The sequence below is a fragment of the Sphaeramia orbicularis genome, chromosome 6, assembly GCF_902148855.1.
Source record: "Sphaeramia orbicularis chromosome 6, fSphaOr1.1, whole genome shotgun sequence".
NCBI classification, from domain to species: Eukaryota; Metazoa; Chordata; class Actinopteri; order Kurtiformes; family Apogonidae; genus Sphaeramia; species Sphaeramia orbicularis.
In genome coordinates this window covers 7,995,264-8,056,774 of record NC_043962.1, presented here as the reverse complement: position 1 = coordinate 8,056,774, position 61,511 = coordinate 7,995,264, and the positions used below count along the sequence as shown (strand labels likewise).

The 61,511-nt window shown below is 37.0% G+C and overlaps 2 protein-coding genes across 2 annotated transcripts; both read right to left on the bottom strand.

Annotated features, from left to right (window-relative positions):
- Window positions 1-908: 908 nt before the first annotated feature.
- LOC115420756 (C-C motif chemokine 4-like) lies at window positions 909-4,256 on the bottom strand. Its single transcript, XM_030136258.1, has 3 exons — window positions 4,118-4,256; window positions 1,766-1,883; window positions 909-1,680 (listed from the first exon to the last, which is right to left on the bottom strand). Exons 1-3 carry the CDS (start codon window positions 4,176-4,178, stop codon window positions 1,566-1,568), a joined length of 294 nt encoding a protein of 97 aa, XP_029992118.1. The 5' UTR covers window positions 4,179-4,256; the 3' UTR covers window positions 909-1,565.
- Window positions 4,257-16,002: 11,746 nt separating this feature from the next.
- On the bottom strand, window positions 16,003-47,258 carry LOC115420759 (sphingomyelin phosphodiesterase 3-like). Its single transcript, XM_030136260.1, is given in 15 exon segments — window positions 16,003-17,465; window positions 19,625-19,793; window positions 19,992-20,055; window positions 21,031-21,120; window positions 23,097-23,258; window positions 27,066-27,141; window positions 28,481-28,496; window positions 37,076-37,436; window positions 37,439-37,627; window positions 37,630-38,006; window positions 40,841-40,969; window positions 40,971-41,090; window positions 46,856-46,952; window positions 46,955-47,076; window positions 47,078-47,258. Coding segments are annotated over 15 exon segments (2,151 nt in total). The 5' UTR covers window positions 47,155-47,258; the 3' UTR covers window positions 16,003-17,363.
- Between the last annotated feature and the right edge of the window lie 14,253 nt (window positions 47,259-61,511).

The window sequence follows — 61,511 nt, the reverse complement described above, 5'->3', positions numbered from 1 at the left end:
ATATATATATATATATGTATATATGTGTGTATATATATATGTGTGTGTGTATATATATATATGTGTGTGTGTGTGTGTGTGTGTGTGTGTGGGTGTCTGTATATATAGTTATAGTTATAGGCTTTGTATATTTGTTTAGTTTTCAGTTTTTGTATTTTTTTCATTCGTTTTCCATTTTTTGTCAGTTTTCTTCATTTTCTGCCATTTTTCTTTAGCATCCATCATTTTCAGAATTTCTCCTTTTTTTGTCTTTTTAATAGTTTTCCATTGTTTGTTTTCCTTTTTTTCATAATTTTTCTTAGTTTTGTTTTGCTTTCATAACTGTACTTTGTTTATTATGTTTTTCTTCATTTTCAGTCATTTTCCTCACATACAGAGGACTTTAAACTATTTTTAATTAAGTAAGATGTCGTATAAGATAGTTATTATTAAACTATTATTATAAAGGGACATTTCACTTCCTCCTACAGGTTGTCACAGAATGTGATTTAACTGTATGAGAACTGACAGAAAAATTGTGAAAAATGATGGAATGGAGTAAAAAGTACAGGATGTGATGAAGTACTTGTATGTTGTGTGTATGTGTATAAATGTATGTACGTATGTATGTGTATTCGGATGCAAGAGTGTTTGTGAATAGATATATAAATATAGAAGAGTAGTGTAAAAGGAAGAGGGATATATATATATATATATATATATATATATATATATATATATATATATATATATATATACATATGTGTGTGTGTATATATATATATATATATATATATATATATATATATATATATATATATATATATATATATATATATATATAACCACTAAATCAAGTCATATCAAGTCTATAATAGTAAAAAGCTACAATGAGTTTGACGGAAAATGACCCAGAGACGAACACAGTCAAACCTTTACAGCTTTAATTCAGTATAATCATGTGGAGATTAACAGCATAAGCAACGCAGACATAAATAAGTTTGTGTCAAATTGAAAACATTTATTTTCAGTTCATATAAAAAGTGTCACTGCAGCCCATAGCTTATAAGAGTCTACTGATGACACCATGTGGAATACAGAGGTACTGCAGTTACTGAAACCATTGACATTCACAGTGTTGGCGGTCGAGTGTTGTATTAAAAGTACATTTTTTACACAGAAAAGAGTACGTTAGAACATAAATAAATGGCAGTGGTATCAATTAAAATGTCAATGATAAAAGAAAAAACAAAACACTGATATTGTCTTTTAAATGTTGTTTATCTTAAAACGAATATATCGTTTTATGTGATTTATTCAGTCTTTAAAGTTTGTAAATTCTCAAATAAAGTAGAATACTTCACTTATTAAATGTTATACTGTTACATTCTGCTGTTGATATGAACATTCTCATCATGTTAACATGTGTGGTTGTGTTCATTTTCAAACACATTACAAACATAAACCTGTTAATAACAGTTTGAGAAGAAATAGTTTTGAAAGCATCAGCGTCGTTATACATTTACTGGTCGGGTTCTGTCCAATCAGGAGGCCCCGATGGAGGTTTAGGACTGGTGTTGCCATGGTTACAGGTGAGATGCTTGTCCTGGGAGGGCTTTGGCGTCCAGGTAGGTGATGATGTCCTTGACCCAGGGATGAGAAGGTCGGACGCACATCTGACGACCCATCACCGTCTTCAACCTGAGGGAGATAGACAAAAGGTTCAGTCAGTGATGATGATGATGATGATGATGACGATGATGATGATGATGACGATGGTACTCACAGAACGCCGGCGTTGGAGCACATCTGGCTGGTCTTGATGTATCCGACAATCTTCTCCTTGGGAACCGGCGTCTCATTGAAGCGGAAACAGCATTTTTTGGGACCAGCTCCACGAAGACCTGAAAAAACAAAAAAAACATTAAAAAACACTGAAATGAAGCAAATATTATATCTGTTTAATCACATTTAGTAAATAGTAAAGAGTCAGAATGTAAAGAAGCAAAAAAAAACAAAACAAAACAAAAAAAAAAACTAAAACTAACAACACTGCATCTGACTGAAGAAAAGAAAAACATAAAAACCTAATTAACTCAACCCATAAAGACCCAGTGTTACTTTTGTGGCAGTTCCAAAATATTTTTTTTCTCTATATTTAACTTTCCTTAAGTGATTTATCACAATCTGTTATTCATTCATTCATTTATTTGTTTTGAGCAGAAGAAAAAAAGCAAACATCTTTTGTGTACAAGGAACTAATGGCAGAACAGATACATTAATAAACAAAGGTGATCAAGACAAAATAGTAATTGCCATGTACACCAGTAATAACAAAATAAATTCAACATGTCCTGCTCGAAAAGAAGTGGGAAGAAGAAAACTTATTAAATCCCACCCCATCTCACATTTATACAACAGAACACATGACCTTTGCTTCTTTAATGATATAGTAACATCTGTTTAGTCCTAATAATGTAAATAACAGATAGAAAACAGATGAGGAAAACTGATGTGTATTATATTTAGCAATTATCTAAATGATAGTCTGCAGAACTTATAATGCAAAATATTTAAACAATAATCACAGACCAATTCCTTCAGCTATCAGTTTTAAACTCTGACATTTTAGTCATTTTATATGAGATTTTTCTCTTTTTTTAATGTTAGCAGAACCAATGGGGTCTTTTAGTCTGCATTAGTATTTATTGATTATTTATCATTGATTATTTAAATGCATTATTCGTAGTTGTTTTCAATGATCTAGTATTTGTGCTCTGACTTATTTATTTATATTTGTCACATTGCACTTTGGATGTGGGCTGATGTCTGTGGTAAGCTGTAAATGAATTGTCCGTATGGGATAAATAAAGTTTTCAGAATCTGAATCTGAATCAACAGTGGTAATGGAAGTGATACAGACTAACATGGTAAACAACGACAAGTACAAACCAACAAAGGTAAGAAAGAGCCAAGGATGGAATGGCCCGGCAATTAACAATAAGCCCCGCCCTCCTTGTACTGTAACCAGACCATCTGCTATGACATAATTCTCTGTTTTGTGGTTGTTTTTTTTTCTTTTCTCCAGCAATTAGGTATTTTCCTATATTTAATCCACTAATCATGTAGATATTCATAAAATCTCAGTAAATTTAAAGGTTATTATATCAAAAAAAGAGAAAACTGAAGAAAAAGTTACTTTTCGGTCAAATCTATCGTTCACTGAACATAAACCCACTGTTATTGATCCAACTCCATGGGTTTTACTGGTGAATCAATATTGTAGAGGATGACGGTGTTTCCATGGTAACTACGGAGCCTCTGAACGTCCAAATGGGTCATATCTAATGACCATGAAAGATGACAAACTGTATTTTACACCAATTATTTACATGTATTAATCGGATTAGCAGTTAAGAAGTTATTAAACATTTTAAATCAGTAGATGGTTTTAGTTGTCAGTGGCTGTTTTTAAGTTTTTATGAGTTAAATAAAACAGAATGACATAAAAGTCTAATCTAAAATGTAAATTTTTAATAAAGAATTGTTTCTCAAGATGAATTTCAAAATCCAAACATGACTGATTTTAACAGTTTTATTTAGAAAAGTAACTTAATTTATTCATTATTGTAGGTTACATACGGTATTATAATAAACTAGATCATTAATAATAAAATGTGAGTCAATGCTTCATTTGCAAAATTATCAATAAACTATTAAACCTGGAGTAATAATGGTGTTAAATTCAGAGATTATATGAAAGCAGTTTATAAAGACGGTTCACTGATACAGAACATGTGGTAATGAACCTGTTAAATGTTGGTCCAGGTCCAGGTCATATGTCCAGCACCCCCCCAGGCCTCAGGTCATACGTCCAATCCCCCCCAGGTCTAGGTCCAGGTCCAAGTCATATGTCCAACCCCCCCCACCCCCAGGTCCAGGTCCAGGTCATACATCCAATCCCCCCTCTAGGCCTCAGGTCATAAGGTCAAAGTCCAATCCCCCCCTAGGCCTCAGGTCATATGTCCAGTCCCCCCAGGTCCAGGTCTAGGTCATACATCCAACCCCCCCCCAGGCCTCAGGTTCTATATCCTCTGACTCCCGCCCCCCAGCCCCCCAGCCCCCCCTCAGGCCTCACCTTGGGTCAGTGTGACAGCAGCCAGCATGAGGACGAACACAGACAGACTGAAGCGGGCCATGTTGGTCAGGGTCAACAGGTATGATCCAGGTGCAGGTCTAGGTCTAGGTCCAGGTGGGTCTCAGATGAACTAGTTCAGCTCTTCCGTGGACTCGGCTCCATCCTGGTCTTTTATCGTACTGACACAGAAACCCCCACCCCGGCCCCACCCCCACTTTGGGAAATCACTGTGACGTGTCAAAGGTCGGGGCTGCACCGGCGCTGGCGGGTGTGTAACGGATCGGTATCAGTTCCCTAAATGTAAATAAACCATGTGACAGAGAAACAGGAACCAGACAGTCACTCTGAATAAACCTGTTCGAGTACCAGTACTTTCCCTGTTGTTTACCGGGGTTTGTACTGATGTTTCAGAGGAACCACCGAGGGTCCAGTCCCCCACTGGACATGTTTACACCAGTCCACCCTGTGGGACTGGGTTCATGGGACCCAGTGGGACTTCCACTCTGAAGCAGGTTTATCACAGCACAGGTCATGGCCTGGACTCAGACTGTTGGGGGGATTCTTACGGGTGTTTTCCTACAAAATGGAATTCACAACAGCTGATAGTTTGAATGAAAACATGAAATACCAGCTGAGAATGAAGAATACAAATGAAAATGTAGGTTTAAACAGAAAACTACAACATTCATCAGTTGACTGTTGTACATGTTGACTCTCCCCTTCTTTATTTTTTTCTAATCTTTATTTAACTGAAGGAGATTTTACAAAATACACTATATTGCCAAAAGTATTTGCTCACCTGCCTTGACTCACATATGAATTTCAGGTCCATCCCATTCCTAGTCCATGGGTTCAGTCTGACGTGGGTCCACCCTTTGCAGCTATAACAGCTTCAACTCTTCTGGGAAGGCTGTCCACAAGGTTTAGGAGTGTGTTCATGGGAATTTTGGACCATTCTTCCAAAGCGCAATTGTGAGGTCACACACTGATGTTGGACAGAAGGTCTGGCTCTCAGTCTCCGCTCTAATTCATCCAAAGGTGTTCTATGGGGTTGAGGTCAGGACTGTGTGCAGGCCAGTCCAGTTCATCCACACCAGACTCTGTCTTCCATGTCTTTATGGACCTTGCTTTGTGCACTGGTGCACAGTCATGTTGGAAGAGGAAGGGGCCAGCTCCAAACTGTTCCCACAAAGTTGGGAGCATGGAATTGTCCAGAATGTCTTGGTCTGCTGAAGCATTCCCAGTTCCTTTCACTGGAACTAAGGGGCCAAGCCCAGCTCCTGAAAAACAACCCCACACCATAATCCCCCCTCCACCAAACTTTACACTTGGCACAATGCGCTCCCACAAGTATCGTTCTCCTGGCAACCGCCAAACCCAGACCATTCCATCAGATTGCCAGATGGAAAAGCATGATTGGTCACTCCAGAGAAGGCTCCTCCACTGATCTACAGTCCAGTGGCGGCGTGCTTTACACCACTGCATCCACCGCTTTGCATTGCACTTGCTGATGTATGGCTTGGATGCAGCTGCTCGGCCACGGAAACCCATTCCATGAAGTTCTCTGCACACTGTTCTGGAGCTAATCTGAAGGCCACATGAAGTTTGGAGGTCTGTACCATTGACTCTGCAGAAAGTTGGCGACCTGTTCACACTCTGCGCCTCAGCATCCGCTGACCCCGCTCCGTCAGTTTACGTGGCCTACCACTTTGTGGCTGAGTTGCTGTCGTTCCCAAACACTTCCACTTTCTTCTAATACAGCTGACAGTTGACTGTGGAATATTTAGGAGTGAGGAAATTTCACGACTGGATTTGTTGCACAGGTGGCATCCTATTACAGTTCCACACTGGAATTCACTGAGCTCCTGAGAGCGACCCATTCTGTCACAAATGTTTGTAAAAGCAGTCTGCATGCCTAGGGCTGGATTTTATACACCTGTGGACATGGAAGTGATTGGAACACCTGATTCTGATTATTTGGATGGGTGAGCCAATACTTTTGGCAATATAGTGTATAACAAAACACAAAAAACATACCCATCTATACTTAATAACCATACACATATATTTCCCCACCCACATATACACCCACTCATAAAAATACACACTTGCTCATATTCACAATAGTAAATAAAAAATAAAATATCTGATTGTTCCCTTCTGCTCTCTCCCAGTTCACTCTAGTAGTTATTTATATTGTTTTTAACTTATAGTCTCTTCACTATTACTTGTGAGTCTTGGATTCATCTGTTCTCTTTTCTTTTGTTCTGTTTTGTTTGGTCACTGTTTTTGTCTGCTGGGGACTTTTGCCAGGTCATCACTGTAAATGAGAAGCTGTTCTCAACTGATTTTACCTGGTAAAATAAAGTAATAATAATAATAATAATAATAATAATAATAATAATAATAATAATAATAATAATAATAATAATAATAATAATAATAATAACAGTTTTCTATAATGATACTGCCTTCAACCTGTTAAAACATTTCATTAAACAATCAAACTGTGGTTGTAACTAGTATTACAGCAGGATTGTATGTTAGTTAATTATTAGACTAGATTCATTTATATAATGTGATTATATTATATATTATCTTTATACATGCACATTTTTTCTTGTACTTTATTCTGTTGTTGCCTCGTTGGATCAATAAAGTCTAATATAATATGTATTAATAACATACAGAATAACATAACATAAAATATTATATTATATTATATTATATTATATTATATTATATTATATTATATTATATTATATTATATTATATTATATTATATTATATTATATTGCCCCCCCACACACATCTGAACTGCCCCCACGGTGTAGTGTTTTAGGTTTCATTTTAAGACCCACTTTTATTCTACCACACCAGACTGGAGCCCAGGTGTAGGCTGTGCAGAGAAGCCCCTGAGACTGTCCAACACATCACAGCAGGTGTGAGATACTGGCAGGTAAGGCATACATGGAACAGCATAACCAGGTAGAGGGCATAGTGTACAGGAACATCTGTACCCAGTATGGACTGGAGGTCCCAGGGTCCAGATGGGAGACACCGCTGAAGGTGACAGAGAACAAACAGGCAGAGATCCTGTGGGATGCAGAGATCCAGACTGACAAGATGGTGATGTCCAATCAGCCTGAAATTGTGGAGGAGGATAAACATCAGAAGACAGTGTTAGAGACAGATGTAGTGATCCAGAGTGATAGAACATCAGAAAGAAAGAGCACGAGAAGCTGGAGAAATACCAAGGGCTAAAAGAAGAGATAGAGAAAATGTGGGGTGTGAAGGCAACAGTGGTGCCAGTAGTGATGGGGGCACTAAGGGCAGTGAGCCCCCAAACTGAGAGGATGGAACCAGCAGATATATATTAGCTACTGTGTTTTGGGTTTTAGTGTGTAATTTTCTTACTTTGTATAATTTTGTACATTTTTGCTTGCAAAAAAAGGAGTTCAAAATAAAGCGTATGAAAACCCTTTTGACATTACCACCCCACTGTGCAGATTATGTGCTTTAAGTGATTAGAAGGACATCTGTGGGCGGGTACCAGAGGGATAGTTGAAAGACAATAATCAATAGATTAATCAGTCCCAAACACAATGGACAGCTCTAGTTCAGTGTTTAAAAGTCAATAATGAGCCACACGTTTGACCTTCAAACAACAGTTCTTTCATGTTTTCAGTCTAATAATGAGTAATAGTATCATGTTTTTCACCTTTAGGGGTTTTTCACACTCATATCGAGTCCATTATGTACATTTTCAGAGTTCAACGAGTCCCGAGTTGACAAAAAGCAGAAGAAACGCCTTCACTGGTTCTTTCACTACTTGAAATTTTGTCCTTTTTAAAGGACAAACAGCTTCATTTACCACGGTCTCATTACATCAGCATTACAGCGCTGAAAAGAGGAAATAAACCACATAATAAACCAATAATACCATAAAAGTCAGTGTTGAGGCATGGACTCAAAAACCACACAGACACACACAAGTACAGAGGGATGTTCATTTGTTTTCTTAAAAAGGCAGAAAAAATAAGCAGTTTGTCCAAGAAGCTTAGAAAGAGAAAAGCTATGGATCCCCCGGCCACGTTACAGAGAAACAGATGGAATTCACTCATTCATCCATTAAAAAAATTAATAAAACAGACAAATGATAGAAAATCAAACCAGGGAAAGATTGCAAACTAAGACTACAAGCCTGAAGCATTTAGCTTGTTTGTGAATTTACGATAAATGAGCAAAAAATGAACAAAATATTCTTAATTTCTGACTATTTTGTTAATTTTTGGCCCATTTCTCAAATGATTTATTGTAAAGGAACCAAAAATAAACAAAGCCTTCTTAAGTTATGATTATTTTGTTAATTTTTCACTCATTTTTCTTCATTTCATTAATAATTTTGTTCATTTTTGACATGATAAATGAACCAAAAATGAACAAAATTATCATACATTTTTAAATTTAAAAAAAAGAAAAAAAAAAAGATAATTTTGTTCATTTTTGGCTAGTTGATTTTTAAATTTATGATAAATGATAAACAAAAGTTTTTAAAGGCCTGATGAGTTTGTTAATTTTTGGTCCATTTCTCATCTAATTTATCACAAATGAGAAAAAACCAAACAAAAGTTTCTTAAAATGTATGACAATTTTCTTCATTTTTGGCAAATTTTTCTTACTTTTTTACAAATTTGCTAATTTTTTTTTCTTTCTTGAGGACAAATGATAGAAAATCAAAGCAGGAAAGGATCGCAAACGGAGACTAAAAGCCTGAAGCATTAATTACAGAACATGCAGATCTATTCTTTCCTGTGTTTGGAAAATACACGATTATTTCAGTAAAATCTTCCTTTTCAGCCTCATTTCCACCAGAATAACTCCTGTCTCATCTGGTGTCTGAGTTTATTTTGACAGTTTTAGTAAGAATTGAACTAAAGTGAGTGAAGTAGGAATGTCGGAGGTTTAGGCCACACCCACAATAATGCATTAAAATGAAAACAGTTCAATTCACGAAAGTATCTCAGGTAAAATAACTGCTGAAAAACACTCAAATAATAGTCAATAATAGGATGAATTACTGACATAATCACATATAATTCAGTATCTGTGTTGGATTAAAGATGCACAAACTGAAATTAGGAGGAAAAACATGACAATTAAACGACTTTTTCTTTTGCAGCTTTACGTTTTTGGTCCAAATCTGAAAAACTGATCTAAATACACTGACCTGACACTGACCCCGTTTACATCCACACTAATACTCTGATCATTATCTGATCAGTGTGGAGTTATCAGATTATTGTTGATCATAATCTGTATTTCATTTATATTGATAATGGGATCCCTCAGGGCAACGTCTTAGACCCCATCATTTATATGTTTACATGAATGTATTTTCAGATGTAGGTCTACAGATGTACACTGATGACACTGACTCTGTTTACACTGATACTCTGATCAGTATCTGATTATTATTGATCATGTAAACAGTATAATCTGATCTGTTTGATCAGATAACAGCAGTAATCTGATTATAATTAATCAGATTAACACACCTGGATTTGTCCCCAGTACTCCCACGTCTTCATGCATGTATACAGGTAAATCTGATTTATTTAATTCTGTTATATCTGAACATGTGGAAAAACTATTGAAATCATAGAAAACAGAAGTGACGTAGAAGATAATATCAGGAAGTTGGATTTTACGTCATTAGACTCAAACAAAACCCAACAAAAATGGAGTAAAATAATAAAAAAGTGAATACAAATGGAGTAAAATAATGAAAAATTGAACAAAACCCAACAAAAGTGGAGTAAAATAATGAAAAAATGAAAAAAAAAACAGAACAAAAATTTTGTAAAAGAATGAAAAAATGAACAAAACTGAACAAAATTGAGTAAAATAAAACATATTATTGTGGATGTGGCCTCATGACTGTTTAACTCTTAACATCCACTCAGTGTTAGTGTTAGCATTAGCGTTAGCATTGTCGCTGTGTTTTGTGACGTTCTTTAGGTTTAATATGAAACTTTCTGTGGATAAACTGAGTGACACTTCATCACAGAACTGAACAGTAACAGAAGTGTTCATTAATGTGTACGGGGAGAATTATATTCAATTATTATATTCAATTATGTTCTCGTAAACGCTCAGCAGTGTTTATTAAAATACAGTAAATATGGACTGATATTAATTATTCGTATTCAACAGAAACAGGAGCTGAAACTGAACCCAGACTCACACTGAGCATTTTAAAATACTAAAATACTCTTCTAGTCATTTGATTTTATTGTATTTACTCTTAATGTGGTACATTTACATCAAGATAACATAAAATACTGCAACGTCAGAACTGTAACTGTAATTATAACTTCTGAAATTAAATGTTATTGTTCAGCTTAGACCTAAAGTAATTAGTCATTTAGACCCAAATCTGTAGCAGTTGAAAAATAATAATAAAACAAACAAAAATTAAAATAAATAATAAGAAGGAAATAAAAAAAATAATGAAATAAAAATGAAATATAATAAATGAAATATATCAAATCTAAAAATATTAAATATAATTAAATATAATAAACAAAAATATATAAAATAAAATATATACACAATAAAATAGAAATAATAAAATATTAATGAAGGTAATAACATAGTATTAGTGATACAGGAGTGGATAAAACTCTTTATACAGAACATCAGATGTTCTATATTTTTCACTGTTTCCTGCATCATCTGAATAAATAAATTAAATAATTACAGTTGAGCTGATGAAAAACAACAGAACCTCAAGGTTTAGACACTGAAACCATGACAATGTGCAATGAGAATTATTTATTAACTGAATATGCAAGTTTTATTTGATTTTTAACGAGTAAATTAATCGTGTCTTGTATGTTATATGTTGTGTGATACATGTATGTTTTATGCATGTTTATGAAGGTGCAGCCACGTTTCACTGTATGTAAATACAAAGACAATAAAGTCTATATATTTTTTTAATTTTATCACATAGATGTTTTTGGCAGAAAGTTCTTGTAGGTTTGGATGAGTTACTGAGTCTAATGTTCAAACGATAATGAATTAAGTGAAGTTTTGGTTTAAAGGGAACAGATTTCCCTGTTTTTTTCCCCTCCTCATTCTGCTGAACATGAACACATTCTCCCCATAAATACGTTTAATGAACACTTCTGTACCCACTTTAGTTTGACTCTCAAATCTGCAAAAGCATAAATACATGAAACACTAAAGCAAAAGAGAAATCAATAATCCCTCGGAGTCCGTCTGTGAAGAACGGCGCCTTCTTGCGGATGAATCAGAATAAAACAGCATCAGTGAAAAATCAGAAATAAACCGACTTTTCTGTAAAAAACATCGTCCAACATATGAAACCTGAAACACGTGGCGTCTTCCTTTAACTCACTATAGATCTAGTTTATTTACATGTCTATTTACCAAGAAACAACTAAGATTTGATCAGATGTGTGGAAATAAAAAAATAAAATAAAACTTCTGACTCACAGACTAAAGCTAAAGAAAGAAAGAAAGAAAGCAGATGCAATGAAAAATGAAACAAAGCACAGATGGAAAGCCTAGTAATAAGAAGAATATCTGAATGATTATAATGGTAAGAATGAGACTCATACTGTCGACAAATGACTGTTTTCAGCTGCATTCATTCACAGTCACAACAGAAGGATGATGTAAACCTGGAAAAACGCCGTTGGAACGACAAGTACGAGCACATTTGGACCAAAAAACGTGACGCCACGTCATTTTAACACGAGTTTAAGAAAAAAAAAAGTAAAAAATGCATTAACCCATAAAGACCCAGTGGTACTTATGTGGCAGTTCCCATTTTTAACCTTTAAGTGATTTATCAGTATTTATTATCATATAATAAATAATGTAAATAAATCTTGTATTTTTCTGCATTTGATTCACTGATCATGTAGATGTTCATTTAAACTCAGAGTAAATTCAAAGGTTCTTTTATCAAAACAGAGAAAACTGAAGAAAAGGTGACTTTTTCAGCAAAATCTATCATCAGTTAATAAAACTGCTCTTTTATGCAGATGATACTGTCATTTATGTTACATTACATTATCATTTATTTATGTCCATTTCCCTTTACTGTATTAGTCATATATTGAATGAATCCATCATATTCTTTGACATTTTCTAAACAGGTTAAAGTTTTAATGTATTTCAGGTGAATTATACATTATTTTCTATTTTGTATTTAGCATCATTGTACGACTTTAAAACATAACGACTGAATTAACCCTTAAAGAACTAGAACAATTTTTGTGGCGGGTTCCAAATACATTTATCACCATTCATTATAATATTATCCTCTGCATTTTGTTTTTTTGTTTTTTTTTTTATATTTAATTCACTGATCATGTAGATGTTCATTAAAACTCAAAGTAAATTCTCAAATTATTAAATAAAATCAGAGAAAACTGAAGAAAAAGTGCCTTTTTCAGACAAATCTCTCGTTAACTGAACATAAACCCAGTGCCTCCATCCACTGTCATTGATCCAACTCCATGGGTTTTACTGGTGAATCAATGTTATAGAAGATGACAGTGTTTCCACGGTGACTATGGAGCCTCTGAACGTCCAAATGGGTCATATCTGATGACCATGAAAAGACGAAGAACTGTATTTTACACCAATTATTTCCATGGATTGATAGGATCAATGGATCAACAGGTATTAAACAGTTCAGATCAGTGGATGGTTCTGGTCGGTAGTGGTTCTTTTGGGTCTTTATGGGTCAATAACATGTTTTCGAGCTGAACAGTCAGATGAGTCAGGTCCAAAAACCTGTTGTAAACTCAGATCCCTGTGCAGATCACAGGTTCAGTCCAGATTCATGCTTTACCAACAGGTTTCTACAGAAATATTCAGGCTGATTCCAGTCGACGGCACTAAAAATACCAGCGGTGAGTCCCAGCCCGGTGGGTCAGCACATGAGGAGGTTCAACCGCAAGAAAACAGAACATTTACCCTGAAAAAGGTCAGTTCAGAGGGAACGAAACATGCCTCCATGAGACACATTTTATATAAAAACAGACACCGGGACGCATCCTTTAAAGATACAACATGCAACAGCAGTGAATTAACCCTCTGGTATCCAGGTGAGCATGTTATGCACACCTTACACTTCATGTTATTAAAGGCCATATTATTATTCACAATTTGTTTTAGGTCAGAATTCAAAAGTTCATTTTTGTATGAACTGTTAAAATTCTAACCCATCGCTAAAATCATCAAATTATAAATAATGTTGAATTCCTACACTAACACCCTTCTACCAAGTGAGTACAAAATGACACATTTTAGCATTTAACATCTGACGTAGCACAAAAAATAATAATGTATATTAGCCAATGTTGGTGTTAATCATTGACATATGCCAGGATGAAAAAAAAAAAAAAATTATATGTAGAATATTTTTAAAAAAAAAATGCTTTTTGTTTTTGTAGCAAAAAATATGGTTTATTTACATTACAAACATAACATTTTAAGGGTAAAAAAATATGACAGTTATTGATTATTTGGTATTTTTTGTTTATATCTCAAGTTGATAAAATAAAAAAAAAAGTAAAAAAAACAAACTATTAAAATATTTGACGTTACTTCTCTTCTGCACAGATTACGCGCTTTCGGTGATTAGGGTTTGGTCTATGGGTCGGATACCAGAGGGTTAATAAATATATGAACCTTTTATGTGTGAATATGTATTAATAAATGAGCAGCTTCCCTGAAACGTCGACTAAACACTGACTTTGATGTAAAGGATGAGGGTTGAATTCTATACAAAAAAAATCCAAATAATGATGTTTAAGCTTGTCTTGTTTTGTTTTTGTTTCCATTTCCATGAACATTTTCTGATGCAAAACTACTTTCATAAAAACTAAGCTAATGTCTGTCTTCTACTGTTGTTAAATATAAATGTCACTGCACATGTTACATATTGCACCTTTAAAATAAAGTTAAATCCTTATGTTTAACCAATGGGTCAGTTCTACAGAAACAGATATGATCAGAATGGATGAAAAACAGGTTTTTGCACTAATATAAATGGACTTTCTGCGCAGTTTGTCACCTTTCTAACAGCTGTGAACATTAGCAACATAAAAACATGCACATCATCCAGTAAATGCACCGTGCAGTTTTACAGTGTATTAAAGTGTGAACAGAAATGATCATTATGCATGATTTTCATGCTGATTCTCAACTAACCTGATCATTATTCCAACATTTGACCCAAATGTCCATTGGCTAAAGCTAAACTCACAAAACTCAAAAACTCAAAAATGCAACATTATCAGAAACTTTAATGCTGGTAATGTTACGTTTTATTTTATCAGTTGAACAAAAACTTAAAAGAATATACAAAAAGTCTGTAGATTTTTCAGTTTTTATGAAATAAAAAGTACCTGCATTAATGTTGCCTGTAATATTGCATTTTTTCCCACATATCTAACAGAGAATTTACATCTTTAATTAAAAACAGAATAAAATCATTAAATTCTGGAACTGAACATTGATTGATGATCAGTTTTTCTGCTGAATTTCCTGATGCTCGTCAGTCCACGTATCCAGTTATCTATATAAACTGATAATATCAATCATATCAATAATAACATCATACACATCAGATGGTTTTCATCTCCATGAGCCTGTGTAAATACGCCGTACAGCGCCATCATGTGGTTTATGTCAAAATAAACACAGGTCACATGATAGTGATGCAGTTTTTGTCTCGTACTGTGGCATTTGGACTCCAAAATCTTCAAAATTGAAACTTTGGACAGAGTTTTCAGTAACAATGGTTTCCAGTGACATAAACCAGACTTTTTATGTGGATAAAAAACTAAAACACTTAAAATATAGGTTTTTACAGATACTGGATATGAGTAAACATGGTCTAAGGCTATAACGTCCAGTCCTGTGTAAAAGTCCAGTGTTTTTTTATTATAGTTCTAATGGCCACAAAAGTGGGAGGGATCGGACTTTAAGCGGATTTATATTATTATATTAATTCAGTTTTTTAGATGAAAATGTCCATTTGTTACTAAACAGAGACAGATGTGAAAGGTGTTCAACACAGATGTTTTTAATTATATTATTATACTGTATTTATAATAAAAATTCATCTTATTTTTGGAGTTTGTTCTGAAACATAAGTATAAACATGGACTGTGTAAAAGTCCTTTTTAAAGTTCTAATGTCCACACATCTGCATTTGTCAGTGTTTGTATTTAATCTGATATATGTGGAAAAAAACACAAAACAAAACAAAACCCTATAGTTAAATGGATTAAACAGCTTCTATAAACCACAGTGCTCGTATTAATGTGACCTTTGACCTTAACATGTCTTTAACCCTTCAGTTCAGACATGAACAAATGACATTTATGGCATTAATTTCAAACTGAATAAATTGAACGAGCCACAAAAAAAAAAAAAAAAAAAAAAAGATCAACATGAAGTAAAAATGAACATAAAACAAAAACATAAAACAAACCAACAAAATGACTGAAATAATCAATAAAAGAAACAAAAATGAAAAGAAAAACTAACAAAATGACTGAACTCATAAGTCATCAACGTCAATATTAGCAAAAATGATCAAATTAGTCAACAAAATGAACAAAAACATCAACAGATTGAATGAAAATCAACAAAAATAATAAACAAAATTAAAAAAACTGAACAAAATAATCAAAAAATTGAAAAAAATGGATGAAATGATCAACAAAATTAACAAATTAACGACAAAATGAATAAAATAATCAACAAAATGAGCAAAAATGAACAAAAACATCAACAAAATTAACAAAAATGGACAAAAGTGAATGCACTGATTAAAAAAAAAAGAAAAAAAAAAAAGTCCATAACAACCAGGTTTGATTCATCAGATGATTTTAACTGTTTCTTGTCACGGGGTTAAAGGTCAAACTAAATAGTAACTTTAACCTTTACAACACATTTAGTTCAGTTTTTTGTGTCTTTTAAGGCTGTGAACATACTGACTGTATTTTCTCATTGTATGTGAATAAAAGAAAATAAGAACTAAATATATATGATCATTTAACCCTGAAAAACAACACAGATAAAGGTGGATCCGACTTTTACACAGTAACTGGATGTTATTTCCGTGTTAAACTCAGTCTAACTGTGGGTTTTCTGTTCCTGTTAAAGCTACTGAATGCGTCATACCGCCTTAAGGTTGATGAGGTTTCAGTTGAATCATGATTGGATGAAAAACATCAGCGTAAACGGGTTCAACTGGACGTGATTTGTCAGTTTGACTTTGACAGAACAGTGACGTTTGCTACAGACGGATCATATCTACGTCCTCCGTTCATCAGGTGTGTGTTAGTGCGAGTCCACGGTGCGTTCAGGTGCATACTTCATACGTGGTGCGTTCGGCGTCTCACATGCGCTGACGTACAGGAAGTGTGTGTGCTTCAGGGTAAATGCGATAAATTGAACTCTTCAGGCATCCAAGACTCAAGCAAGCAGTAAAGGTTGTAAACGGACTTCATTTCCCATCATGCATCAGCAAGGCCTCGACGCCTTCAACTATCACCGGAAAATGTCTTTGACCTTCAGATTTGCACCGAAAAAACATGCGATAAGTATCAAACAAACGCTCCGATGTCCCCAAAGTCCCTTTCCACAACTGTTTAGAAACATCCCATAATAATAATAAACAGGCATTAAAGTCCTTATATATAAAAAGTGGTGCAGTGACAATAGAAACGGTTATTTTCTCCATTTTCTAGAAAGACTATGTTTTTGTTTTGTTTTGTTTTGTTTTTTTTAGAAAAAAAAGACACTTGTTGAGGTTCCTGGAGTCGGAGTGGAACGGTGGACGATCCGACCTTTGACCTTTGACCTTCTGAGGACGAGGACATCAGCGTCGTCATTGGAGACAGAGAGTCCAAGTGTCCCTGAAGGTGGAAACATAAAAACCCATCAGACGGAGACGCCACCACATCCGCTGACGGTGGTTAAAGCGGCTACATGAAGGAAACGCCTCCGGAGGAAACGCGTCCGACGGTAAAAACAGCTGATTTTCAGGTGGATTTTCCTTTGTTCTGTCTTTTCTTTCTTCATCCTGGTGTAAAAACGGTGTTGGTGTAAACTCCTGTTTGTAGTGGTGGTCCTCACATGTTCCACTATGGCAGTATTCACTATCGGCTTCTTCTCCTGTGGTCGTCTAAGGCTCGTCGTCGCCAGTGGCAACGGACAATCGCATGGCGACGGACAGGTGGTCGGTGAGGCCGGCCAGCTGGGTGACGAAGCTGAACTCCTCAATGTCCTGGAAAAAAAAGAAAAAAAAGAAAACCAAAACATTAATGTCTGGGTTAATAATAGTCATCACTGCTAAACAGAAAAAAATAGAACATGTGAGAAAAGGATTCAGGTTCAACATACATGAACTAAAAACAGGTCAGAAAAAAAAAAACAAAAAAACAGAATAAACTATAAATAACGACAAATACAAACATTTTAAAGGGAAAAAAGTTAAATTACATTCAGGAAAATGTACAAACTAACCAACAAAATGATTAAAAATGAATGTAAAAGAATACAATAGTCATAGAAATTAACAAAAAAAATGACTAAATTATACAACAAAATTAACAAATAATTAAAAGAACATAATTGCCAACAAAATCCAACCAAAACTGACCAAACTAACCAACAAAATGATTTAAAAATGAACGCAGAAGAATACAATAGTTAACAAAATGAAAAAAAAAGACAAAAATTAACAAAAAATGAACACAATGTAAAACAATTTAAAAGATAATAATAATAATAATAATAATTTAAAAAAAGAACATAACTGTCAATAAAATACCCAAAAATGAACAAATGTTGACCCAAAATAAGTAAAATTACATGAAAATATTTCCATTTATAAACTATCCTTTAACAATAAATGTGAATAACTTGAACAAATATAAACAACATGAAATGTCTTAATAAAAATAAGCGCAATTTGACCAATTTCATTTTGTTGAAGTTTCACATTTTTGCTCTTTTTTGTGCATGTTTTGTTCTTGTTATTATTTATTTTGTTGATTTTTTTTTTTAAATATAATTTTATCCATTTATATTCATTCAGTTCATGTTTCTTAAAATTTGTCCATTTTTAACATAATTTATAGTGTATTATGTTATTTTTTTTTACTGGTCCAAACCACTGGACATTATTAGTCTCTGAATAAAAAATGTGAATAACTTTAACAAATATGAACAACATGACAAGTCTTCATATTTATCAGTGTAATTGTACCAATATTCTTCCTGTTATTAAATATTTTGTGTGTTTGTAGATCCACTGTGATCTATAAGTGTGTAAATGATAAACTGAGGCAGAGTATTGGTAAAATTTCACTTAATTTTCTGAAGAAATTTCGGGTTGTTCATATTATTCACATTATTTAAAGGATAATTTGTATATTTAAACATTTTCAAAATATAATTTAACTTTTTTTTTGCACTAAAATACATTCTGAATGTGGAACCTGAACTAAATAATTTGAACATTATTGACTGTTAGTATCTTCAGTGTCATTTTCATCCCATGTCAGGGACTGGACTGTCTGGTGTCCGGTTTTGGCCCACGGGCCACATGTTTGACACCCCTGCTGTAGATGAAATGTTCATTTTCTTTTTTAAAAAAATGCAATGCATTTAATTGATCAGATGAAATGAAGTTACAGTAAGTGTCCTCTAACACCAGGGGGCAGTAGACACAGACTCATATGATTTTACCGTCCAGTCCATTCATTCTCCTTATGTCACTGATCATCAAGTAAAAAAAAATCTCCAGAATAAAAATTGAAATAATCCCAATTATTTTATATGATCCTGTCCATTCACTTGAATTAAACAAATGATGAAACTAACAGATATATTTCATCATTATTTTATTTACCATCATTTAAATGGAGCTTTAAAAAAAAAAAAAAAAAAAAAAAAAAAAAAAAAAAGACATCCTGTTCAATCTAATTCCTCTTCTACACTGTGGTTTATTTTATTTTATTTTTCCCCCCACGTTATGGTAATAAATTTGGATAGTTTTTACATCATGTTAAATCAAATTAAATTTTTATGAAAGGGCAACAGAGAAATAGAATTAATTTTACATTTGTCAAAATTATACTCCGGTAAAAATAAGTAAAAGTTTGTCTTCATGAGGGGTGTGTCTATAGTAACCACTACCCATGATGCAACAGTGTCACCACCACACATGTGGATGTAATCTATCTATCTATCTATCTATCTATCTATCTATCTATCTATCTATCTATCTATCTATCTATCTATCTATCTATCTATCTATCTATCTATCTATCTATCTATCTATCTATCTATCTATCTATCTATCTATCAACACCACCTCCCACTAAATAACTACATGGGTTTAGTTTCAGTGCACAGCGTCACCACTAGAGGTCCTCGTACCAGTTTCCAGTCCTGGTTCAGGCCTTCGTCGCTGTAGAGGATGTAGTCGATGCGGCGTCCGTTGCCCTTCAGGGGGATCTTCCGTCCTTTCTGGCTGCTGCCGGGACACTGGCTTTTACTGGGAGGAAACACCAGGTACTCCTTCCTGCCCTCCTCGTTCTCCATCACCCTAAAAAAACAGACGCAACAACGACCAGTTTAAGGTTAAACAGGTTTAAACATTTAAACCAGTTTAAGGTTAAACACAGGTTTAAACATTTAAACCAATTTAAGGTTAAACAGGTTTAAACACAGGTTTGAAAACATGTTTAAAAAATGTCCATGAGTTAAAAATGAACATGTGAATGTGTGTGAGTTTGTCTTTTACTTTTGTAAACTTTCAGGTGAACTGATCTCTTCATCATAAAGGCCACTGGGATCCAGAAGTGTACCTGAAAAAACACCAGTAAGGAAGGAAACAAACCAGTAAGAAAATAAAGAAACCAGTAAAAAAAAAACCCAAAACACCAGTAAGAAAAGAAAAAAAAAAACAGTAAGAAAATCAACAAACCAGTAAAAAAAAAAAAACAACAGTAGTAAGGAAAGAATGATTTTATTCACTATTTTAATCATTACTTTCACTGTCCTCTGCGTCATCCCTCCGTCCCTCTACGTCTCCGTCCACATAAATAACCCGTCCTGTGAACAGGTCCGTCCACTGTGTCCCTGAAAAACCTCTGGCCTAAATCCGTCTTCGTGTCCAGACCCAGACCCTGTGACGTTCCTAAAGCCCCTGAATGAGCAGATCCAGTCCACAGAGGACAGACAGGAGGTCCAACACCAGAACATACCCTACACTGTACGGTAATAAATGCCACAGTGTTTGTTTTTACCATTTTATTATTTTTGTCATCAACTTGAGTCATAAACAAAAATACCATATACTCCATACTTGTCATATTTTAACCCTTTAACCTTCGGGTGAGCACATTATGCTCAGTTTGTATCAGGTCAGAATTCAAACACTGTTCATTTACATACATGCATAAAAATTACATTACTTATTTTTTATTTTTTCATCCACTGGTTCATATACATTATTATTTTTTGTTCTGGGTCAAATGGTAAATGTTAAAATGTGTCAGTGTGTATTTTCACTTGGTAGAAGGGTGTTAGTGTGGGAATTTAATATTGTTTATAATATGTTTATATATATGTTCTGATTTTAGTGGATGAGTCAGAATTTTTTTTAAAAAATCACTGAATTCTGACCTAAAACAAATAATATGATCTTTAAAAACATGAAGTGTAAAGTGTTCATAATACACTGGACACCTGAGCAGTCAGACTGCAGCCTGCAGTTTAGGTCTGTTCACATGTTCACAGTGTCATTGTGTCATTGTGTAGTTGTGTAGTTGTGTAGTTACCCAGGGCCCATGGTTTGTCCTCCCCCGGCCCCAGGCGACAGGGGTCCTTGTACTGGGTAAAAAGTGCATGCTGCTGCTCCAGCTTATCCTCTGGAACACACAGACACACAACGGTTACACATAAACACACAACGGTTACACACAGACACACAACAGTTACACACACACACACACACACACACACACAACAGTTACACACAGACACAACGGTTACACACAAACACACAACAGTTACACAAAAATGCACAAACACACAACAGTTACACACAGACACACAACAATTAAACACACACACACAACAGTTACACACAAATGCACGCAAACACACATGCACGCACACACACACACACACACACACACACACACACACACACACACACACACACACACACACACACACACTACCATACAGATGACAGGACACAGATGACACAAACAAAAGGACAGATGCACCAACAAACACACATTATGTATTTGACACATTTAACCCATTTATGTTTGACCAGGAGGGGGCGACACTGAGAAACATCCACCTCCATGAAAGAGAGTATGATTTAGTTTAGGTTCATTATGGTGATGTTTTTGTTCATTTCTGTTCATTTTGTTGATGTTTTTGTTCATTTTCCATTTCACTCACACAGGAACTGGAAAAGGAGCTGCATCCAAACATGTCTGTGAGTTCTTCATCTTCCAGATAAAAGAGGAGGTTTTGAATTTACCTTTAATCTACTGCAGTGGCGGCTGCTGGTCTTTCAGACAGGGGAAGCTCATTGTCGGCTTACATCAAAAAAATTGTCAAGTTATTTAAACATAAATTCGGCCCTCCGTTCCTTTTTAAGAAAATGCTCAGTGACCTTATCGTACCAAGTAGACGTCTTTTCCAGGGACTTGATTGCTAGTTCACTCTGACCTAGCCAACAGTTTGATTGAATTAACTACCTACAAAATAATATTAAACTCGAACAAGAAATGATTAAATTATGTAACTGAAACAAGAAAACACTGAAATTATGTTAAATTTAAACAAGAAAGTACAATGAGTGTGTTTTATTTACAGTGCAAGAAATTAACAAGTCATTTCGTAGTGGTTTCTCTCTCAATTTCACAGCAGAATGTGCGACAGTATTAAACTGAACTGTGTCAGTGAAGGAGCAGATCTCAAACTAGCTGTCAATCAAACGGGATTCAGCCTTTCGACTGATCCTCCAATCAGCACGTGGAAGCCTGGCGTCCAGCCCGGCCAAGCTCCGCCCACAGCTCCATTCACCCCCAGAGACACTGAGCATCTGGGGGCGGGACAACACCGTGGCATTTATCCAATTACCATCCAGTTTTGAGGCAATGAAAAAAAAACTGTTCCACTCAGTCCCATTGAAGCCCAGAGACGGACACAGTCTACGGACAAATGCACTGAGCAGAGATGGAGGAGAAAACACAGACACGGGAATGGAGGAGAAGTGAACAACATCCAGTCCACTGATTTGTGATAAAGCTGATTCTGAACGAACTCGTCTGTGAGATGAACGTGTTCTAACACATTTGTAGTCAATGAAATATCAACACAACCGAACATATTTAACCATTTAATTTTCATAATTTTAGGTGAAGCTGAGCTTCTCTTGCAGTCGGAGAAATCACCTTTCATCTACAGTCAGTACATGTTCATTAACAGGGAACCATCTGTTTTTATTTATTTATTTGTTTATTATGGCTTATTAAAAGTTAACTACATCATACAGATATGTCGACTTTCTTTTTTCATCTACATTCAGCATAAGTTCATTAACAGGTAACGAGACCTCAGATTAATGACTGAACTAATTATTCATCATTTTAATAATGATTTATTCAGTTTTAAAACTTAATACTAGTTTTTTACTCTGCGTCAGGGTTGGTGTTTAGTTCAGCTTTAGTTTAGTCAGAGTCAGACATGATGAGTCTGTTGGGATGAAGTTTGACATGTGATTGACATGTGATTGACAGGTAATTGACAGATGTTTGACAGACAATCGACAGGTGATTGACATATGATTGATATGTGATTAACAGGTGCCTAACGTCTGTACCTGAAGAGCAGTTGTCGAAGTTGAGGTCTCCCAGGACGACGTCGAAGGCCACCAGATCTTCAAACACCTTTTCTCCTTCCGGTTGCCGTGACGACGCCTGGCGGAACTCAGCGCCCCACTGAAGAAGGAGGTCCAACTGCTCACATCGCACGGCAGCGTCGCCTGGGGCAACGGACGGAAAAATAATAATGAATAAAGACCAGCTGTTCCCAAACACAACCATAAACACACACACACACACACACACTCCTTTCTCATATGTTTCATATTTTCTTATATTTATGTAAAACACACTGAACAGGCCTTTTGTCTGATAATATTTAATAAAATCCTGTGTTTTACTGCCTTTAAATCACATATATGAACCAGTTTGAACTGTTTAACATCGTTAATAACAGCCTCATGAGTTCATTTAATAACATTAAAAACACTGATTATGTCAAATTTAAACTTTTATTCACATTTTTGCATTGATATATTAATATTAATACATATTTCAATTTAATAAAAGTTAACTATGTTTATAAGGTAATAAACTCTATCTGTTATGATAATTAACAGTTTATGTTAATAACTTGTCTATTATATGTTAATTAACTGTTAAGTATTTCTTTTTGTATTTTCTTTTTCTATTTTTTCATTATGAAAACTGATAACTAATATTACACATTCATATCTTAATAAATCTTTAAGTATGAGCTCATTAACAGTTAATTATACTTACTTTAAATATTAAAGGTGTAAAAACCAAACTTAAGCTTTATTTTTCTTACTGATCCTTTATTAATAGTTAACAGATGTAACAAAAGAATATTAATGCTTAATAAATCCTTTATTAGTAACTTATTAACAGTTAACTGTAGTTTTTAAAAAAAATAAATATCAGATTTAATGAAAGAACAAATTCCTTACTGGCCTCATAAATCCTTTTACTTTGTGCTTATTAATGTATAACTAAACTGTTATATAGATTAATAAATCCTCAGTTATACACTTATTAACAGTCAAAAACCTTTTATTAAAAAAAACAAACAAAACAGATTTAATGGTAGAACAAATCTTTGTTGGCTTAAAAAGTTTTTAATTATGTGCTTATTAATGTTAACTAAACTGTTATGTAGATTAACAATTCCTCAATTATTCACTTATTAACAGTGACCAGCCTTTTTACATGAGATTTAATGGTAGAACAAATGTTATTTAGCTTAAGCTTTATTATACACTGATGCAAATTTTTCATATTTTTTTTTACATTTAATGGCATTTAAATCTTATTTTATTAAATCTTTTACTGTGTTCTTAATGGTTACTGGTGCTTTTTGCAGGTTCCTGATTTAAACTGATGTCTTTTGCTGATGCTTCCCATTTCTGTCGTAAATGTCACCGTTGTCTATTGTTTGTGTCCGTGTTAGTTTTGTCTGTTTGGTTAAATGTTACTGGTTCTAGTGTTTAGTTCAGTGGGTTGGTTTGTGTCGGGCGTTGGTTTCCAGTCCGATCCAGTAAATGGGAGGAGGAGGTTGACAGAGAAATAACAGCTGAAATGGGGAGAGTGTGAAAAACAAAGAGGTGTGAAGACGTGGAGGACGAGTGGGAGGCTTTGGCTTCAGCTCCACTGGACGAGGAATCCAATGTTTCTGTGAGTTTTACTGGATCTGAGATGAAACTGGGATCTGTGGAGGCGGCTTGAACTCAGACGGGCGAAACCAGCCCACGACACAAAAAGAATTCAAACTGGACCCGTTCGATACTCAGCTCTGAAAAAGTGTACGTATGAGAACCTGTGGACTGGATACAAACACAGAACACACTTCCATTTCCTGTGTCGACAAACCGACGACAAACAATCGACAACAACAAACAACCGATAACCAACAATCGACAACAACAGACAGCCAACAATCAAAAACCGACAACCAACAAGAACCGACAGCCAACAATCAACAACAACAAACATCCGGCAATCGACAAACAACAACAACCAACAGCCAACAATTGACAACAACAAACAACCGACAATCAACAACCAACAACAACCGACAGCCAACAATCGACAACAACAAACAACCGACAACAACCAACAATCGACAACAACCGACAGCCAACAATCAACAACAACCAACAATCGACAACAACCAACAACAACCAAAAGCCAACAACAACCAGCAACAACAAACAATCACCACCAAAAACCACCAACAATTGACAACCAACAACTGACAACAACCAACAACTGACAACAAACTAACAACCAACAACCACCACCAACAAAAACCAGGAACAACCGACAACTAACAATCGTCAACAACGACAACCAACAATCAACATAACCAACAACAACTTGACAGCCAACAATCGACAACCAACAATAACATATATCCTCATTGTCCATCCAGTGCAATATATATTTATCTGTACATGCTTGTTTTTATTCTGTATATATTTTTACACTTTTTTCCCCTTTTAAACTGTTTTGCATTACGCACTACAAGAGAGTTCTGTCTTTTAATTTCACTGTACATATGTATAATGACAAAGTCATTCTATTCTATTCTATTCTATTCTATTCTATTCTATTCTATTCTATTCTATTCTATTCTATTCTATATGTGACAGCACTTGGACAGATTTGGTCGTAGTAGTAGTAGAAGGTTTATGGTTGCTGCTGTTGACAGGTGCGTAGGAAGCAGATGAAAATACACAAACACCTGATACACTGAGCACAGTACTACAGTACTCAGCTGTAGTACTATCAGCTGTAGTACTACTGTAGTAGTACGCATCACAGAAGCCTTTATTGTAGTATGTTCTGTATCTGTGTTCTATCACGCCTCCAGCACTCAACCAGGCAACGCTTCTCATCTTAGAATCAGGTCCCCCCACCCCCACCCCTTTCCACCCAGTTCTCCCCATCGTCCCTGTACATCACATACACCCCCCCCCCCCAACCCCCCCCATCGGGTTTATGTTTGAAGTATCTTTAGAAACAGCCCTGGATCGGTTATATTTAGGCCTGTGAGAAGCATAGGTGGAGTCCAGAAATAGAAGGCAGAGGGGGGATGTGTCTGTGGTAAAAAATGAACCAGGCATCGTCCAGAGGATTTAAATAGGCCTGTGACGCCTTCAACAGCTTGAGCCAGTCGCCATGGGAACAGGGGGAGGGGGAGGAGGAGGAGGAGGAGAAGGAGAAGGAAGAGCAGAAGGAGGAGAAAAAGGAGGAGAAAAAGGAGGAGAAAAAGGAGGAGGAGGAGCGTGGGTTTGATGAGCCCATTTCTCAAGCTGTCTGGACTCAGAAAACACAGGATGGTGTAGATGTAGATGAGGGTGTACGTGTAGGGGGGTGGAGTTTTTGTAGGTGTAGGTGTAAGGGGGTGGAGTTGTGTAGGTGTAGGTGTAAGGGGGTGGAGTTGTGTAGGTGCAAGGGGTGGAGTTGTGTAGGTGTAGGTGTAGGGGGTGGAGTTGTGTAGGTGTAAGGGGGTGGAGTTGTGTAGGTGTAAGGGGATGGAGTTGTGTAGGTGTAGGTGTAGGGGGTGGAGTTGTGTAGGCGTAGGGGGTGGAGTTATGTAGGTGTAAGTGTAGGGGGTGGAGTTGTGTAGGTGTAAAGGGGGGTGGAGTTTTGTAAGTGTTGGGGGGTGGAGTTGTGTAGGTGTCGGGGGGTGGAGTTGTGTAGGTGTAGGGGTGGAGTTGTGTAGGTGTAAGGGGGGGTGGAGTTGTGTAAGTGTTGGGGGGTGGAGTTGTGTAAGCGTAAGGGGGGGGAGTTGTGTAGGTGTTGGGGGGTGGAGTTGTGTAGGCGTAAGGGGGTGGAGTTGTGTAGGTGTAAGGGGGGTGGAGTTGTGTAAGTGTTGGGGGGTGGAGTTTTGTAGGTGTAGGTGTAAGGGGGTGGAGTTGTGTAGGTGTAGGGGGGTGGAGTTATGTAGGTGTCCCTTTCAATGACATAATAAGCCCCTGTGTGTGATTGGTCGGCTGTTGTACCTTCTATGGCGTGCAGGTGTGTACATGTGATGTATCCCACAACCCTTTGCTCCTGATGGGAGGTGCCCACATGAACCTGTAGAGACACAAGCATGATGGGAAAAGTCAAACAACACAACAGCAGCCAGGTCACACAGGGGGAGGTCAAAGGTCAACCATTTCATGCAGTAGTGCAGTAGTCAAACTGGAATTATTATTATTATTATTATTATTATTATTATTATTATTATTATTATTATTATTATTATTATTATGTAAATATCTGTATGTGTAGAATATTTATTACTACTTTTATCTTATCTTATTTATTCAACTGTATGTGTGTTTCTATAATTTTCTGTATATTACACTGCTTTATTTTTTATAATAATAAGTATAAATTGTGGAATTACAACATACGTAACATGGAATTAAACCATTTGATTCATTCATTGTTACATAAGTTTTGAAATGACATAATTACAAGGCCTGTGTTTTTAGAATTAAATCTGTAATTATGAAATGTTGATGTGTTAATGAGCCGTCAGCAGAGGCCAGTGTTGTTCCTGATGCTTCATGTGTTCATATGTTTTAGTACAGAGGTTATGCATATGCAGCAGAACACCCCCCATTCACACTGGGTGTCAAAACAGGCACCGACATGGATGCATTTAGTAAAAAAAAAATACAAAACTGGGAAGAAAAACAATAATTATCTCCTCATCTTCACAGTTTTACCACAGAACCAGTGATTTATGGTTTTATTCATATTTTATATGGAGACGTCACCAGAAAAAGCGTTTATTTCTACAGTAACTGAACCATTTAACCCCTTCATTCCCACCAGATCATCAGTGAAACAGTTACCAGTTTATACAATAAACGTTTGTTCTATATTCATGTTATATGTTCTAATAAACTTTAGACTCAAATGAGTATCTATGTTAATTTTACAGCTTTCCTGAACAACAAAATATAGTTAGTGAATAGAGGAGTGAGGATGAGGAGGAGGAAGAAGAGGAGGATAAGAAGAAGAGGAGGATGAAGAGGAGGATGAGGAGAAGCCAGTGGTTTTATGGTGGGTGATCTGGGTGGACCAGTGGACCAGTGGACCAGTAGACAATAGACCAGTGGACCAGTAGACCAGTGGACTAGTAGACCAGTGGACCAGTAGACCAGTGGACCAGTGGACCAGTAGACCAATAGACAGTGGACCAGTAGACCAGTGGACCCAGTGGACCAGTGGACGAGTGGACCAGCAGACCAGTGGACTCGTAGACCAGTGGAGCAGAAAGCAAGTAGACCTGTGGACCAGTGGACCCATGGAGCAATGGACCAGTGGAGCAACGAAACCAGTGGACCTGTAGGCCAGTGGACAAGATCTCCAGTACACCTGTGGACCACTGGTGGACCAGTAGACCAGTGGACTAGTGGACCCGTAGAAAAAGTGGACTAGTGGACCAGTGGACCAGTAGAAAAGTGGACTAGCGGAGCAGTGGACCAGTAGCCTAGTAGACTAGTGGACTAGTGGACCAGTAGATCAGAACAGAGATAATCCTAAACTGCTCTGTGGTGGTTTCCATCTAGGTCTGGGGTCAACCTTGGACCAGGACTAAACCTCCACCCTAACCTGGATGTGAACAGACTGGAGCTGCAGCTGGAGTCTCAGAATAACCTCTGTGTGTTGGTCCAGTTAATGAAGGCTCTTATGTGTGCTGTTCTAAATGCAGACTGTCTGGGGGGTGGGGGTGGGGGTGGGGGAATCATCCTTCAGCCTGAACTGGACTATTCAGAGTCTAGGTCTGTGGTTTGGAGGGTTTCCTGAGGACAAACACACACACACCAGGTACATTCAAAGCAGACACCTGTAGTTCCATGAATGTCCACTTGAGGCAGGCTCCATTTTAAAAGGACCAACTGTTCAACACAGATGAACTGCACAGTCAACACCACTGATCCACAACTGCACACCTGGGACATTTACACCCTCAAACCTCTGCAAAAGAAAATACACAAAAACCTCTTAACTGTTTGTCTTAATTGTATTCACTTAGCGAATAAGCAGTTATTAAAAAGTTCCAATCAGCTGACAAGACTGAAACTACAACTGACTGAAATTATCTGAAACTACAGCTGTTAATATAACTTATACCAGTGGCAAGATAAGATTAGATAAATGAGACTACGATTAGATAAGATAAAATGAGATTAAGATGAGACCTAAGATAAATAAAACAAGAGTAAGACAAGATAAGATTAAGATAAGACGAGACAAGACAAGATGAATAAGACTAAGACAAGTCTAAGACGAGAGGAGATAAAACGAGATTAACACAAGAACAGGATAAGATATACTCAGATAAGAAGAAATAAGATTACTATAAGACAAGACGAGATAAGATACAACTAAGACGAGACTAAGACGAGACAAGATAAGAAAAGATGAGACGAGATGAGATGAGACTCAGGTAAGACAAGATAAGATTAAGATAAGATAAGATGTGATGAGATAAGACTAAAACAAGACTAGAATAAGATAAAATGAGACTTAGTAATGATGAGAATAAGACATGACGAGACTGAGATGAGACAAGATAAAATAAAATGAGACTAAGATGAGATGAGGCTCAGATAAGATAAGATTAAAATAAAAAGAGATGAGGTAAGACAAAGACAAGACTAGGATAAGATGAGACTAAGACACGACGAGACTAAGACAAGATAAGATTAGATAAAATAAGATAAGTTAAGATAAGATAAGATAAAATGTCCATTCATCATTTTTAATCCTTTCACGTCTCCTTTAATGAAATTCTAAATCCTCATTTACGTCTGTGGTGAATTTCCACTTCTCTTGTGATCAGAGCTTCTTTCTTTCAGTCAAATGGAAGCTGATTGTCCATAATGGGATGACTGTTTTGGCTCAGACCTGCTCATAAAAACCCCCAAAGGCACAATAAAGCATTAGTCTAATGAGGCGACGCTCAAACCCAACACAAAGCTTCCACTGTGGACTCTGAGTCCAGTAAACACACCTTACAGGTCTACGAGGTCTGAGGATCAGATTCAGTCAGTGTTACTGAATGAGTGTTCTGGGACAAAGGTTGGCTTAAAGTGTATGAAACACTGCTCCAGTTGTGTTAAAGGCATTATCAGCATCACCAGAGGACACATTAACCTGGGATAAGGGTTTATGACGGCGAATGGAAGGGGGTCGGTCCGGTCGTATGACCTGTAGGAGGGTTACAACAGACAGACTTTGACCAAATGTAGCCTTGGTAGGATGGAATTACAATGTAGGACAGTGTTTGATTAGATTAGATTAGATTAGATTAGATTAGATTAGATTAGATTAGATTAGTTTAGATTAGATTAGATCAGTTTGGATGAGATTAGATTGGATTGTATTAGTTGGATTAGATCAGATTAAATTACATTATATTATATTATATTATATTATATTAGATTAGATTAGATTAGATTAGATTAGATTAGATTAGATTAGCTCAGTTTGGATGAGATTAGATTGGATTGATTGGATTAGATTAGATTATTTTATCTTAGATTATGTTAGATTAGATCAGATCAGATCAGTTTGGATGATATTAGATTGGATTGGATTAGTTTGGATTGGATTAGATTAGATTAGATTATTTTAGATTAGATTAGATCAGTCTGGATTATATTATATTAGATTGGATTAGATCAAATTAAATTAGATTAGATCAGTTTGGAGGAGATTGGATTGATTTGGATTAGTTTGGATTAGATTAGATTAGATTGGATTAAATTAGATTAGATCAGATTAGTTAGATTAGATCAGTTTGGATTAGATTAGATTAGATTAGATTGGATTGGATTAGATTACTTTGGATCACATTAGATTAGATTAGATTAGATTAGATAGAATTTTACAGACCCTTTGGGCAGAACCCTCAGGAAACTGAGGAGGAAATAACTAACTAAATAAATAAATAACTAGCTTCAATATGTACATAACATTTGACATAGCACAAAAAACAATTATATATATTAACCAATGTTGGTGTTAATCACTGACACATGCCAGAATGAAAAAAAACAAAACAAAAAACTAATACAATTTTTTGGTAGAATATTGAAAAAAGTTTTTTTTTTCCATCAAAAAATATCATTTTGGCATTTTAAGGGGTTAAAAATATGACACTTATGGAGTATTTTGTATTTTCTATGAATTTTTCTGAAAGTGATTTTTTGCAATTCACTATAATATCCTTGCATTTTCCATGTTTTCAGTGTAAATCAGTATTTTATCTATATTAATTCAATGATCATGTAGACATTAATTAAACCTCAGAGTAAATTCAAAGGTTATTATATTAAACAAAGAGAACTGAAGAAAAAGTGTCCTTTTCAGGTCAAATTTATCATTAAGTTAATAAAACTACTCATTTACGCTGATGATACTATCACTTATGTTACATTACGTTATCATATATTTATGTCCATTTCACTTTGTAAAAGTCACACATGGAATGAATCCCTCATATTGTTTGATATTTTCCAAACAGGTTGAAGTTTTAACGCATTTAAGGTGAATAATACATTATTTTTATTTTGTATCATTGTATGTCTATAAAACATAAAGACTATATTAACCCTTAAAAAACTACAACTATTTTTTGTGGTGACTTCCAAATACATTTATCTCCCAATTTGACCCTTTCCAAGGAATCATAAACCATTAATTTAATATTATCATCTGTATTTTACATTTTTCAGTATGAGTTCATGTATTTTCTATATTGATTCATTGATAATGTAGAATGTTCATTGAAGCTCAGAGTAAATTCAAAGGTTATATAACAAAACAGAGAAAAGTGAAGGAAATGTCAGAGTTCAGCTCATTCACTGCATTATTATAGCTATGATATAACTTCAGACAATTTCCTGAAACAGTGGTAAAAATCTTTAATCGTGTAAAGTCAGTTGATCATCAGATAACAGTGGGATTCATTAGATTATAATGAGTATTGACAGAATATCCTCTGCATTAATGCCATTAAAACACCAAACACCATCATTTCCTTCTTTACGCACTGACTTTAGCTGCAACAGGCTGAAATTTTCCTGTAATTTCTTTCCACATTAATAACTAATATCAACTTTAATTAATGCCATAAATGTTCATAACCCCTCATGTGCTTTAAAATACTGGGTCTAATATTTATCTGTGTTCTTTGGATTCCTTTATTGGTTTTTATTGCTCAGTTTGTGTTCTCGTCATCACAGGGATCATTAAGTGTCATCTAATCCTCCGTCCTTTGGTCTTTTTAACATCATTGTTCTTCATCTGAGGCTTCTGTTTTAATATTTCAGAGGTTTATCTCTGTTCAGTAGGTGTGTGTGGAGGAGGAGGAGGAGGAGGAGAGGAAAAGGAGGAAGAGGATGAAGAGGAGGATGAAGAGGAAGAGGAGCAAGACAAGGAGGATGAAGAGGATGAAGAAGAGAAGGAGGAAGAGGAAGAGGGAAACGAGGAGGAAGGACGAGGAGGAAGAGAATTAAGAACAGGAGGAGACGGAAGACGAGGGAGGAAGAGGGTGAAGAGGAAGACGAAGAGGAGGAAGAGGGTGAAGAGGAAGAGGAGGAGGAAGACAAGGAGGAAGGAGAGTATGAACAGGAGGAGGAGGAGAAAGGAGAATGAAGAAGGAGGAGGAGGGAAGAGGAGGAAGAGGAAGAGAAGGAAGAAAAGGAGGAGAAGGAAGACAACTGGAAGAAGAGGATGAAGAGAGAGGAGGAGGAAGAGAATGAAGAAGAGGAGGAGGAGGAAGAGGAGGAAGAGGAAGAGGAGGAAGAAGAGGAGGAGAAGGAAGACAACTAGGAAGCAGAGTATGAAGAGGAGGTGAGGAGGAAGAGAATGAAGTAGAGGAGGAGGAGGAAGTCGAGAGGGAGGAAGAGGATGAAGAGGAGGAGGAGGAGGAAGAGAATGAAGTAGAGGGAGAGGAGGAAGATGAGGAGGAGGAAGAGGGTGAAGAGGAGGAAGAAGAGAATGAAGAAGAGGAGGAGGAGGACGACAACTAGGAAGAGGGGTATTAAGAGGAGGAGAGGAGGAAGAGAATGAAGTAGAGGAGGAGGAAGACAAGGAGGAAGAGGGGTGAAGAGGAGGATGAAGAGGAAGAGGAGGAAGACACGAAGGAATAGACTATGAAGAGGAGGAGGAAGAGAATGAAGAGGAGGAGGAGGAAGACGAGGATGAGGAGAGGAGGGATAGGAGGAGGAAAAGGATATGGATGATGAAAATGATGAAGATGAGGAGGAGGAGGTGCCCTGTGGGTGGATGTGTTCATCAGGACACTTGGACCTTTGACCATCTGGACATAATGTGTCTCATAAAACACAGACGTGGACCAGGTCTAAAACTCCTGCAAACATGTTCTCTGAAACGACTGGTCAGATTCAAGTACGCCTGCAGAGTGAAACTGTGAGGTAAGCACAGACTGTGTGTGTGTGTGTGTGGTGTGTGGTGTGTGTGTGTGTGAATACATCATAAGACGGGTGAGTTCTCCATATGAACTGTGACGTACCTCCCTACGTCTCTCTCTCTCTCTCTCTCAGATTTCCCTCAGTCCACTCAGGTCGTTCAGACGTACAGCTGCAGGTGCCAAAGGTCGGATTCATTTCATATTTTCTGTGTTTCTTCTTTGGGATAATGTTGACAAAGCTTGTATAAGGTTTCAACAAATTTAGATTTTTAATTTTTTGCCAATTTTTAATTATTACAATGTTCCTTTCCTTCTAATGGTCCATTATTTCGATGTTTCTAACATGTAAATGGTTTCAGGTATGACTATAGTTCCTACTGATCACTGATAGAAGTCATATGGACTTAGACTGGATTAGTAGAGTTCTCCTCCAGTGAAAGTCCCGCCCACTTCTACTGGGACTCTGATCTGCATCCAGACCACAGGACTGTGCACGAGTGTTTAGAAGGACGCTATGGGTGGAATACCGAAGGGTTAAATTATAAATGATTATTTAAAGACCCTCCCATTGATCTTCATTAAATCATGTCTAGATGAGAGTTTGTCCCTGTAGTAAAACACACTAACTGTGTATTTACACACGACTCTTCAACCGTTCATTTACTATAGTTGGAAATAATTATAAGAGGATGAATGTTGAGTGTGAACAGCTTTAATTACTGAGGCAGAGGCGGCTCTGCAGGGAAACAGTTTTTAATTAATATTCTGTCTGTTCCTCTGCGACACTTCCACTGAAACACTGCTCAGAGACGAAACCTGGTCCTGGACCTGGTCCTGATCCTGGTCCTCAGACTACATCCATGACAACAGAACCACAATAATTCCTTGATTTAACACTATTATAACAGAGACGAATGGTGTTGGAACAAGGGCTGATGGGAACTGGAGTCATTCAACATGTTTCAACAAGAAACCAGGCCAAAATCACCACGGCATTATGGGTAATCGCCATGATAGTTTAGTACCTGGTATTTGAGGTCTAGATGACGATCCCCCAACAGCGAAGGAAGTACATTTGTTTTACTCTGGTGGAAGTTAAAGCAGATTGAATTGTGGGATATGTACCTCCCAGCTGACAGCCAATCAGAGGCCTGGACTGACCTCATGTTTGTAAACGGACAGGATGAGACACCAGTCCAACAAACGGCAATATCCACATATACGGACTCATAGGCAGGACCAGACTGTGTAAAGCAGATCAGAATCAGCAGGACCTGGACCACATCCAAACCCACAACCTGGACCAGACCCAGACCCAGACCCAGACCCAGACCCAGAACCCAGACCCAGACCCGGACCTGACAGTGACAGTATGAGGCTGATTAATGAGCCATAAGATGAACACAGCCGTGTTTGCACAGGAGCAGGAGGTTCAGCAGGTAAAACAGGACTAAAAATAACATAATACTGTTAAAATATTGTTAAAATTCCTTATTTTTCTTCAGTACTTCATGTTGTTCATATTTGTTCATATTAAATCTTTTTTTTTTAAAGGATAGTTTGTTAATGTAAATATTTCATGGTGTAATCTTATTTTTTCACTCTAAAACATAGACAGTTTGTGTTTGTCTTTATTCATAGTTTATTCTGTTATTATTTTACTGGTCTAATCCACTTTAGATCAGATTGGTCTGAATACAGAACCTGAACTAAAATGACTTGAACCCATAAAGACCCAAACATCCACCACCGACCAAAAGCATCTACTGATCTAAACTGTTGATCCACTAATCCTACTCAATCCATGTAAATAATTGTTGTAAAATTCAGTTCTTCATCTTTCATGGTCATCAGATATGACCCATATGGACGTTCAGAAGCTCCGTAGTTACCGTGGAACACCGTCATCTCTACAACATTGATTCACCAGTAAAACCCATGGAGTTGGATCAATGACAGTGGATGGACACACTGGGTTTATGTTCAGTTAATGAGAAATTTTACTGAAAAAGTCACCTTTTCTTCATTTTTAAAAATATTTTGATACAATAACCTTTAACTTTATCCTGAGCTTTTATGAACAGCTTCATGATCAGTCAATTAAACATTGGAAAATAGATGATTTTCACTGGAAAAAAGCAAAATACAGAGGATAATATGATAATCAATGGTGATAAATCACACAGGAAAGGTTAAATAGAGAGAAAAAATTAATTTGGATATTGCCATAAAAGTCACACTGGGTCATTACGGGTTAACATCCTTGAATGTTAATATCTTCAGTTGTAATTTTTCCATTTGACTAATTCAATCACACATGGGAGGGATTGGACTCTTCTTCTAGTCCCTGTTCTGACTGTTTCAGTCTTATTAACTATAACATTACGTCTCAAATAAACACTAAAAAACGCTGTAAATCAGGAACTGAAGATGCCAATGTCTCCAAACCAGTGCAGGCAAAAGTGAAGCCTTTTTCTGAGTTTTCTGGTTCGTACATTGACTAAGAGAACAGGGACACATCCAACCATATGGTTCATAAATGTGAATGGATGTGTGTGTTAATGAAGTGGCCGTACAGTGACGCCGCAGAACTGAAAGGACATGAATGGTTCTGAAATAGAGCGACGCTGTCAATCCAAAAACCTCACAGTACGAAGAGGAAATGTCAAAGCGTCAGAGATCGAGTGTAATTAATGCAGCTGGCAGGTCATTTATGTCAAAGCTTCCATCCTTTTTCACAGTCACAGGGTCTTTCACCAATGTCGAATATTCAGTTTAAATAGATTCAATAAGTAGATTCAGTGACAGACAATTAGATGAACAGATGATAAAGCACAGAACAGAAATCAGGCACTTAGTCCAATTCAGAGGAAACGAAAAGAGATAACAAGGAGGTGGAGACAGATGTGAACAAACCTTCCACTACAAAGAAGAATATAGAAACTGAAATGAAATAAAAGTTTGAAAAGATACAGAGACCTTTCATTGATTATGTCCAAAACTTAAACATATCCTTGAAGAAGACCCCATAGTTACCGTGACTATGGAAATGTTTATTTCTTTTTTTATTGACTTACTTCTTTATGTTAAATATATAATTAAAAAATAATAAGTCCCATTACCTTCCATCACTACCCAGGTGATTCCTTCACTAATTATGTTTTGTTGTTCAGAAAAACTGTCAAATAAACTTAGATTCTCAACTGTGGAGAATCTAAACTACAAACAAGATATAACACGGATATAATGACTGAAGTTTGACTGTAGAAACTAGTAATAAAATGGTGACTGAATTACTGATGATCCAGTAGAAATGAAAGGTCATAGTGATCTTGACCTTTGACCTCAAGAATGAATCAGACTCAAAACTTCAATACAGTCACCCAAAAACCTCCTCTGTTGCAGACTTTGATCATATGGTTTTAGTTCCAATTGTGATGTTTTTAATAGTTTGTTTTGAATGTTTGCATATAGAAGCAGAACAACTGGTTGTTTTCAGTTGTTGCCTTTGGAGATTTAAATAAATAAATAATAAGTGACATATTAAAGACTGACCTTGGCGAACAGCGCCCCTTGGCAGCCAGGGCATCCTCCCCTCGCCCATTGGGGTAACACTCGAAGCGGGCGTCTAGGATAGGGTATCGGCTGGCCAACATCAGCCCACTGTTCAGGAACTTGAAGCTGGAACAGCAGCTTTTCCAGCCGTACTGGCCGACATCGCTCAACACGTAGGGGAAGTAGCGATGCAGCTGATGCCGCAGTCGGGTGGTGGATCCGTGGTCAAACACTTCCTGTAGAGCCAGGAAGTCCAAGTTGGCGGGAAAGAAGGCAGAGATTTCATGGTCGAACGTCTCGTCTCCGTGCCTGCGTTTTCGACCTGGACGCTTAAAGATGGACGTACGTGGGACATGAGACAGCGTGTTATTGGAGATATCCCTACCCCTCCGTCACCTCCATGGTAACGGGCAAGGGACTCCCTGGACGCTGTCATGCTGCCGGTGTCTCCCCCAGCCTGATCCCCGGGTCGATGGTTCCCCGTTTCGGATTCCCCTCCCTGCGGATCCGGCTCCGGGGCACTGATGCTGATTTGAACCCCTGAGGTGTGAAGTGGGCAGTCCAGGGGGGTTTGGGCTGAGCCCCCTCTCCGTGCATGGGGCAGTCATGATGGTCGGGGCCAGTCTGGGCCCCGGTGCAATGCAAGGGGCAGTGGGGGGCCTCGCCTGAGGTGTGGACGGGACAGTCTGAGCCGCCGTTGGCGTGGAGGGGGCAGTCGGCGGTGGTGTCCGAGTCGTCCCGGTGGAGAGGGCACTGGGGGGGCCCCTGGTCCCCTGTGGGGGGGGGAATGGGGCAGTCGGTGGCACCTGAGGGGTGGATGGGGCACTCTGTGAGGGGCTCGGTTTCAGGGTCGGCGGGGCCGTTGGTGGTGTGGGTGTGGTCTGGACGCTGGTCAAGGGAAGAGGTCCGACGGAACCCAGTGGCCAGACTGCAGAAGGACGCCGCACTGAAGGAGGAAGAGATGACAAGGTCTATTATTGGAGGAAATAATACATGCAAACTGCAGAACTGATGAACAAACCCATTTGTATTTTAGAAACACAACAATGAAGAACAGATTATTAAAACTGATCCTTCCAACATCTATCAGCTACTTTGAAAGAAGTTCTTCCTTTGAGGAAGACGAGGACATCTTGGACAATCCAGTTCATCCTCTACATGTCATTGTGATGAATCAGAAGAACATCTGCAGTGAAAGACCAGCATCATTAAGGTCCAGATCTGGGACGTTTTGACGACCATTCAGAGTCTACAACAGCTCAGTCTGACTCATTCTTTCCTTTATTTTGCTGAGTTGATTAAGAAGCTGAATTTACCTCTGAGGACCACTGAAGTTCATCTGTATCTGCATCTGTTGCTCCAAACTGTACTTCAGTTTACTTTTTGCTATTTGTACTTCCATAATGTTGAAACTGAAGCTTGAGTTTGCAGAATCTAATATTACTAATCCCCTTTGGTCACAAACCAAAAGAATAAAATTACAGATACAAGTTGTGAAGAAAAGGAGTTGATCATCTGGGAGGAGCTCCAGAAAGATCAGCCCAACAAAAACAATATGAAGTAAAGACTGTATAATAGTATTTACAGTCCAGAATAAACAGTATATTCACATAAAAAAATCTAAACTTTATAGAACACCTGGAATAACATGATATAACCAACAAACATAGCAACACTTGTGGACCCAATCCCAATTCACCCCTTGGCCCCTCCCCCTCCATTTTGCGCATTCACGTGAAGGGGTAGGGGTCCTGCTTCTCGATGATTTGGAGAGGAAAAGCTAAGGGGGCTGTTTGACTCTCGAAAAACAGAGATTTTTTGTGACCACACTACAAATGGAGGGGCATGAGAATTTTCTCATTATTCTGTTCGAATCATCAGCAAAATGGAGGTAAACACAGCACAAAAGTGCAGAAGTGTGATGGAAGAAATACACAAATGTATGTATTTTCTTCACAAATAACATAATCATTTGATCGTCCATTTAATGCTGTTTCGATGTGTTATAGATCACATTTCTGCAGTTTGCAGTTGATAGTCGCAAAAGATGACTGAAGCCCATGGAACAGAAACGGTTTCAGCTGCTGATGACATGATAATTCTGTCACAAACAAAGTTGTTGCATCTGTTTATAGCGGCATCGATGACTGCTGATGACGTAACAGGTCTGGAAGGGTTGTCCCATTTTATAGGGAATATTTCAACGCCTACCCTTTGTAACTCCATTTCAAGGGGCCAAGTGCAAGGGCCAAGGGGAGGGGTAAAGGGGAGGGCCAATGGGTGGATTGGGATTGGGCCTTGGAATCTGTTTTGTTAATTCTACGATTTATGGCCAAGGCAGATTAAGTCAGTTGTACCGTTGTAGATTGTACATAAGGCCATTAAATCACACGCACTGTGACAACATTAACCATGTACTGATAATGGGATGAGCCATGTCAAATACTCATCATCATAATGCAATAATTCCCATAATGCACCTGTGCTGATGTTATGATTATGGCTTTAATACCTGAGGACGTGCACAAACAATGCTCCAAATGGCTGCAAGGTAAAAAAAACAAAAAAGTACAGTTGGTGTCAGCTGCTGCCTTATCGGTACAGACAGCTGCCTGTCAGCCAGCTGAGCCCATAAAAGAAAGAAAAGAAAGAAAAAAAAAAGACAACAAAATGGCTTTTTACTAGACTTGTAATACATTTATACTTTTTATTTCTGATCAAAGTTTTAAACAAGAGACTTTTATTTAACTTGTATTGTTTTTTACACTCAAGTTTAACTAAAAAGACCTGGGCAGAGGCACATTAACAGCATCAGTCTTAAATCTGTGCAGTTTCATATTAAATATAAAAATATTTAAAATGATAAGTGTGACCCAGATACTGAGGTAAACACTGATTCAGCAGAAATTTAATAAAAAATGGATCTGCTTTGGCTAGAGGTGACTGATGTATAAATGATCAAGTGTGCTAGTATTCATTTGAGTATAGGTAACATTAAAAAGTAAGTCAGTGCAGCATCTGCAACCTTTAAATCTGGTACATATATTTGTCTTTAAAGGGGTCATGTTTTGCTAAACCCACTTTTATTAGTCTTTGGTTCATTCATTTGTGTATTTGGACCCTAATAGTTCATAAAGTTTGAATTTGAACCCTCCAGGTGCTGCAAAGCTATCTTTATATTCATTCCGGCAAAAATTGAGTGAATTTCTACAACCTGTTTTAATTCCTGCTTAATTAGTTATGTTTTATAACTAGTTAGGTCATGATGTTTGCACATAAGGTCAAGACTTCCAACGAACATTTCTCTGAGTACAGCATAATTGTTTATCACCAGCAGCTGTTGTAGTAAAAACTGAAAATATGTCCAAACTTCGAGCTGATTATCTAAAATGTTCAGTTGTTGGTTGAACGGGACAGAAAGCACGGTCAACAACCTGGAAGAGGTGGGGCCTGAAGTGGGTCATGTGCATTTAAAGGGCCAGTGCTTAAAATGACCTTTCTGGTGTCATTACTCAGAAATAGGGTTGAAGATGGAGCTGTGGAGTTGAATTAATGAAGAATTCAGACCCAAGCAGAGCATTTACAGTTTATGGAGACCACAGGGAAATGTTGGAAATGCATTATTTCATTTAAAAGCCAAAATATCACTCCTTTAAGACAGATTTAAGATCGGACCATTTCCAAATAAACCACCGCTGATCAGAAAGTCCTCCAGTCCTCAAACCATGGTGTCTGTGTTCACCATCCCCGACATTTCACCCATAACCTGGAGCTCCGTACCTGATGGAGGTGTTGGTGGGCGAGTCGATGTAGATCTTAATTTGAGGCCGACTGGCGCCGTTGCGGATCCTCTTCCCCACCTCGCGGGCTCTCCGGTGGGTGTCGGACAGGTTGTTGAACCTGGCCAGGGTCGGGCAGCAGGCAAACGTTGGCGCTGCAGAAACAGAAGCTCCGCCCCTGGGGTCTCCATTCACCGTCCCCGCCTCCACTGGGCTCGGCCTGACCCGGTTCCACCAGCTGCTTATCCGGTCTGGACCAGGAAACGCCACAAAAGACACCAAGTCAATAGGAGGTCATTGAAAACATACAATTCACATTAGAGAATTAAATACTAACGTTAAAAATCATCAAAATTTAACTGAACAGGTTTTGTTCTTGAAAATGTTTTGTTTCTCATGGAACAGATTTCATCAGTTCTGAAACTGAGGATGAACGATGATCCGGGAAAATGAGAACTTATTCGGAATGTTGAAAATCTGAAATATTACCACAAAACAGGAAATTCTGATACTGCACATGTAGATGATAGAAGAGTTATGATTAAATAAGAGTGACATTCCTCAATAAAACAAAATGGATTAGACACTAAATGATAAAGTTACACTGCCCCTTGTTCTCACACATTTCTCAATTTACATTGAACAAACCAACTGCTTAGCTGTTTATTACACATTTAGGTCATTATTTTATCATTTATAGTCACTTCAGTGTTTACTAATCAATCAGTTTAAGGTTTTCCAGCATTTATCTGTTAATTTGTAGCTTATTAAATACTCAATAAATACTTAAATATTAGCCTAAATTTCGCTACCCACTTTATTATTCACATTAGCTTGATCATTGAACGTTAGCATCTTTAAGGTCAACGCCTTTTAGCATTAATCTGCTGCTTTTAGCTCATTATGAGATATTACAGGTTATGTTTTGCTATTTCATCTTACTATATGAAATATTTATGTACAACTGTTAGCTGTGTCAACTCTTTGCTTGAAATCTAACTTTGTTAGCAACCTACAACTAGTTATTGCACCTTTAATATAGATCTGCATGAGATCAGTTTATCATTATCTGGTGGTTTTCCTTTTGTTACAAACATGTTCATGGTTTTATTTATACTCTGTTTTTAAGTTTTTCCAACCAGCTACAATTTTATCCAACTAATTACTACATACTTGTTCAGACAGCCATAAAATTACTGGAAAACAGCAGCAGAAACAACGCTACCATATACAACATAAATAATTATCTGGCTCAGATAAATGTTGACAGATTGTGCTTCTTTTTCAGAAGCAGAAACGAGAGGCTAAATGCAGTATTTCATGGTTGGTGGTGGTGTTGGCTGTCCATGTGTGTGGGAGGTTGGATAAGCAAAGACCAACTGAGAACTGATGGAGCCTGGATGGAAGACCAGGGAGGAACTATTTACAGCACAAAATACAGGCTTTCTTCCTCTTGGCGTTCCCAAAGCTTGGGAACAACTGGAATTGAAGCATGACTCTGCAAATGCATGGTTTATTTTCTACCTGGAATCAAGTCTCAGACGGGTTGAAACCTTTAAAATACTCCTGTTATAACAGGCCAAGATTTATTTATGTTGTATTTGCAAAAAAAAAAAAAAAAAAAAAAAAGGTGTCAGAAAATATCTTTTGCCAATTCTTTTGCACGGTTTTTCCAGGAGGAACTTGGAAAAATACCATAAAAATGTGAAAAAACAAGCAAACTTTACAAAAACATAAGAAAACACACTAGTAGAACACTCCAAAACAGGACAATCACTACTATATACAATTATTTAAAGGTGCCCTGCCACATGTATTTCATTACTTTTGTGGTAATGTCTGAAGTTCTACCATGGACTCGGTAACATTTTTTTGTGGAAAAAATGTCTTAGTTACTAAGTTTCCATCCTTTCTAACATGGTATAAAAAGCCTGCTGGAAGACTCAGCTCGATTTGGGCCAGTTCTCATGAATATTCAACATACTAATCTACTTGACTCTGATTGGCTAACAGCTAGCCAAAGAGAGCCTGGCTTTTCAGCATTCTTTACCCTGCACAACAAGTAGAGGAACTGGCGGAAACCAAGAGTGAAACTTAACATACTTTGAACGTCCAACTCTTGGCTTCTAAGCCTCTCTTGTACAGTGGACCTTACATGGAATTTTCACAACTTCCAACCTGTATCCACTGGGCCCCCTGGGAATGCTGGGTCCCATGAATTTGCCATGTTTACCCCCCCTTCACAGTGCCCCAGCTTGTTGTACATGAAAACTGTCACTGATCTAGCCGAATTCTGTGGGCGTGGTCTCATCAGGGTGAGCTCATGAATGCTAATGAGCTCATTAACACACCACACTGACCAGCTAGTCTAATTGACCTGATTTATCTGCTCATTTCTTTTCAGTGGCAATAGCAGACAGAGGAGGTAGTGGTTCATTTTCAAACTCACTATATAACACAAACACCTATGGACTGAACATATAAAATACAAGTAAAAACGGTTTTGTGTGGCAGGGCACCTTTAAGCGAATTCACCACTAAACCACGCTGCTAAAAGTAATAAAAATCTTCCTGTCTCTCTCACCGACTGCACTCTGCCCACTTCCACTCTTCCCCCTCAGCTAGTGCAGGCCTCTACCCTAATATGCTATAGACCAATAGAAAGAACCTAATCTCAGCTAAAAGATGACAGGTGGACTTTGTCAATAGCCCAAATGAATTCATTTGTTCTTTTCATATTCAACTGAGAATCCACCATCGGAAAATGAAAAAATGACTCATTATTTCATTATTCAGGTACAAATCAAAAACCAAAAATCGAGTTGTTTTTCATTCTTTCAATTGTACGCACAAATTAAAATTTGAAAACAAGCAAATGGACCAAATGTGGGGTTTCATGTTGACATTTTTTATATCAATTTGGTATGACGCGGAGGTTACTGACGTCTTTGTGTGTTACACGAAGTGGCTACTACTTAGATTGTCTACCATGGCTGTACCGTATTAGACAAACGACAATATCTGGAAGATTCTGTCGATTTTTCAGTTGTCATATTGTCCTCCTTGAGAGTAACGCATTTGCTGCCTCTGAATAACACCTAATTCTCCATTAGCGCAGAATGCATTAGGCAGAATACTAGCAAACCCATCATCGTCCAGTTCAACACACAAAGGAGTCAGTAACTTCCGGATCATATCAAATCAGATATCAAAAATGTCACCATGAAACCCAACATTTGGCCCATTTGCTTATTTCCAATTTTTAATTTGTGCATATAATCGAAAGAATGAAAAACTTGCTTTTTTAGTTTTGATTTTTACATAAATAATGAAATAACAAGCAACTTTTTCGTTTTCCAATTGTGGATGCTCAATTGAATATGAAAGAATGAATGATACACAGATTCATATGGTTCAGGAGTTACGGTCATTTGAATGACTTTGGTGCCAGAGACACAATTGACTAAAAAGGGTTTTAATGCACCTATGAACTGCTGAGGTAAAAAAAAAAAAGAATAACATGAAGTCCAGGGTTTACGGACGGTAAATGTCGATTTCATAGTTGAATATTTCATGCTGTTTAACATTAGTGCAGGGATGAGATTATATTAAGTGGGTTAAAGGCAGTTCTTTGACATAATGTGAAATATACTGGTTTAGTGGTGATGCCTCTGAGCGCTGTAGCGTCGATGCTTGTAATACTTTGTGATCTCGGTTTTAGCCTCAGGGAAAGTCATCCACCATCCACAGCTCATAAAGAAAACAGCATCCTGTCACTTCCTGCAGCCTGTTTCTAATGCTAACTGGAGTTTTTATGTTTCCATTTTGCTGCCAGTTACTTCAACATGTAAAAGCTGAGTTGGCAAAGGAAAATGAGAAACTGCGCGAGGCTATGATTATCTCCAAGAATTAGTAAATGACAGATCGATTTGAAGGTTTGACAGTTGTTCTTTTAGATGATTGAAAGCTGCTTGGGTGGTTCTGTTCTCCAGTAAAACTTGGGTCGGAGTCAGTTTTAATTAACTGAAGAACCTCTACAGCCTGAACACTGATCCATGTGGACGACTGGAGGCTTTTTCCGGCAAAACTTGCTCTGTCTTGATTTACAGAATACGACCGAAAGAAATTCAGCAGGACTTGGAGTCGACGACTGGAAACAACCGAGTCTGATTTGAATAAATTTAACGTAACTTTGAGTCAGAAACACAAACTACACAGATCAACAGGAACTCATTTACCAGGAAATAAGTTCCTGTGGATATTAGTGGAAAAGGAGATAATATAGTTGCATTTACACAGTTACTTTCTTCAAGAGTCATAAAATTACTGCAGTGAAACTAATACACAACAGTATTTGACAGAAGACGTGACCAGTGGTGGACAGTAACACGACTGGACAAACTGGTGGTAAAAGCTGGTTCTGTTTGCTGGATTGAAGATGGACACACTGAGGAAGGTGGAGGACATATTGGACAATCCAGACCATCCTCTACATGTCATTGTGATAAACCAGTAGAGCTTCTGCAGTGCAAGACCAACATCATGAAGATCCTGGACTGAGAGCTTTCATTTACCAGGGAAATAAACTCCTGGTCATAAAAGTACCTGGGAATGTTGGTGGAAAAGGGTCTTATATCTTGAATTTCCCTCGGGATCAATAAAGTATCTATCTATCTATCTATCTATCTATCTATCTATCTATCTATCTATCTATCTATCTATCTATCTATCTACTATCTATCTATCTACTATCTATCTATCTATCTATCTATCTATCTATCTATCTATCTATCTATCTATCTATCTATCTATCTATCTCTTCTTTCTTTCTTTTTCTTCTTTCTTTCTTTATGGTAGAGTCCGTGTAGGGTGGATGTACAGGGATGCATCACAATCTGCAAGTTGATACTGAAAACACTATGATGTCACATGAGTCGTGGGTTCTGTAGGTTCGTTTAATTAAATATAATTGACAGTGGATAAGGACTAAAATGTCAGTCGAATGATTTGAATAAATTCACAGGAACTCTGAGGTGGAAACAAAAATCACACAGATTAACAGGAATTTATTTACTAGGGAAATAAACTCTTGGTAATAAAAGCTCCTGGGTATGTTGGTGGAAAAGGGGCTTTTGAGAATAAATAAATGGTGGAAGGAGTTAATTAAATTAAATATTAATCTTAAAAATCATCAAAGTTCGACTAATGGCCAGTAAACCTCAATAAGTTAAAGAAAGCATGAAGAGTAAAGATACACGAGTGAGGAGGGGGTTTATGAACGATGGAATCTACATGTTAGGTGTTTCTCAGTTTTCTTTCTTGTCTGTTCTTCTGTTCACCATCAGTCGAGACCCAAGTTCTGTTCCATTTAAAAGTTTGCACAAACCAAGACTAGATGGAATTCCCAGTTGTTGTTTGTGTCTGCTAGTTTAAACCAAGGATGGACTGGCTGGTGACTTGTATAGACTTGGCTGGTAAATATCCCAAGATGCATTTCGTTCTACTGTTTGTGCGAAGTTCGCACTTGATATTGAGAAATGCCTGTTGAGGTCAGTCTTGGTAAGAATGGTCCAAGAGAATGGACTTCCTAAGAACGCAAGTGTTAAGTTGACAGTAGCACGAAATGCATCTTGGGATATTTAGCAGCCAACTTGACACGAGTCACCAACCAGACCGTCCTTGGTTTAAGCTAGCAGACAAGAACAACATCTGGGAATTCCATCCGATCTTAGTTTGCACAAACTTTTATACGGAGCAGAACTTGGGCTTTGACTGATGGTGAATAGAAGATCAGACAAGAACGAATATTGAGAAACACCTAACATGTAGATCCCATCGCTCATACACCCCCTCCTCACTTGTGCCAGTTCGCAACGCCAAACTTGGCAAACTTGATATTGAGAAATGTACGTTGAGTAGAAAAGAACCCCAGTCATGCAGAAATGTGACCCAAAGTCATTCCATTGACCTCTGAACAGAGCACACAGACTGACGCCCTTTGACCTTTGACACTGACCTGCTGTAGGTGTACAGGTAGGGCTGGCGGACCGCCTGCAGAGGAGCCCAGAGGATGAAGCCCAGCAGGGCGAAGGGCAGCGAGGCCAGGAGGAGAGCAGGTACAGGGGGGCGGAGACCAGCACGCACAGGGTCAGGAAGGAGCAGGGGTCCTGGGAGCGCTGGCGCTTCTCCAACGAGGTGGCCACGCAGGACGCCAGGAGACGGTCCAGCAGCCAATCAGGGGAACACCAGGCTCCAGGACAGCCCATCCAGGAAGTGCAGACAGGCACCGGAGTAGGGGGTGGTGTACAGGACCATCGCTTTACTTCACTCAGTCACTTTCTCCTCAACTCACACTCGGTCCACACCCACATACAGTCTTTAAAGAAGCGAGCACCGATCTGTTCCACAGATTATATGAACAGAAATAATAAAAAAGGAATGACACTCGGATACAGACCCTCCCCCTCATCGGAGAAAGGTACTCTACATGGTTTGGGCAACTGGTATCATCACAGGGAAGCTGGTCTCGGTTTCACCTCCCCACCCTCAGCACTTGCCCCCTCTACAGGAGGGCCCAGGCAACACAGTCTGAAGGTCGGGGGTCGCCATGAGGGGGGCGGTCGCCTCAATGGTGGGTCTATGATTGCACCGGCGGCTGTGATGACCTCGGGAGGGGGCGGCCATTAAGCATCAGCGGTTCCTCAAGACCTGGAGGAAATGAGTGGATCAATGAAAGAAAAAGGAAAAAGAAAGGAGGGGAAGGGAAGGGAAGGGGGGGTTGGATGGAGGTTAGTAATTGATTCACTCGGAGGTTCTCATGCAGTGAAAAAAACGAAGCTCATACACGTTATAACGGCTGTAGATCCATCAGGTTAATGTGCTTCTACACAGTCCGGTCACTTCTAACGATGAGAATTCAGCTTGTTTTTATTGAAACCTGAGGTCCAGAACCTTCTGATGATTTAGTTCGAAGGAAGGGAAATTAAATATTATCCCTCCGGTGTCCCGCTCATAGATGTCTTTCCAAAAACACCAAAAGCGCATAATCTGCACAGTGCTGTAGTAACGCCAAAATGTTTTTCATACAGTTGGTTTTTACATCTTTTTTGTATTTCATCAACTTGAGTCATAAACAAAAATACTCTTTCACCATCATATTTTTAACCCTTTACAGTCACATTGAGCCAAACAATATTTTTCGATGGAGACAAAAACCTTTTTTTTTTTTTCAATATACTATAAAAAAAATCAGATTAGTTATTCTCTGATTTTTTTCATCTTGTCATATGTCAGTGATTAACACCAGCATTGGTTAACATACATTATTATTTTTTGTGCTAGGTCAAATGTTAAATGCTAAAATGTGGCAGTAGTCTCTTTTCCACTGGACATATGCGTAAAACTTCACCAATATTTACTAACTGTTGAAAAAACAGAAGTGCGTAATGTCAGTTTTTCCATTAAATCACAAATGCAATGATTTGTTTATTTATTACAGTGAGATGACACAAGAAGTCATTCCATGAACATGGCAACGAACATAAATATGGTGGTGATTTACAGATGTATTCATTATATTATTATATATTACCCCTCTATCCCGTACTAAATTAAAAAATGATTCGGTTTCCTGGTGTGTCCACACATACTGCGCCATGTTTGTTTTAAAACTCTTCTTCTTTGCTTGCAAAGTCTGTCAACATCCTTTTTCTTTTTGTTCATGCAACTCTACTTGCGCAAAAAGGTCTTTCCATTGCAGTTTTGAGCGATATACCAATTGCACTACACCCAAAAAAACACACCTCTTGCCAGCACAAAAACTTTTCATCGAAAAACAAGAGTTTTGACGAAATTGGCATTTTTCCATTAGGGAAATTTTTATGTGCAAGTTATAGTCGTGGAATTTGAGGGTCAATGGAAAAGTGACTAGTGTGCATTTTGTACTCACTTGGTAGAAGGGTGTTAGTGTAGGAACTGAACATTGATTACAGTGTGATGATTTTAGTGGATGGGTCAGAATTTTTTAAAAATCAGGCAAAAATTAACAACTTTGGAATTCTGACTTAAAACAAACTTTAAAAAATAATATGACCTTTAATAACATGAAGTGTAAGTGTGTATAATATGCTCACCTGGACACCAGAAGGTTGAATATATTTCAGTGTACATTTCTAACCACACATCTACAGCTCCATGTGTTGACTCATCTGTTCATTTCCATTTTAACTGTCACCAAATGAAAATGTAAATTTAACAACATTATGAAGACATCACTTCTGTTACTGCCATTTACATATTTTCACTTTACTGAGTTTTACAACAAACTACGACTGCCTTGACTTGTAAATGTCTGTTTGCTGCTCTAAAACACTCCCTTTCTTATTCTATGTATCTTTATAATCTCAACAGCATTCGACTTAAACGTGAAGTGAGTCTTGAATCAGGTAACAACAAACACAACCAACTGGATGGTAAATCAATAACCACCGACTGTTTAAACATCTGATTGTCTTCCAAACCACAGACCAATAAACCACAGATAACTGCTCCTTGGATGGTTTTCAGTCAGCTCTGACGGAAACAAGTCCACCGGCATCAATTCAGCCCATGAATAAACAATGGACAGATGAATTCATTCACAGCAGAAACAGGCAGAGAGGAGACGACAGAAAGAACCTCTGAATTAACAAAATACTAAAAACAAGGAAGAAACTACTACTACAACTACTATTACTATTATACTACTACTACTACTACTATACTACTACTACTATACTACTACACTACTACTACTACTACTACTACTACTACTACTACTACTTACTACTATCACACTATACTACTATTATACTACTACTACTACTACTACTACTACTACTATACTACTAGTATCACTACTACTACTACTATTACTACTAGTACTACTACTATCACTACGGCTATTACTACTACTATTACTTCTACAACAACTACTATTATTACTACTACTACGACTACTGTTACTACTACTGCAACAACAACTAGTACTTATACACAAATACTGCTATTACTACTACTACTACTACAACTACTACTACAACTACTACTACTGTTACTACTACTACTACTACTGCAACTACTAGTGCTTATACTACAGATACTACTATTACTACTACTACTACTACTACTACTGTTACTACTACTGCAACTACTAGTGCTTATACTACAAATACTACTAATACAGCAACTACTACTACTATCACCACTACTACTATACTACTTACTGCAACTACTACTACTACTGCTGTTACTACGACTACAACTACTAGTACTTACACTACAAATACTACTATTACTATTACAACTAGGATGACAATGAGGACAACACCACCTCCAGCTGACTGATTCACTGATTCACTGACTGACTGTTTTCTGGTCTGAACAGCTGATTGGCTCCATGTGTGATTGTCTGTTAGATCCTTTTAACTCCATAAAGGCAGTGGTTTGTGTTCTGTGTGAATTCGGTTTCAACATCAGTCAAATCCTAAAAAAGGAAGCTAACAGACTGTGTCTGAAGTCTAATCCACACAGAGTCAGTCAGCGCTGCCTCACATTTAAGCTGCTGTTTGCAGAGTTCCCTCATTAAAACCGTCTATTTATGGCTCTGTTTTTAGAGGGAACTCGTTCAGTCTGTTTCCTCCTGGTTTTACATGAAGCTTTTCCAACACTGTTCAACAATAGACCAGGCAAAAACAAAACAAAACAAAACAAAACAAAAAAAAACAAAACAAAACACATCCACTAAAACAAGGGGGGTCAAAGTTATTTTAGTTCAGGGGCCACATTCACCCCAGTATGATCTAAAGCGGGTCAGACCAGTAAAATAATAACAGTGAAAAAAGTTAAATTACATTATGATAATGTTTACATCCACAACATTTCCTTAAAAATGGGAATAACATGAACAACCTGAAATGTCTTAAGAAAAACAAGTGCAATTTTAACAATTTTCTGCCTCAGTTTATTAGTTTATCATTTACACATGTGCGTAACAGGCAGAATACTGGTAAAAGTGCATTTACTTCTCTAAAGACAGTTCAGGTTGTTCATTTGTTCAGATTATTCATATTTTTGTGTAAGTATAGTTATTTAATGTAAACATTTTCATGTAATTTAACTTTTTTACACTAAAACAAAGATAAAATCTGCAGTTGTCATTATTTATAGGTTAATATGATAGTATTTTACTGGCCTGACTGGTTTTACTGGTTGGAAAATGATTTTTACACCACTGATTGTAAATATCTTCAGTGAAATTTCACAAATTCATTCTACGGGATGGATTCGGCCTTTGGGCCACATGTTTAACACCTTTGAACTTAAGTCATCACACTGTAATCGATGTTAAATTCCTATTCTAACACCCTTCTACCAAGTGAGTACAAAATGCACACTAGCGTTGGTGTTAATTATTGACATATGCCAGGATGAAAAAGAAAACAAAAAAAAACAAACAAAAAAACAATTTATAGGTAGAATATTGAAAAAGAAAAAAGAAAAAAATGGTTTCTTTACATTACAAACATGGCATTGAAAGGGTTAAAAATATGACAGTTATTGAGTATTGGGTATTTTGTTTATGGCTCAAGTTGATGAAATAAAAAAAAAAAGTAAAAAAAAAAAAAAAGTTAAAAACAAACCGTATTAAAACCATTTTGTTACATTATTCTGACCCTGTGCCTATTATGTACTTTTGCTGGTTAGTGTTAGGTCTGTGTGTGGGATACCACAGGGTTAATATGATCAATAAATAATATAATTGACTGTAATTTGCATCTAAACCCAAACCCAGGCCTGGTTTATTCAGGAATTTGATGCTTCACAACAGTTTTAGAATAATATTAAAAATATCTGATGCATTTTAGTCCAAGTGAATTTCATTGAATTTGGACAAACAGCTGTGCTTGGTGTGTTTTTATAATTATAGCTGTAACTGTTGACCAAAAGTACTCCATTAAGTCCTTGAAGTGTCTCTTTATAACAAACATTTAATGTTGTGGCTCCTGTTATTGATGAATCTCAGAGTGGGATGTGAATGATGAGTGGTACTTAATCACAGAGCATCATGGGAGTTTGTCTGTTCAACCAAAACAATGAAAACAAAGACACTTGAACGTAACCTGTTCCTCACATGCACAACCAGCGGTGCATTTACTGACCGTCTGTAGATAAGAGGATCAGCTGGAACAATGAAAGAGCTCTGCATTTGGGTTTGTTTTTGTGTTATTGAACAGAATGAAGCTGCAGAAACACTTCTAATCACCTCCAACACAGGTTTTCCCCCCAGTTTATCCAGACAGACTCTATTGATTAGGACTCTGGGGGTTGGGGGGGGCTTTGAATAACTACATCTCTTGAACTGACAAGAGTCGTTTTTCATTCCCTTGTAGTTGTCGATGCGTCCTAAGGAGCTTCCTACAGCAGTGACAGGAACATCCTATTAAGCCCTGGTATCACACCCACAGACGTCCGTTAATCACCTAAAGCGCATAATATCACAGTGACATAGAAATGTCACAATGATTTTCTTGTGATTTGTTTTTAACTTCTTTTTTTTTGTATTTCATCAACTTAAGCCATAAACAAAAATACCAAATACTCAATAACTGTCATATTTTTAACCCTTTAATACCAGGTTTGTAATGTAAACAAACCATCTTTTGATGCAAAACAAAACACACACAAAAAAAATTTCAATATTCTACAAAAAAATTTGGATTAGTTACTCCGCCCCCCTGATGTGGAGGCAAGGGGTATCGTTCTTGGGTTCGGTTAGTTAGTTTGTTAACACTCTAGCACAGTGTTTTTCACACTGGGTACAATTACTAGTGACTGATAAAACTTATTAAAAAAATTACTAATAAAAATATTTTTTAATGATTCAATATATTTCATTACATTAAAACACCCACACACTTTTCCTAATAAAATCAAATTCAAACTTAAATGCAGGGTATAGTATCTGAGACACGCATATCTTGATTGACCCCATCAATGACAGTGTGCGTTGAATGATTGAGTCGCCAGAAATTTGTGAAATTTGCGATGTTAAAAATTGAATCACGAGCAAAAAAAGGTTGGGACCACTGCTCTAAGCAGCAAAACTATTGGCTGAATTCATACCAAATTTGGTTTATAGATTACCAGTGACCACGAATAGATGTCATTACATTTTGGGAAAAGTACGTCAAAGTTCAAATTTTTTTTTATAAATTTTTAAAATGTTTTATTTTTTTCCATTTACTTATAACACTGGGTTACAAAAAATGTTTTTTGAAAGTGTCTAGGTTTTTTCAACTCAATTAGAACCATTTTGCACCGCTAATCCAAAAAATGACATCTGTTTTTCTCAATCAGGTCAGGTTTTTGCTAATTTGATTTTGAAAATTTGATCTTCTCACAAAATTGATTACATTTTTGTGACTTTATCAGTGACTTTTTATATAGTTCTCACCCAAAATAGGTTTTAAGAGAAAAAAAATCATTTTCTAACAGGATTCCTGTTAGGTACAATGGTGTATTCACCGCAGATGTAGCAGAATACGTCAGGCTTATTTTGCAATATCTTCTAGTCGAAGCCATTTTTCATTCACCTGTAATATTAAAAAAAACATTAATCATAAATTGGCAAAAGTAAAATCTTCAGACCTCGTTTATTGCAAGAAATATGAAAGAATTTTGTATCATATGAGTGAAAATGCCCCATAAATGTTAAGCAAAAATGTAAAAAGCCAATATGTAGCATAGTTCAGAAAGTTGACCTGATTGAGCAAAATTAATGTGATTTTTGGATTCAGCACACCAAATTATCCTAAATCAGCTCAAAAACTTCAACAATAATTTGTTGTTGACCAGTGTAATGGGTGAAATTTCAAATGACTCTAGCAGCAAACTCTTTGTGAATTCATATCAAATTTGGTTATTGATGCCAGTGACCCAGAATAGATGTAATTACATTGTGAAAAGTAGATCAAGAGGTAAATTTTTTTATGAATTTTTTAAAATCTTTTTTCTCCCTTATACTTATAATGGGTCAAATTTCAATGTCTATAAAAACATCAAATTTGTTTTTATTTACTTCAAACTTGTCACTTATATAGAGGTAGTTGATATGACATCAGCACACGCAATAGACATGATGACATCAGCTGAATTGATGGCCAAAATAAGCTATACTACGCACGCGGGGCGGGGTTTGTTGTGCCTGGAACCAGTTGTTATTTTTTATTTTTGCAGCCTGGCATAATATGTCATGGATTAAGATCATTTTAACATGCAAGCAAACATACATTTTTGTTCAGATTTCTTCACCTCTGTACTTTCACAAGTCTTACACATTGACCTTAATCGTTCAAAAGTGCCCTTTAAATATCCATGAATGAATGAAAGTGTGTATTTTGTCCCAAGTGATGGTGAATAGGTTTGTGTGTTTGTGTGTTATGTGGTGTGTGTGTTCGATGATTCCATATGCTCTTTCCAGTTCAACAAAAGGAGGACATCGATCACAGTTATTGTCTATTCACCCACTGAACAAACGCACACAATGATTTCACCCTTTCATACACATTCACCTGGACTAAAAACACAGAAACCGACACGACCCTGGAAGGTGAATATGAATATGTTCACCTTCCAGTATTCAGGTGAGCCATTATGCACACGTTACACTTCTGGTATTAAAGGTCATATATACTGTATTAAAAAACTGCATGAAAAAACATTTTAACATTAGTACGACATTGTAAAGATTATGCACTGATGGTGATTCGAAATACCTCTGTTTATTATAGTTTATTATGTATTATTATTATTATCTGTTCATCATTTTTATCTGTTTATTATTATTATCCATTATTATTTTCATCTGTTTAATATGTTTTATCTGTTTATTATCTGTGTATTACTATCTGTTTATTATTATTATCTGTTTATTATTATCTGTTTTATTATTATTATTATTATTATTATTATTATTATATTATTATTATCTGTTTATTTCTGGTTTCATTATTTTTATCTGTTTATTATCTGTTTATTCTGGTTTATTATTTTATCGGTTTATTATCTGTTTATTCCTGGTTTATTATTTTATCTGTTTATTAATGTGTATTATATCCGTTTACTATTATTATCTGTTTATTTTTCTGTTCATTATTATTATTATTATTACTATTATTGTTATTATTATTATCTGTTTATTCTGGTTCATTATTTTTTTATCTGTTTATCATCTGTTTATTCTGATTAATTTATCTGTTTATTCTGGTTTTATTTATTTTCTTTATTATCTGTTTATTCTGGTTTATTATTTTTATCTGTTTATTATCTGTTTATTCTGATTATATTATTATCTGTTTATTCTGGTTTATTATTTTTGTCTGTTTATTATCTGTTTATTCTGGTTTATTATTTTATCTGTTTATTATCTGTGTATTATTATCCGTTTACTATTATTATCTGTTTATTTTTCTGTTTATTATTATTATTTATTATTATTATTATTATTATTATTATTATATTATATTATTATTATTATTATTATTATTATTATTATTATGTTTATTCTGGTTATTTTTATCTGTTTATATCTGTTTATTATGGTTTATTATTTTTATCTATTTATTATCTGTTTATTTTGTTTTATTATTTTTATCTGTTTATTATCTGTTCATTCTGGTTTATTTTATGTGTTTATTGTGGTTTATTATTTTTTATTCTGTTTATTATTTATTGATTCTGGTTTATTATTATTATCTCTGGTGCTGTTGACATGTATTTCTTCTGTAGTTTTTCTCCTTCTTTCCGTTCCATTTCCTGCTTCAGTAAACTCAGCTGCTGTGAACACACATGAACACAAACACACATGTAACAGCCGCTGACATCACTCTGCTCCCAGCATGCTCCAGGGAGCTCTGTTGTCATGGCGACCCAGTCACATGCACTTGGCTACTGTAGTGGCGTCGCAGCCTGTCACTGTACGGAGAACAGCGACACACACACACACACACAACACACAACACACACACACACACACATATGAGCTCAGTCATTGCGTCCAACACACACCAACACACACAGCAACAAACAGACAGACAGACAGACAAACACACACCACACAGACACACACTAACACACACACAAACAGACAGACACACACTAACCAGACATGCAGCAACAGACACACACCAACACCAAAACAGCAACGCACACATTAAGCACAACACACGAGCAAACATACAGCAGCACACACCAACACCACACAGCAACATACAGCAACACACACAGCAACACCACACCACACACACACTAACCCACACAGAAAATACAGTAAACAGACACACACCAACACATACAGCAACACACAGCAATGCACACAGCAACACACAGCAACATACACCAACCACACAGCAACATACAGCAACATAGACAGTAACAACAGCACACCAACGAACACACAACAGCAAACACACACACACAGCAACATACCACAACAGACAGCAACGCACACATCAAAACACACACAACAAAAGACACAAACCAACACACACAACAGCAGACACACACATACACACACACACACACACACACACACACACCAGTGTCCGTCTGGGTCTGGTGTCCAACAGCAGAACCTCCTTTAACCCTTTCATGTCTGAGTGTGTGGACCCTCCATTAACATAAACAGATTCATTAATGTGTTTTTATGACACTTTGGTCAATTTGTCATGTTAAAAATAATCATAATAAATAATACAAAATGATAATAAATATAAATCTAATTGTAAAAATAATCATTTATATTATATTTTGGTCCAAAAAGAATGATTTCATGTTTGAAATTTTTAAACATTTTTAACAAGTTAAATAAGCGGGGTTTTTTTTTTATATTTGAAAACTTGAAAAGCAAATATATATAGTTTATAATACATAGTTTAAAACAGTAATAGAACAATGTCAACATCCACTAAGTGTCCTTTGGTTTTACTGTTGAATGAATCAAAGGTTCAGATGTAATTCCATTAAAGTACTGTGGGTCATTTGGACCCACTTATGCTGTGGTTCTCAAACTTTTTTACAGTGGAGAACCCCCGAAATATACTCGGTCTGGAAAAAAGTGGTATCGGTGCATCCTTACTTCAAATGTTACCAAAGCTTAAACAAGACAATTGACAATAAAACTATTACATGAATGTATTATTACGTTTTATATTTCAGCATTAATTCTTACCCCTGGGGGTACTTGGACCCCCCTTTGGGAACCCCTGTGTTTATGCATCTAAAGGTGAACCATAGTCCTGGTGTTTTGCTGTTTTCCAGTCAGCTGAGTATCGTGGTAACTACGGTAACTACACAGTCCATCAACACTGGGCCGGAACAACGACTCCCATGAGCCCTCTGGCCTCTCCACTAGACCTGATGGAGCTTCAGACCCAGCGGCGCCTCCTGCAGATTACCCACAGTTTCATTTATGCTTCAGTATCTGTGGACGCATGAGTTCAGTGTGGGTTTGGGTGGAGGACGAATGGATCTGACAAACGCAGGAAAAAAAAAAAAAAAATTAAATAAATAAATACCCCCAAGAAATGACACTAATAAAACAGTTTTGATGAGGATTATGAGGTGTTTCTTCTGCGTTTCTATGTCTGCGTCCCAGCCCTGAACCTGACGTCCTCAACACTGTTGTAAAATGAATGGACAGGCAGCGACGCTCTATAAATATCTGCTGATCGTCCATGAGGTCCAACCCTCGTCCTCCGTCTCTGTCTCTAATGTCAGTGTAATTATGGTTGTATAACGTCGTTACTGGAATCATATAATACCATCACTATGAAACACAATGGAATCAGGAGGTAATGAGATCAGGAACCGCTGCCACCTGGTCTGAAGGAGGAGAACAGGAACGGAGCAGATGAACGGACGGACAGACAAACGAATGAACAGATGAACAAATGAATAGACGGACAAACGAATGAACAAATGGACGAATGAACAGACGAACAAACGGACGAACAAAGGAACAAATGAATGAACAAACAAACAAACGGACAAATGAACGAACAAATGAATGAACAAATGAATGAAGGGATGAACAAACAAACAAACAAACAAATGGACGAATGAACAGATGAACATATGAAACGGATGAACAAATGAACAAACAAACGGACGAAACATGAACAAATTGGAGAACAAACAAATGCACAAAGGAACGGACACAAAGAATGAAGGGACAAACAAACAAAAAAATGGATTGAATGAACAGATGAACAAACGGTATGAACAAATGAATGTACAAACAAACAAACAAACAAACGGAGGAAGGACGGACAAACAAACAAATGGACAATGCACAGACGAACAAATGGAGAAACATACAAAACAAATGGCGAACAAAAGAACAAATGGATGAGCAAATGAACAAATGGATGAACAACGAATAAAGAAATGGACGAAGAACAGGTGAACAAATGAACAAATGGATGAAGAAACAAACAAACGGACGAATGAAACAAAGGATGAATGGACGGACAAACAAACAAATGGACGAATGAACAAATGAACAAACAAGCAAACAAATAGACCAACAATGAACAAACAAACAATCCGAACAACACGACTACCCGAAACGCCTGAAAACCTGCCGATTTCACCCAGAAAACCCCAAACACATTCACCTTGCTGAAGTCAGAATCTGTTCATTCATAAAACTGGTGGAAATCTGAGTCAAAAACAGCTGAAGGGAAAGCAACCATGTCCTGGAAATGTAGAATTATTGGAGCGGTTATACCCAGTTAACCCTGTGCACCATAATCTGCACAGAAGAGCTTTAATGTCACAGCGTTGTTCTTACAGTTTTTACAAGTTTTTTTTTGTACTTCTCAACTAAACCATAAACAAAGAGATTAAAGAACAAAATGATTAAAAACTAGAAAAGCACTCAGAGAGCGCAGACCTCCACCAAGGCAGATCAGTGCCCCCCACACCCCCCACCCCGATCACCACCAAATTTAATCACTTTTTCCTTGTGCCACTATCAACATTTCCTGAAATTTTCATCCAAATCTGTCCATAACTTTTTGAGTTATCTGCACACAGACAGAGAGACAAACCAACGCCAGCAAAAACATAAACCTCCTTGGCGGAGGTAATGAATGTGAAAGAAAAGGACAGTCAGCAAAAGGAACAAAATGAACCAAAATGAACCAAAAAAATGAACAACCTGAATCTGTCTTAATATAAATCAGTGTAATTGTACCAAAATTCAGTCTGTTAATAATAGTTTTGTGTATTTATAGATCCACTGTGATCTGTAAGTTATAATTACATGTGGAAATGATAAACCTGAGACAGAATATTGGTCAAATTACACTTATTTTTACTGGTTGTTCATTATAGTTTTGTGTTATTCGCAGATTTTAAAGGATAGTTCATAGATGTATGTAATTTTATTTTTTATTTTTACATTAAATCATAGAGTAAGTTTGTATTGGTCATTATTTCCAGGTTCTTTTGTTCTTCTTTTCCTGTTTGATAGGTGGTCTGAATGTAGAACCTGAAACCTGTGTTAATATAATTTAGTATAATTTAAAGAATATTCAGTCTGTTATTACACTTTTTGTGATTTGTAGATCACTGTCATGTGTAATTTATAATGTGTATATGGAAATGATAAACTGAGACAGAATATGTTAAATTACACTTATTTACTGGTTGTCATTATAGTTTGTGTTATTTGCACATTTTAAAGGATATTTCATAGATGTATGTAATTTTTGTTTGTTTGTTTGTTTACACTAAATCATAGAGTAAAGTTTGTATTTGTCATTATTTCCAGGTTCTTCTGTTGTTCTTTTCCTGGTTTGATGCTGGCTCTGGTTCAGATCCTACTGGTCTGAATGTAGAACCTGAAACCTTCTACCTCTGTTGAATCCAACCCATGACCTTTCGTTTCATGTGGCTGTTCCCTTCATCCTCCTGGTTTCCTGTCATTCTCTCCTCTCTTAAATCACCGTCTCAGCGTCACCTCTGGACTTCTACGGAACATAAAGGTCAGTGTGAGTGTCGTTCTGCTGGTATTAACCTGCTGTTCGGTGTTTTTAAACGGGTCAACATTTGATGATTCTATGTAAACTGACACCGAGGCGTCGCAGAGAAGCTAATGTGGAAATATGTGTAAGTGTAATACCACCGATGGACTCTACGAGGCTGCTCCAGACGTCCACTGAACTAAGACTAGGTTCAGACCTGCAGTTTTTTTTTTGTTTTTTTTTTTTAATAATCTTTTATTTTTATATCTATTTATTACCTCCACCAGGAGGTATTTGTGATCGCTTTGCTTTGTGTTTGTGTACATGCGTGTTTGTTTGTTAGCAAGATAACTCAAAAGTTATGGACAGATTTTCATGAAATTTTCAGGAAATGTTGATACTGGCACAGGAGAAATGATTAAATTTTGGTGGTGATCGGGGGGGGGGGGGGGGGGGGGCACGGGGCCCACTGATTTGCCTTGGTGGGGGTCTGCGCTCTCCAAGTGCTTTTCTTGTTTTTATTAGGACACATTTTCAGTACACACATCCTCTCAGCACAGGTACACGAATATGTCCAATTTTTCCAGTTTTCAAAAAAAAAAAAACAACCCCCCCCAACCCCACCCCCCCAAAAAAAAAAAAAGGGGAGAAAAGTAATACCCTACCCCCACCCCCCACCCACATCAGTCAACTTATAATGAGTGTTATAGTGACTCTATTCTGTTATGTTTTTACCTCCGCCAGGAGGTATTGTGATCACTTTGCTTTGTGTTTTTGTTTGTTTGTTTGTTAGCAACTTTGCGGGAAAACTATTCCAACCATCTTTACCAAATTGTTCCCACAGAATTGTTCCCACAGTTCCCACTGATCTGCCTTGGCGGAGGTCTGCGCTCTCCGAGTCCTTTTCCAGTATTTCACATGTGATCACAATAAATTCTTAAACTGAGACCAAGTGCATCCTGAACTTCATCTTTGAAGCTTCCAATACACGAACACGAATCAGCCTTACAAGAAACAAAAGGCGTTCTTTGCTGTTTTACCTCTGTAGTCCTTCTTCTTCCTCTTCCTTCATCTTCTCTTTCCTCCATCTGTTGCCTTGACTGTCCCCATGACCTTTGACCTCTGGCCCCTCCCCCTTGTAGACCACACCTCTATACACACTCATAAGTGCAGACATCCACGCACTTAACGCAGACAGACATGAATTTTATGTCTTTGTACATGAAGTCGTCGATATTTACCCATGTCAGGGCCGCGCTAACACATGACCTGACTCTGATCTGTGATTGGCTGTGAGCTCCAGCTGCAGACACAACAATATAGACCCAACAACATTGATTTGTTCTACTTTTTCTTTTTTTTTTTACAGTCAACAGCTGACTGTAAAACACAACCGAACAGCCTCAGTTTCATCTGTCTCACACACACACACACACACACACACACACACCAAAACAGAAAGTGCATAAACGTATGATTATGTGGCCTAAATTAGACAGTGTTATGCCTGTGGTCATTTCCCATCATCCACCAGCAGCAGGGACATATTTTTTGCTGTCACCGAACTGTGGCCACAGTTTGAGAAACGCTGAAAACCAGGAGGCA

Bases quoted from the DNA above. Each gene is read 5' to 3' on its own strand.
- LOC115420756 (XM_030136258.1), bottom strand. From the start codon at position 4,178: ATGGCCCGCTTCAGTCTGTCTGTGTTCGTCCTCATGCTGGCTGCTGTC. The intron at 1,884-4,117 runs GTGAGGCCTGAG...TTGTTTTTTCAG, and splicing joins TGCTGTCACACTGACCCAAG to GTCTTCGTGGAGCTGGTCCC. The intron at 1,681-1,765 runs GTGAGTACCATC...TATCTCCCTCAG, and splicing joins TGCTCCAACGCCGGCGTTCT to GTTGAAGACGGTGATGGGTC.